Source organism: Eleutherodactylus coqui, chromosome 4, assembly GCF_035609145.1.
Source record: "Eleutherodactylus coqui strain aEleCoq1 chromosome 4, aEleCoq1.hap1, whole genome shotgun sequence".
NCBI lineage: Eukaryota > Metazoa > Chordata > Amphibia > Anura > Eleutherodactylidae > Eleutherodactylus > Eleutherodactylus coqui.
The window spans coordinates 280,525,818-280,597,906 of record NC_089840.1 but is presented as its reverse complement, the minus strand read 5'-3'; the positions used below and the strand labels follow the sequence as shown (position 1 = coordinate 280,597,906).

The 72,089-nt window shown below is 46.5% G+C and overlaps 1 pseudogene; it reads left to right on the top strand.

Annotated features, from left to right (window-relative positions):
* The first annotated feature begins 37,564 nt into the window (after positions 1-37,564).
* LOC136624416 (gastrula zinc finger protein XlCGF57.1-like) lies at positions 37,565-68,065 on the top strand (annotated as a pseudogene).
* Positions 68,066-72,089: the final 4,024 nt, after the last annotated feature.

Sequence of the window (72,089 nt, the reverse complement as noted above, 5' to 3'; positions counted from 1 at the left end):
TTCTTTATAAATTGATAATTTATCTTTTTATATACTGTGAGGGATTAGCGTCAGGATAAGGTAGCCGCCTGGGCATCCACGGCCAGAGACAGTGACACAAGGAAATAAAGCTCTTTATTCCAGGCTTCGCCTGGGTTTATTTCAGAAAACGAAGTAAAACAGGCCTTAACTCCAGGCCAACAGAAATGAACACCTGCTCGTCTGAGCACTCACTATACATAGATCGGTCCTGACTACTCACTGTCAAAAAACACGGCTTGCTGCGCACAGCCAGTCTGGTCCTCAGACCTGCAGAGGTCTCACCACACTTACATGGGACTGGCCATCCCACCCTTCGCTTTGACCACTCCAGGAAAAGCCAGCCCGGACTATGCGGCTTGGAGCCACTTTGTAAAACTACACCGTGTCAGTAACTTAGAGACAGTCAGGGATGCGCCAGGTTTTTCCAATGGGATTCATATAGGGCTAACGTGCATATAATCATAGAGCACTCACCTGGTGCCGCGCAGGGAGAATCAGCTGATAATCCCCGCCGACACCGATGTCCAGGAAAGCTTTGTATAAAAATCTTTATTCCCCCATCCGTAGCTTCACAGAGAGCAGCGAAGAATCAGCAAACAAAACACCCGGTTCGGTGCTTGGTACAATATTCGTATCAGAAAGAAAAATAGCTATCTTTGCGCTCGTTGGGAAAAAGGATTTATTTAGAACTAAAGAGCGACGCGTTTCGGCAAAATATTATAGCTTTTTCAAGTTCATTTACATTACTACAGAGACATACATATATACAATACTAAATACACACTTACTTAATACAAGCCGGCTGCCTAAGGGCCGATAACAATCAGTGGTGTTTGTTCCGGGGGGCGGGAACGCTCCTCGCAAAGGGACGTACATGTCACGATAAACGTAACGTATGACGTCAGAATGTTGGTACGTGACATGGAACGCATCTGCGTCCCATGTATTCCAAATCAACTTTATTGACAGCCGGCTGTCAACGCGCAACTCGGCAATTAACTGGCAAATCGCACACCTTGCTGAAATCGGCACGGTTTTGTAGCGTTTTTTCATAGCGTGATGCTGAAAACTAAAAAAAATCACAATTAGATAGACAATATTTACAATCTAAACAGGTGTGCCGCATAAACTGTCTTAAAACCCTGCACTTCCTGATCATCACTACTACTGTAGTCTCTATTCTTATCTTTACTGTTTTCTATTAAACCTATGTCCAACGCTCACCTCTGGTACATTCTATCCATATTAGCCTCTCTCTCCTTTCTTCACCTATGCACAGCTCACATGCACTCTTCACTTTCCTAAAATGACTCAATCCCCCTAAAGCCACAGTGAAACACAACTATCGGCCTTCATAAATCCCCTACCCACCTGCTCCCTCTCGCTATCCTGCTGTTACTAGCCTCAGGGGACATTTCTCCCAATCCTGGTCCACCCTCTAATGCCCCTAACTATTACCCCCCACCTGCCCCACTGAGTCACCCTTCTAGCCCAACCACTAGTTTGTGCATATCCTCCCTGATTTCCTTTCAATGCTCTGGAACTGCCAGTCAGCATGCAACAAACTCCCCACCATCTATGACTTTTTCACAGCTAAATCCCTAAACCTGCTAGCTCTAACAGAAACGTGGATACAGCAGTTTGACACGGCCTCCCCTGCTGAATTGTCTTACAATGGCCTGCAGTTCTCCCATACCCTGAGACCAGAAGACAAGCGAGGTGGAGGAGTAGGTGCTCTTCTCTCCTCGTAAAGCACCCTCCAGGTCATCCCCCTGGTAACCTCACTCACTTTCCCATCATTTGAGGTATAAGCCCTATGACTTTTCTGTCCGCTGTCCATGTAAGAAGCAGTTATCTACCGCCCCCGGGTGCTCTGCTCCTGTTTCTGGTCCACTTTGCCACCTGGCTCCCCCACTTGCTCTCCTCCAAAATCCCAACCCTCATCCTAGGAGACTTCAACATCCCCACTAACGACCCCGTCTCCCCATCTGCCTCTTAGCTTCTCTCACCTCCTCCCTTGGTCTCTCACAACTCGCAGCCTCTCCCACTCACAAGGATGGCAATACTCCTGGATCTGGTCTTCCTCCGTCTCTGTTCTGCTTCCAACTTCACTAACTCCCCTCTCCCGCTCTTGGACCATAACCTCCTCTCTTTCTCTGTCAAGCCACCTAGTATCTCCCTAGAGCCTCCTACTTACCATACTTACAGGAACCTTCAGGCCATTCAAACCCAGGTCTTTGCTGAGTGCTTACAGTCCTCTCTGTCCCCTATCTCTCTCCTCTCTTGCCCCAACCTGGCTGCCGCACACTACAACACCGCTCTCAAACATGCCCTGGATGAAGCGGCGCCCCGCGTAACCCAAGTTATCTGATGCAGACCACGGCAGCCCTGGCTCACACCTCAAACGCGCTTCATCCAGCGGTGCTCTAGGTGTGCTGAACGGCTGTGGAGAAAGTCTCAAAAGTCCGCAGACTTTCTCTGTTTCAAATTCATGCTTAGAACCTACAAACTAGCACTCCACCATGCCAAGCAACTCTACTTCACCTCTCTGGTCTCCTCACTATCTCACGACCCTAAATGACTCTTTGCACTCCCTTCTTAGCCCAGAATTTCAGACGCCAGTAATGGATATCAGTGCTGAAAAGCTGGCTGCTTACTTCAAAAAGAAAATTGATGACATCCGGCAGTAAATAACCTCCCAATCCTAGACTAGCCCTCATCCTACTCGGATGCCTCTGCCCTGTGCCATTCACTGCACTGGCTGCCTGTCAGATACAGAATAGAATTTAAACTCAGCACCCTCATCCACAAAGCCCTCAACAGCATCGCACCGCCCTACATTGCCCCTCCTCTCAATTCAGTACACAGCCCGAGCCCTCCGCTCTGCTAACAAAATCAGATTAAGTGCCCCTCAAATTTGAACCTCTCACTAGCACCTCCACCATCCCCCTGTACACCCCTAAACTTACTCCCTCATGTCATCAAGAATCCTAAGCCATGGATTCCAGAGAACCTCTGGAATACCTTTGAAAGATTTTCAATCCATGACTTACGAACAATCATGCACAAAGAACCCACTTCTATAATAAACACCCTATGCACACAAAAGAAGCTGCAAGAGCTACACATCACGCACATCTCAAATGTAATCTCAAATTTTAAAAGAGAATATCTCTCAACAAGACCGACAACAGAATTCGAAAGATTAATAAAAAATAAAATACAGAATCTAGGAGAATATCCGACATAACCAAAAACTTTATATCAACCAACAATTTGATTAGACCGACCTTTATCACGTCCTGGGAGAAGGAACTAGAAATAAAAATTTCAGATGCTGAACTTAAAACAATATTTAAATCCGCCTACGGTATCTCACCATGCGTACGCCTCCAAGAAAACCACTATAAACTCCTATCCAGATGCTATAAGACCCCCGAGTGGCTTTTCACCTATAAATTCTCCGACTCAAACAAGTGTTGGCGCTGCCAAGAGAATGTAGGCTCATACCTTCACATATGGTGGAGTTGCAAGATAATAAAACCCTTCTGGACAGAAATTGAAAAGGAAATTACAATAATTCTCAAGAAAGCCTTCAAGCTATCCCCGGACGTGATAATTCTGAGCAAACCAAATAAGACATTTAACCCTCAAAAAGACAAACTCATCTCGTTTATGTTAGCAGCAGCAAAAGCACTGATCCCCCTATATTGAAGAAGTACAACATGTCCCTCCAAAAAAATGTGGAAAGAAAAGATGGCTCAGATACATCAGTTTGAGGAGATTCTGAGTTGGACAAACTCAACATATGGTCGCCTTGGGTAAGCTACCAATCCAACACCACAACAAGTGATTAGGCTCTGAGATTTTAGAGTTCCCCCTACCGGAACGTAATTAAGCCAAATCATACATGAATATACTATACCCATATAACCCTCAGAGAATGAGGAGCATGAAACACAGACTAGGAGGTTGACTACTCCTCTTAGCCATTAGCCATTAGACAAAACCATATCGCAACCCTATACGAAATAATGGCCCTGAGGCTAAAGTAAGAACTTAGCTCATAAGACAGCGGATCAGCCGCGCCCTCGGAAAGCTGCCTCTCTATTATCCCCCGGCGGAGACGCGGCAATCTATATAGACTTTTCTGGTCTGGTTCAGATTCCGCTAATAATTTTGGCATCCTACAAACGGAGGGCGCGACGACTCGCAAGCAGGGACACGAACAGAGAGGCAAGGTAACCGGTCTCAGGAGCAACAGACCATACGGAACGCAGGCAGAAGTTAACAACACAAACAGGGTGGGTCGGAAACTCTGACTCCACCCCGTGGATAATAGCGCTACCCCCCCTCCCATCCTTTCTCTCCCCATCCTTTTACCCTTCCCCACTCCCCTGGTTAATATTCGATTAACATTAGGTAAAGTTATTACAGATTTACAGATGCATGAGTGCGCTTGTGGAAAGTAGGCAGCGTCTCACTCCAGCCCGGCAAATAAAGCCTTTAAGCAAACAAACCTGGGCGGGAGGGACCTGCTGGTACTGGCTTTAGGCTATAAATAAAACCTTTGCCTGAGCTGGCTGACAATTTCATAAACAATATATCTGATTCTTGTAATGTCAAGCTATAATTTTGCAAAGTGCACGTTCAAACTCATGTATACCTTGTATTCTGAAAACTTCTTCAATGAAAAGTGAATTAACAAAAAAAATAAAAATTTGAACCTCTCATTCCCGCCTCCAAGACTTGTCCAGAGCAGCACCAGTCCTCTGGAACGTGCTACCCACAACTATCCGGGCAATCACTGACTCACTAAACTTCAGGCGTGCTCTAAAAACGCACCTCTTCAGGGAAGTATACTGTATACCTTAAACCAAAGCCCTCTGTACTCTGCCTGATAACATGCTCCCTGTCCTACCGACTGCAATTCCTGCTAGCTGTAATCAACCGGCACCTTCAGTCATACCGGTTCAGCCACTATACGTTCCAATTTGATTATTGTCTATGTGTATAGCATCCCTCACTCTTCATCTCACCATACTGTACACATCTCCAGCCCCGTTACCTTTTGAATCACCGCATTATTTGTAGTATGTAAGCTTGTTGGAGCAGGACCCTTGGTAACTGTGGTCTTGTTTTTATTTTATTTTTATTTCCCCTGTCTTGTCAGCGCTGCAGAATATATTGGCGCTATATAAATAAAGATTATCATTCAATTATTATATTTCTATGCTACAGTATTGTTAGCGAGATTTGCTCCCACCCCAAATGTCCTCCACTTGCACTCCTCACCAAGAAGCCATTGGTGGAGACAGCATATCTATAAATACAAAATTATATTATTTTGTATAATATTAAAGTGCTGTATAATGGGACCACCAAGAACGGTCCCTTTTTAAAGGTACAGGCGCGTGGGGGACTCATGACACGGCGCTCCATTAACCAATGAGAGCATTAGCTTGCTGGAGATGGGGTACTCAAGCCCTGCTACTAGGAAAACTACTCTGTCGACATGCAGGAGGACACGGAAGCCTGCAGCAGTGCCGGAGACCAGAGCGAGGAATCCGAACGCCGACTGTTAGATAAGTATTATAAGACCCACCCCCGAAAATAAGACACTTTGCCTCTTTTGAGGCAAAAATTTATATAAGACAGTGTCTTATTTTCTGGGAAACGCTGTAGCATACACCCGCCTGCAACAGCTACGATCAGCGCTAATGCTAATTGCAGCTGTTAACCTCTAAATGCCCTGATTGTTGTTCACAGGGTTCCAATCAGTTGTCTCAGTAGCTGGAGGCTTTCTGAAAGCCCCAAGGCTGCCATAAAGAAATGCCTATAGAGGCATGCCTTCACAGATTGCCTGTCAAAATGGGGTATGTATGAACAATCAAACGTCCCCAATGGGGACTAAAAAAAAGAATAAGTTAATTTTTTTTTTTGGAAAAAATAGAGTAATTAAAAATAAAAAAATAAATAAACATTTTCCCATGTTAATAATGATAATATAAATAAAAGCAGATTTGGTATCGCTGCATCCATAAAAGTCCAATCTATAAAAGTAACACGTTATTTATGCCGTATGGTGAATGTCATCAGAAAAAAAAACAATGGCATAATTGCACATTTTTGGTCATGGCGTCTCCAAGAAAATGTAATAAAAAGCGTTGAAAAAGTCACACACACTTTAAAATGATGCCAATAGAAACTACAAAACATATCGCAAAAAAATGAGCCCTCACACAACTATTTCAATGGAAAAAATAAGTTATGGCTAAGTTAAGTTATTGTCCCACCAAAAGTCTTTCAGGACAGCACACTGCCAAAACCCATACATGATGGTCCCATCAGAAACCAGACATATTGCCGAAGGGAGCAGACCCATAGTGCGCATCCTGGAAGGTGTATAGTATATGTGATGCAGGAACTTGACCTGGATGAGCCTGTCCCTAGCGCTAATCAAAGGAGAACCAGAGCCCTTTAGTGTGTCCTCATCTTCCCCCAATAGCAGATCGGGGATAGCAGCCACCCATTTCTGAGTCAAGAGAAGATTCCAGGTCCTGGAGAAAGAGGAGAGTGTCATCCGCATAAAGCACAATGTGCTCTTTGTAATCGCTCAGTTTAAACCCCTTTACTGTCAGCAATGTTCAAACCTAGATCACAAGAGGCTCTACAGTAAGGGCAAACAAGGTGGCAGACAAAGGGCATCCCTGCCCTGCACCGCTACCCACGGGAAACTGGGCAGAAACATGATTATTAGTTTAAATACAAGATCCCAACCTAATAAAGGTTGGCACGAATCCATAGCACCGCATCACTACCCACAGGTACTTCCACTCTACTGAATTAAAGGCCTTTGCCTGGTCTATAACTACCAAGGTGCGCTTCCCACAGTTGGTGTGCTTATACGTCAGATGGTTGAAAAGTCGCCTTAAGTTCAAGTCTGTGCTTTTGCCAGGCATGAAACCAGACTGGTCAGCATGTATGATCTCCCCAACAACTGAGTTTATATGTGTCGCCAGTATTTTTGCAAGGATTTTAATGTTATTAAGGAGTGAAATGGGGTGGTGAGAGCCGCAGTCGGTGGGGTCTTTTCCAGTTTTAGGGATCATGACTATTAGGGCATTGCGCATGGTATCCAGAAGAGCCCCTTCTCGCAGGATAGAGTTGTACAGTGTTAGGAGTCGAGGGGTCAAAAGCTCCACATTCTTTTTATACCACTCCTGAGGAAGCCCGTCTACACCTGGTGATTTCCTGTTGGGGAGTGACTTAATGGCTTCCCTTATTTCCTCTATACTCAGGGCTCCATCCAGGTAGGTTGCACTATTACTGCTCAGCGTACGGAAGGGGATAGCATTGAGATAAGCTAGCAGTTGTTCATCAGAGCAGCTTAGTTTATAGGTCTCTATAGAATTGGGCAAACGCTTGGTTAACTAGTTTATGGTCATGTATTAGGGCACCCGCGTTATCCCGCATCGCTGTAATTGGTGGTAGTGACTGATCCTCTCTGGCCAAGTTGGCCAGCAAGTGACCGTTTTTATCTCCCTAATGCAAAACCTGGTGACTGGAATAAAGAAGTTTCTTTTTTGTATATTAAATGAGCAGCAGTTTATATTCCCGTCGCAGGTCACTGAGACCTAAGGAAGGTTCCGGGGAAGGATATGCTACATGTTTGGCCTCTGCTGAGTCAAGGCGGCGCTCCAAATCTAATCGGGTGGCCCGCAGGGACCTTCTATGTAGTTCAGCTATGGAGTTGGCAAAAAGACCCCCTTGTAACAGCCTTAAAGGCGTTCTATACCACAAACTCTGAGGCCGTCCCCTCATTGGCCCCCCAGTACATCCCAGCCTCGTGCTCGACATACTCCTGCACCTCCTTCTGTGACAGCCATAGGGGACTTAGTCTTCACATATGGCGACAACCCTCAACTTCAAGGTCGAAAACCAGCTGGTGCGGGCAATGAGCTGATATGTCTCTCCTGAACCAGAATAAGTTGGTCTTCAATCCGCACCTCATCGGAAAACCTTCTAGCCAAAAACATTATTTTATCTTTAGCATAGACATTAAATGGGTTTGCCCACTTCTAGTTGTTTAGCTGCAAGAAGCAGACAGCTCTGTACATTGTGCAGTGGCCTAGATTGGTTTGCAGGCTCAGTATCATTCACTTCAGTATTACTGAAGTCCCAACTTCGATCACTGTGCAATGCAGAGAGCTATCTGCTTCCTGCAAAAAACAAACTGCTAGAAGTGGGACAGTGCCTTTAAAAAATACAAAGAATTTAAAACAGTTATACAAAAAAAAATATTCCAAGCGTTGTTACATATAAGCAATTGGTTATTACAGAGCTATTTTGATTATCATATATATCTATATCTTTATACTCTCTAACTTCCAGGTGTCGTACAAGCGTGAAATTTCTCAAGAGCATTCTTTGCATCTTAAATAGGAAAAGTAAAGGGGTCACAACTTGATTATTCAATGCTAAGTGCAAAAGTACTTGCACTCTTGTGTAATGTACGTAATCTAATTCTCTAACTTCCTGATGTCGTACAAACATGAAATTTGGCAGGAGCATTCTTTAGGTCCTAAATAGGAAAGGTAAAGGGGTCACAACTCGATTATTCAATACTGATTGCAACAGTAAGTGCCCCCCTAAGAAATGTAACTTCCCGATGTCATGCAAGCATGAGGGCTAGACATACTGGTACTGAGAGGGTTAACACCTTTTGGGTGTGGCAACTAGCAAAACATAAAAGCCAATTCCTGCCAGACTCAGAGAGGAGCGAGTACTAGCTCAGTGGAGCTGAAGGGCTGCTAGCCAGAGGTCCAGGTTGGACCAGCGAGATCCTTGGGGGAGGGGATCTGTTTGGGAACCGTCGCTAGTCTGAAAGAGGAGGATGCCCTGGAGACGCCCGGTGGGGTTAGCGATGCTGGCCCAGTGGCTTTGTGACCCCTAAAATTATGGACTCTCCTTATGCTTTACATGTTCGCAATGCTGTGAAATAAAACTGGCAGGCACCAGATTTTAAAGAAAGTTTAAGTCTCCTGGAGTCTATCTACACATGTGGTGCACCATTTCCCTGATGTTGAGGTTGGCGATCTGCAGGCGAATACCCTCTTGCCACATATGGTAGAGGGAGAGCTGGCACAAAATGGAGGGGAACGGAGAGGAGATAGAGCCAGTGCAGGAAACACTGAAAGAGTGGTCAGAGAGGTAGGAGGAGAACCAGGAGAGAGCAGTGTCCTTTAGACCGATGGAGCAAAGCATAGCAAGGAGGAGGTCATGGTCGACAGTGTCTAATGCAGCAGAGAGATCAAGGAGCATTAGTAGGGAGTAGTCGCCCCTCGATTTGGCCATCATCAGGTCAGTGTGTGAGGGCAGATACTTTTGTGAGGGGGTTTTGGTCGAATGTATGGGGTAGAAGCCGGACTGGAGGGAGTCGAGGAGAGAGTTCTCAGAGAGATGAAGGGGAGGTTCGATATGAGTCGGCAGTTGGCAGCATTGGTCGGGTCAAGGGTCAGTTTCCTTAGCAGAGGGGATATGATGGAGTGTTTAAATGAGGTGGGGAAAATACCAGAGGTCAGGGAGAGGTAGAAGATGGAGGTGAGGTGGGTAATGACAGCCGGGGAAAGGGATTGCAGATGGTGTGAGGGAAGAGGGTCGCTAGAGCAGGAGGTGGGGCGAGCAGCGGAGAGCAGTCTGGAGACTTCTTCTCTGTCATTGGCTCTAGTATAAATAGTAAGTGATGGATGCCATGCTGAAGCAGCTGGGATCAGCGGTGGCCGTTTAGTGTTTGGGGATTTCTTTTTGGATGTATTAGATTTTTTCTTTGAAGTGGTCGACTAGCTCTCCAGCACCGAGATCCATTATGGGAGCCTGTTCTTGGGGGCTGAGGAGGTAGAGGAAGGTGTTGAGGAGTCATTTGGGGTTGTGTGATAGTGAGGAGACGAGGGAGGTGAAATAAACTTGTTTGGCGTGGTGGAGGGCGAGGTCGTAGGCTTTGAGCATATATTTGTAGTGGGTGAAGTCTGCGGGCTGTTTGGGTTTGCGCCACAGTCGTTCAGCACACCTAGAGCATCGCCAGATGAAGCGCGCTTGGTGTGTGAGCCAAGATAGTCATGATCTGCGGTGGACGGCTCGGGGCACGGGGGGCGCCGCTTCATCCAGGGCGCGTCTGAGGGAGGTGGAGTAGTGTTCAGATTACGGCATGAGAGGAGGAAGATGTGGGACAGGGAGGACTGTGAGATCTGGGCAAACTGCTGGGTGCGGATGGTAATAACGCCCCCTGAGGGTTTGATGTAAAATATATATTGTGCTCCCCCAATCCCCGATCAGCGCAGCGTCTGCTTTGTGCACAAATATATGGTTCCCAGCATCCATACTGAGCACACAATACACGCTCGGCTCCGCTCCTCCGTCTCGCACACGCTCGGCTCCGCTCCTCCGTCTCGCACACACGCTCGGCTCCGCTCCTCCGTCTCGCACACACGCTCGGCTCCGCTCCTCCGTCTCGCACACACGCTCGGCTCCGCTCCTCCGTCTCGCACACACGCTCGGCTCCGCTCCTCCGTCTCGCACACACGCTCGGCTCCGCTCCTCCGTCTCGCACACACGCTCGGCTCCGCTCCTCCGTCTCGCACACACGCTCGGCTCCGCTCCTCCGTCTCGCACACACGCTCGGCTCCGCTCCTCCGTCTCGCACACACGCTCGGCTCCGCTCCTCCGTCTCGCACACACGCTCGGCTCCGCTCCTCCGTCTCGCACACACGCTCGGCTCCGCTCCTCCGTCTCGCACACACGCTCGGCTCCGCTCCTCCGTCTCGCACACACGCTCGGCTCCGCTCCTCCGTCTCGCACACACGCTCGGCTCCGCTCCTCCGTCTCGCACACACGCTCGGCTCCGCTCCTCCGTCTCGCACACACGCTCGGCTCCGCTCCTCCGTCTCGCACACACGCTCGGCCCCGCTCTTCCGTCTCGCACACACGCTCGGCTCCGCTCCTCCGTCTCGCACACACGCTCGGCTCCGCTCCTCCGTCTCGCACACACGCTCGGCTCCGCTCCTCCGTCTCGCACACACGCTCGGCTCCGCTCCTCCGTCTCGCACACACGCTCGGCTCCGCTCCTCCGTCTCGCACACACGCTCGGCTCCGCTCCTCCGTCTCGCACACACGCTCGGCTCCGCTCCTCCGTCTCGCACACACGCTCGGCTCCGCTCCTCCGTCTCGCACACACGCTCGGCTCCGCTCCTCCGTCTTGCACACACGCTCGGCTCCGCTCCTCCGTCTCGCACACACACGCTCGGCTCCGCTCCTCCGTCTCGCACACACGCTCGGCTCCGCTCCTCCGTCTCGCACACACGCTCGGCTCCGCTCCTCCGTCTCGCACACACGCTCGGCTCCGCTCCTCCGTCTCTCACACACGCTCGGCTCCGCTCCTCCGTCTCACACACGCTCGGCTCCGCACCTCCGTCTCGCACACACACGCTCGGCTCCGCTCCCCCGTCTCACACACACACGCTCGGCTCTGCTCCCCCGTCTCCCACTCGCTCGGCTCTGCTCCTCTGTCTCCCAGTCGCTCGGCTCCGCTCATCCGTCTCGCACACGCTCGGCTCCGCTCCTCCGTCTCCCACTCGCTCGGCTCCGCTCATCCGTCTCACACACACTCGGCTCCGCTCCTCCATCTCACACACGCTCGGCTCCGCTCCTCCATCTCACACACGCTCGGCTCCGCTCCTCCGTCTCCCACACGCTCGGCTCCGCTCCTCCGTCTCGCACACGCTCGGCTCCGCTCCTCCGTCTCGCACACGCTCGGCTCCGCTCCTCCGTCTCGCACACGCTCGGCTCCGCACCTCCGTCTCGCACACGCTCGGCTCCGCTCCCCCGTCTCGCACACGCTCGGCTCCGCTCCCCCGTCTCGCACACGCTCGGCTCCGCTCCCCCGTCTCGCACACGCTCGGCTCCGCTCCCCCGTCTCGCACACGCTCGGCTCCGCTCCCCCGTCTCGCACACGCTCGGCTCCGCTCCTCCGTCTCGCACACGCTCGGCTCCGCTCCTCCGTCTCACACACGCTCAGCTCCGCTCCGCTCCTCCGTCTCACACACGCTCGGCTCCGCTCCCCCGTCTCACACACGCTCGGCTCCGCTCCCCCGTCTCACACACGCTCGGCTCCGCTCCCCCGTCTCGCACGCGCTCGGCTCCGCTCCTCCGTCTCGCACGCGCTCGGCTCCGCTCCTCCCTCTCGCACACACTCCACTCCGCTCCGCTCCTCCTTCTCACACACGCTCGGCTCCGCTCCCCCGTCTCGCACGCGCTCGGCTCCGCTCCTCCGTCTCGCACGCGCTCGGCTCCGCTCCTCCGTCTCGCACACGCTCGGCTCCGCTCCTCCGTCTCACACACGCTCGGCTCCGCTCCTCCGTCTCGCACACGCTCGGCTCCGCTCCTCCGTCTCACACTCGCTCGCCTCCGCTCCATCCACTCTCTGAATACATCCTCACACAGCAGAGTCCTGCATCCACTGAGCAGATAGACCTGGTCATGTGACCCCTTGTCTCCTCCCACACACTGATCACATGACGGTGACATCATCACAGGTCCTGTAAGCACAGAACAACCCCACGGCTCCTGTCCGGCTGCAGCTGGAGGTATGTGGGGTCTCCAGCACTGGGGGCAGATTTATGGAAGCCCATAGCAACCAATCATAGAGCTGTGATTGGTTGCTTTGGGCAACGGGGACAGATTTACTTTGAGGCTGTTTGCTGCAGCTTTATCTGCCAGAATGCTCTTGGTCATTAAGGGGTTAATAAGGAAGTCACCGGGTTCTGCGCCAACTTTATTTCTGTAAGACGTGAATTTATAACCTGCAACATAAAGTGACATTTTCTTGCCATGTTCTTCTATTGTACTGCAGCTGTTCGGGGGTTAATAAGTGAATGTAGCTCCTCCCCTCACATGTAACATTCCTGTAATGCGGCTGTTCGGGGGTTAATAAGTGAATCTATTTCCTCCCCTCACATGTAACATTCCTGTACTGCGGCTGTTCGGGGGTTAATAAGTGAATCTATTTCCTCCCCTCACATGTAACATTCCTGTAATGCGGCTGTTCGGGGGTTAATAAGTGAATGGATCTCCTCCCCTCACATGTAACATTCCTGTAATGCGGCTGTTCGGGGGTTAATGAGTGAATGGATTTCCTCCCCTCACATGTAACATTCCTGCAATGCGGCTGTTCGGGGGTTAATAAGTGAATGGATTTCCTCCCCTCACATGTAACATTCCTGTAATGCGGCTGTTCGGGGGTTAATAAGTGAATGGATCTCCTCCCCCCACATGTAACATTCCTGTAATGCGGCTGTTCGGGGGTTAATAAGTGAATGGATCTCCTCCCCTCACATGTAACATTCCTGTAATGCGGCTGTTCGGGGGTTAATAGGTGAATGGATCTCCTCCCCTCACATGTAACATTCCTTTAATGCGGCTGTTTGGGGGTTAATAAGTGAATGGATTTCCTCCCCTCACATGTAACATTCCTGTACTGCGGCTGTTCGGGGGTTAATAAGTGAATGGATTTCCTCCCCTCACATGTAACATTCCTGTACTGCGGCTGTTCGGGGGTTAATAAGTGAATGGATCTCCTCCCCCCACATGTAACATTCCTGTAATGCGGCTGTTCGGGGGTTAATAAGTGAATGGATCTCCTCCCCTCACATGTAACATTCCTTTAATGCGGCTGTTTGGGGGTTAATAAGTGAATGGATCTCCTCCCCTCACATGTAACATTCCTGTAATGCGGCTGTTCGGGGGTTAATAAGTGAATGGATCTCCTCCCCTCACATGTAACATTCCTGTAATGCGGCTGTTCGGGGGTTAATAAGTGAATGGATCTCCTCCCCTCACATGTAACATTCCTGTAATGCGGCTGTTCGGGGGTTAATAAGTGAATCTATTTCCTCCCCTCACATGTAACATTCCTGTAATGCGGCTGTTCGGGGGTTAATAAGTGAATGGATCTCCTCCCCTCACATGTAACATTCCTGTAATGCGGCTGTTTGGGGGTTAATAAGTGAATGGATCTCCTCCCCTCAAATGTGACATTCCTGTAATGCGGCTGTTCGGGAGTTAATAAGTGAATGTATCTACTCCCCTCACCTGTAACATTCCTGTAATGTGGCTGTTCGGGGGTTAATAAGTGAATGGATCTCCTCCTCTCACATGTAACATTCCTGTAATGCGGCTGTTCGGGGGTTAATAAGTGAATGGATCTCCTCACCTCACATGTAACATTCCTGTAATGCGGCTGTTCGGGAGTTAATAAGTGAATGGATCTCCTCCTCTCACATGTAACATTCCTGTAATGCGGCTGTTCGGGGGTTAATAAGTGAATGGATCTCCTCACCTCACATGTAACAGTCCTGTAATGCGGCTGTTAGGGGGTTAATAAATGAATGGATCTCCTCCCCTCACATGTAACATTCCTGTAATGCGGCTGTTCGGGAGTTAATACGTGAATGGATCTACTCCCCTCACCTGTAACATTCCTGTAATGTGGCTGTTCGGGGGTTAATAAGTGAATGGATCTCCTCCTCTCACATGTAACATTCCTGTAATGCGGCTGTTCGGGGGTTAATTAGTGAATGGATCTCCTCACCTCACATGTAACATTCCTGTAATGCGGCTGTTCGGGAGTTAATAAGTGAATGGATCTCCTCCTCTCACATGTAACATTCCTGTAATGCGGCTGTTCGGGGGTTAATAAGTGAATGGATCTCCTCACCTCACATGTAACAGTACTGTAATGCGGCTGTTAGGGGGTTAATAAGTGAATGTATCTCCTCCCCTCACATGTAACATTCCTGTAATGCGGCTGTTCGGGAGTTAATAAGTGAATGGATCTCCTCCTCTCACATGTAACATTCCTGTACTGCGGCTGTTCGGGGGTTAATAAGTGAATGGATCTCCTCACCTCACATGTAACAGTCCTGTGAGGCGGCTGTTAGGGGGTTAATAAGTGAATGGATCTCCTCCTCTCACATGTAACATTCCTGTAATGCGGCTGTTCGGGAGTTAATAAGTGAATGAATCTCCTCCCCTCACATGTAACATTCCTGTAATGCGGCTGTTGGGGAGTTAATAAGTGAATGGATCTCCTCCCCTCACATGTAACATTCCTGTAATGCGGCTGTTTGGGGGTTAATAAGTGAATGGATCTCCTCCCCTCACATGTAACATTCCTGTAATGTGGCTGTTCGGGGGTTTATAAGTGAATGTAGCTCCTCCCCTCACATGTAAGGTTTCTGTAATACGGCTGTTCGGGGGTTAATAAGTGAATGGATCTCCTCCCCTCACATGTAACATTCCTGTACTGCGGCTGTTTGGGGGTTAATAAGTGAATGGATCTCCTCCCCTCACATGTAACATTCCTGTAATGCGGCTGTTCGGGAGTTAATAAGTGAATGGATCTCCTCCCCTCACATGTAACATTCCTGTAATGCGGCTGTTCGGGAGTTAATAAGTGAATGGATCTACTCCGCTCACCTGTAACATTCCTGTAATGTGGCTGTTCGGGGGTTAATAAGTGAATGGATCTCCTCCTCTCACATGTAACATTCCTGTAATGCGGCTGTTCGGGGGTTAATAAGTGAATGGATCTCCTCACCTCACATGTAACATTCCTGTAATGCGGCTGTTCGGGAGTTAATAAGTGAATGGATCTCCTCCTCTCACATGTAACATTCCTGTAATGCGGCTGTTCGGGGGTTAATAAGTGAATGGATCTCCTCACCTCACATGTAACAGTCCTGTAATGCGGCTGTTAGGGGGTTAATAAGTGAATGTATCTCCTCCCCTCACATGTAACATTCCTGTAATGCGGCTGTTCGGGAGTTAATAAGTGAATGGATCTCCTCCTCTCACATGTAACATTCCTGTACTGCGGCTGTTCGGGGGTTAATAAGTGAATGGATCTCCTCACCTCACATGTAACAGTCCTGTGAGGCGGCTGTTAGGGGGTTAATAAGTGAATGGATCTCCTCCTCTCACATGTAACATTCCTGTAATGCGGCTGTTCGGGAGTTAATAAGTGAATGGATCTCCTCCCCTCACATGTAACAATCCTGTAATGCGGCTGTTGGGGAGTTAATAAGTGAATGGATCTCCTCCCCTCACATGTAACATTGCTGTAATGCGGCTGTTTGGGGGTTAATAAGTGAATGGATCTCCTCCCCTCACATGTAACATTCCTGTAATGTGGCTGTTCGGGGGTTTATAAGTGAATGTAGCTCCTCCCCTCACATGTAAGGTTTCTGTAATACGGCTGTTCGGGGGTTAATAAGTGAATGGATCTCCTCCCCTCACATGTAACATTCCTGTACTGCGGCTGTTCGGGGGTTAATAAGTGAATGGATCTCCTCCCCTCACATGTAACGTTCCTGTAATGCGGCTGTTCGGGGGTTAATAAGTGAAAGGATCTCCTCTCCTCACATGTAACATTCCTGTAATGCGGCTGTTCGGGGGTTAATAAGTGAAAGGATCTCCTCCCCTCACATGTAACATTCCTGTAATGCGGCTGTTCGGGGGTTAATAAGTGAATGGATCTCCTCCCCTCACATGTAACATTCCTGTAATGCGGCTGTTCGGGGGTTAATAAGTGAATGGATCTCCTCCCCTCACATGTAACATTCCTGTAATGCGGCTGTTCGGGGGTTAATAAGTGAATGGATCTCCTCCCCTCACATGTAACATTCCTGTAATGCGGCTGTTTGGGGGTTAATAAGTGAATGGATCTCCTCCCCTCACATGTAACATTCCTGTCATGCGGCTGTTTGGGGGTTAATAAGTGAATGGATCTCCTCCCCTCACATGTAACATTCCTGTAATGCGGCTATTCGGGGGTTAATAAGTGAATGGATCTCCTCCCCTCACATGTAACATTACTGTAATGCGGCTATTCGGGGGTTAATAAGTGAATGGATCTCCTCCCCTCACATGTAACATTCCTGTAATGCGGCTGTTCGGGGGTTAATAAGTGAATGGATCTCCTCCCCTCACATGTAACATTCCTGTAATGCAGCTGTTCGGGGGTTAATAAGTGAATGTAGCTCCTCCCCTCACATGTAACATTCCTGTAATGCGGCTGTTCGGGGGTTAATAAGTGAATGTAGCTCCTCCCCTCACATGTAACATTTTGAGGAACACTTTGTTTTCCTGCACCAAGTTTGCAGCGGCTCATAGGTGTCACAATGATAGATCCCCCCCAAAATGTCCCTACTTTAAAAACTGCACCCCTTAATGTATCCACTTAGGGGGGTCGTGTGTATTTTGACCCCACAGTTTTTTTTTCAGGAATTATTTCAATTTAGAGGAGAAAAAATAAAATTTCATACTTTAAAGACATATTTTTTCCCTATAGTGCCCATGAAAATGAGGATTGACCCCCCAAAATGAATCCCCCTGTTTCTCCCGTCTTCAGAAATATACTCATTGTGGCCCTAATCTTCTGTCTGGATGCACAACGGGGCCCAAAATGTAAGGAGCAGTCGGTGGCTTTCAGAACATAAATTTTCCTTGAAGGCGTTTTAGGCCCCATAGCACTTTTGTTGAGCTCTTGAGCGGCCAAACCCAAAGAGAACCCCCACAAATGACCCCATTTTGAAAACTAGACCCCTTACCGGATTTATCTAGGGGTGTGCTGCGTATTTTGATCCCACAGTTTTTGAATGAATTCAAGGAACTCAAAAGGAAAAAAATGTGATTCTCGTTTTTTTGTCAATTTGGTCATTTTAAAAACAGCTTTTTCTGTACAGCACACACATGAATGAAGACCTGCACCCCAAAATAGATCCCCCTGTTTGTCCTGTGTTCATAGACATACCCATTGTGGCCCTAATCTTATGTCTGGATGCACAACGGGGCCCAAAATGTAGGGAGTAGTCGGTGGCTTTCAGAACAGAAATTTAGCATGAAGGTGATTTAGGCCCCATTGCCCATTTGTAGAGCCCTTGAGCGGCCGAAACGACAGAAAACCCCCACAATTGACCCCATTTTGAAAACTAGACCCCTTAACAAATTTATCTAGGGGTGTACTGCGTATTTTTACCATATAATTTTTTAATAAATCTAAGCAAAGCAGTAGGAATTTTTTTTGGCAGTTGTATCAATTTAAAAACTGTTTTTTTTTGTACAGCACACAAATGAATGAAGACTTTCACCCCAAAATGGATCCCCCTGTTTGTCCCGTGTTCAGGATCATACCCCTTGTGGCCCTAATCTACTTAAAGGACACATGGCTAGGCCCATAATGGAAGGAGCACCCGTTGGATTTCAGGGTACAACAGAATAAATTCCAGGCCCCATTGCCCACTTGTTGAGCTCTTGAGCGTCCAAAACGATAGAGAACCGCCACAAATGACCCTATTTTTTTTTTTTTTTTTTTACCATATTCGTTTTTTTTATTGAAAAGTTGGTCAGAGAAAACAATAGTCCATTAACACGTAGAGAAGTCTGATGATCCCATCCTGGACAGTAATATAAACTTCTAGATATTCTTCTGTACAATTTCAGCCCAGTATCTCCAACAAGGAACATTTCTCTAATGTATAAAGTATTACTCACAGTTTATCTCTTTGTATTTTTGCTAATTGGTTTCTTATGTTATCAATTTAGGTGAAGAGCAACGAAACAAAACCAACCGGAAATGGGCATCATAAAAGAATAATCCATATACAGCTTGTTTTAGTGTTGAGATTTCCATTTTCCCCCGGTCTCCTCATATTGTTTCGTAGAGTTGTTTCGACATGCTAACCATCCCTCAGATAAGCATTGCTCTGCCATCCGGCCCAAGAATTCCTCCTTTGTTGGAGGGAGTTGTTCTCTCCAATGTTTAGCAATTATAGTTTTTGCTGTCATAAATGAGTGTCCCAATAAAAATCTTATGTTTGGAGGGAATCTTTCGAGGCCTATTAAGAGCGGATTAGTTTGGCTTCTCTAGGAATGAAGCATTTTAAGGTGTTTGACATTTCACCTAGAACTTCACTCCAGAACTTATTTAGTTTAGGGCAAAACCAGAAAATATGGGACAGGGAGCCTTTTTGTCCACATTCTCTCCAACATAGGCCCGTTCCAATTTTGAATCTATTTGTCAATAGCGAAGGAGAGAGATACCATCTTAGATGGAGTTTCGTTTGGGTTTCTAAAATCCCCATTCCTCTGGTGGATTTTAAGGAGGTTTTATATGCCTTTTCCCACGAGTCTGTGGATATTGTTTCCCTTAGTTCTCTTTCCCAATTTAGTACATGTGATTTCTTCTTTGGAGAAATGTTGTCTGACAGTATATCATAGAACCTTCTCCTATCTGATTTATCTCCTGTTTTCCCAGAGGGGATTTGGTTGATAATTGTAGTGGGGATTTGAAGATTATGTAAAGAGGTTTTTTGTAGAAATGAGTTTATTCTACAGTAAGTGAAGTGTTCTTTTTGTGGTAAGTGGTATTTGGAGCTAAGTTCTGGGAATGTTTTTAGGCCTTCTACGGTCAGTAGATCATCTATCTTCTTTATACCCCTCTTCGACCATTCTTTTATCGCAAGGTCTGGCAAGAAAAAGCTTAAGGTTTCGATAGGCAGGGGAGGCTTTTTTTAACTGTCTTTTGGAATCAATTTTTGTGTGAGTTCTTTCCATGCCTCTATTGACGCCATCATGGGAGGAGATATTTCCGGTAGTTGCAGTGGTAGGTCCAGTAAGTTATATACCCCGGACAAAGACACGGCAAATAGGAAGGCTTGGATTGAGGCCATGAGGCTCTTTTCTATTCCTGTCCACCCCATGGACATGTCTTTGTTCATCCATTCTTTGATTTGGTTTAACACTACAGCTCGGTGATATATTTTTAAGTTTGGCATGTCTGCCCCGCCATTTTTCCGGTGCAATGCTAAGATTGATAGAGCTATATGAGGCCCCCCCCTCCCCATATATATTTGTTTAATTGATTCTGTAGGTTGGATAGAGAGGAATTTGAAAAGGGGATCGGGAGGACTCTGAAATAGTACATGATTTTAGATAAGATTTTCATCTTGTATGACATGATTCTTCCGTACCACGTCAAATTTAGTTTGGTCAAATGGTCTATTTCTCTTTGCGTAGTGTTGAGCAATGTGTGAATGTTCGCGTTTTCCAAATTTTTGGGAGAAGCTGATAATTTCACCCCTAAATAAGGTATAGATTTTTCCTTTCCATTTGAATGAAAATTCAGATTGGATAGCTGTTTTCCGATTTTTGGGTATGTGTATGCCTAGGATGAGTGACTTGTCTATATTTAATTTATATAAGGATGCCTCAGCAAAGCTTTCTAAAATTTTGTGTGCGGCTCTTAGGGATTCTAGGGGGCGGGACAAGATTAATATTAGGTCGTCCGTGAATAATCCAATTTTATGTTGTCTTTAGTTTGCTGGGATCTCTATTATTTCGGGGGATAGGCGAATTTTTTCTGCTAATGGTTCGATTGTAAGAACATATAAGATAGGCGAGAGAGGGCACCCTTGTCTTGTTCCATTGGTTATGTGCAAGGGGTTTGATAGTGTTCCATCTACCAATACCCTAGCTGTGGGGGACGAATATAGGGCCTGTATGGCCCTGATTATGTCCTCACCCATGCCATATTTTTTCAAGGTTTCAAAGGCAAACCCCAGTGGACTCTATCAAAAACCTTTTCGGCATCTAAGGCTACTAGAATCGCTGGTGTTTTTGAAGAGTCAATTTTATGGAGTAGATTTACTATTCTCCTCGTACCATCTGACGCCTGTCTACCCTTGACAAAACCCAGCTGATCGGAGTGAATTAAATTTGGGAGTAGGTTTAACAATCTGTTGTGTAGTAAAATTTTTCAGAGATCTAGTCTTAATTTTCGTAGATCCTCTAGTGTTTTAGGGGAGGGAAGTTGTTGTGCTTCTTTTTCTTTTTGACAAATTTGGTTTAAGAGTTCTTCAGTCCTCCTAGCCTTATCTCTTTTAAATCTAGCACCCATTTTTATAAGAATGCCTCTTATATATGACTTATGAGCATTCCATAGGGTCATAAGATCTATACCCGGGGTGTTGTTCAGTACAAAGTACTCCTTTAGGGCATTGTGTATATCTTTTTTATGGTTAGGTAAACTCATTAAATATGTGTTATTCCTCCACATCTTGTTGTTTTGACATTTTCCGTCCAGCATTACATGTGTCAACGTCGGGGCATGATCCGACCACGTGGCCATGCCTATTTCTGATCTAGACACTTTTACCAGAAGGTTTTTGTCCACCAGGCACAAATCGATTCGTGAGAAGGTTCCGTGTCTGGGGGAGAAATATGAAAATTCCCTGGCGGAGGCATTAACACATCGAAAGGCTGGACTAGATGGACATTGTCTTCATTCAGCCTTACGAACTATGTTACTATGTTACTATGAAAGGTGTCATATAATGCTGAGCTGTGTAGCCAATTGTTTAACGTGGGTCCTTTCCTTAGTCTTTGGTTAGTGGTATCTGCTGTTCCGTCTGGGACTAGGTTGAAATCACCACACATAATTACAGAGCCCTTAGCTATCTGGTTTATTTTTTTTGGTGAGTTTGTTAAGAAAGCTAATCTGTTTCGTATTTGGAACACATTAACTAATGTGAGTGGGGTGTTGCTTAGGGAACCCACCAAGATTATGTATCGGCCCTTCGTATCACATATTTGTTTGTCTACCACAAATGTTACATTTTCTTTAAATGCGATCATAACCCCTGCATGCTTTTTGGGGGCACAAGCAAAGTCTTTTTGTTGAAATTTGTTATGTGTCATATAACCGGTGTCTATCTCCAGCAAGTGAGTCTCTTGAACACATACTACATCCGCGTCGTACGAGATTGAGTCCTTCCAAACGGCACGTCTTTTGTATGGAGAATTCAGGCCGTTGGCGTTTATGGCAAGAATTTTCAGAGCCATGACGAGGGTGGTGATGTTTGCTTTTGGACGTCTGGGTATCTGTGGAAATCAAGGATGCCTGAAATAGAACAATAACAGTAAAACCAAACATGACAGTCCTTCAGGCGTTTCTCCCCGTGAGAAGAAGGACCGATGCAAATAAAGAATCCTCGGGGGAGGAAAACGTCAAAGAACGTGAAAATAGCATAGCAAGCTGACGCTTGTATGTGCATTCGGGGGTGAAATGTCTGGCATGGGCAGGTGGGCACTCATAATAATGTGCCTTTTGACAGCAGGGTGATGAGGTATTGTACTATTTCGTGCTTGAGGAGTTTCTGTTGACAGGCTGGCGGTTTGTTTTGGAACCTTCAGGTGCATGGGGCCGTTCGGTGGTCTGTAGTTGTATTCCTCAAGACTTCAGAGCTCGGGCAGCATCATCAGGATTCAGAAAAATGTGTGTTCCATTTTCTTTGGTTACAATTAGTTTGGTGGGGAAACCCCATCTATATACGATACCAGCATTTCTCATAGCTATGGTGGCAGACGCAAAGCTCCTTCTCGCCTCCATTGTTGCTTGCGAGAGGTCTATGAAGATACGGATGTTGTCGTATGGGCTAGGGAGTGATGGCAATTTCCTAGCCGCGCCCATCAGGCCTTCTTTGGTGCGAAAAAAGTGAATGCGCACTATGATGTCTCTGGGCTGTCGTCTTTTAAGAATTTTGGGCGCGGGAGCCGGTGTGCTCTATCAATCATTAGTTCTTGTTCGGGGGTATTGGGGAGGAGTTTTTTCATAAGCCACGTGACACGTGAAAATTTCTGCATTAGAGACCTTTTCCGACACTCCTCTAATTCTGACGTTATTGCGTCTGTTTCTGTCCTCAAGATCTATTAATTTGCTTTGAAGTTTAGATACTTTTTCTTCCAGTTCATAGTGGGCGTCTATAAGTGAATTGTGGGATATGACTATTTCTTCCAGTTTGTTGTCTGTTTTTTCCACTCTATTCCTAACTTCTGATACTGATGCGTTTAGATTAGAGGTTAGGCTTTTAATGTCAGCGTGAATAGTGTCACTGAGAGCCATCATGTGATTGTTCTCAGCAAGAGAAACGACGTAATCTTGTAGATATGATACCTTTTAATGGCTAACAAAAATACATGATGTAATAATAGCGAGCTTTCGTACCAACGCAGGGTACTTCTTCCGGCTTAAATGGATTGGATCTGAAGAGGCATGCATATTTATACACACTTATAACATACATACTTATGACAAGGCACAGATATGGATGTGATTGGTTCGCACTAGCCATTAAAAGGTATCATATCTACAAGATTACGTCGTTTCTCTTGCTGAGAACAATCACATTTTGCTCTACTGGCTAACACGGTACCAGATCTTTGTTTTCATGAGAGCCATCACTAACTCTTTGATGTACAGTTCTGTCACTGGTCTGTCAAGGGCAGAAAGGCTTTTAATGACATTCCCTTCATCCTTCTTGAGGAATGTAGCAGAGCTGGCCTCAATTTCTTCAGCAGGAGACATTTTCTGTCTCTGCTTCTCTGGGCTGCCTGTGGGGGAGGGAGATGAACGCTCCTGGAGCAGCGTGGTCGGAGCCATCTTAATGGGAGAGAGCCCTGCATCTGTGCCCCCCTTCTTCTTTCCCTCCTCCACATCGTTATCCCTCACCTGCTGCTGAGAGGTGTCCTCCGCTGTATTCGTTCTTCCGACAGCCCCCTGCTGTTTCTCCTTCCCTGATGATTTATCTTTACAGCCGCTTGTCATCCCTTCCCGAGCGCCGGAGCAGGAAGCCTCTTCAGTAGCCATGTCGGCTGCTGCTCTGCGCGCCGTGAAGAAAGTCTCCAGTCTGGTCGGGACTGATTTGGATGTCCTTGTCCTTGTCATCCTTCACCTCAGGTGCGTTGTTGGGCTCCCTGGGGTGATTTGTTTGGTGCTTTTTATCCGCTTTTGAGTGCCCTTGCCGAGCGGAGATTAGTCTGCAGCGTCCGTCTCGGTGCTCTTCAGGCCACGTCCCCGAAATGACCCCATTTTGAAAACTAGACCCCCTAAATTCATCTAGGGGTCTACTGCATATTTTGACCCCACAGTATTTGAATGAATCTAAGCAAACCAGAAGGAAAAAATTACGATTTTCATTTTTTTGGCAATTTTGTCAATTTAAAAACAGTTTTTTTCTACAGTGTACACAGTAATGAAGACATTCACCCCAAAATGGATTCCCCCGTTTGTCCCGTGTTCAGAAACATACCCATTGTGGCCCTAATCTACTTACAGGACACATGGCAAGGCCTGTAATGGAGGGAACACCCGTTGGATTGCAGGGCACAGATGAATAAATTCCTGGCCCCATTGCCCACTTGTGCGGAATAAAAATTGGCACGGTTTAAAGATTCTCCCCGTCCGCACCCTTTTCGGCATTCCCAAATCTTAGATAAAAGTAATAATGTGAACTGTGTGGTATTTCCGAAGACAGGGGTAATTACGGAGGCTGGTTGGGATGGGTACATGGGGCAATAAAACCGGGTATGCCCCCTCCTCTCATGCTTTTTGGGGGGTATTTCGTGACCTCAGCGGCAGGTATGGGGTGTAAAAAATGGCGCTCCGTTAGTCTTCGTAATCTTGATGAGGTGCGACGGTCTCACACAGAGGGCGCTCAACAAGCTGCTCCTGGAACTGCATGAAGGCAAGCGTTCCCGGGGCTTCTTGTAAAATACGTATTACAGGTAGCGGTCTGAATAACGCCGGGCTCACGCGGCCGTATGTGGAATCCGCTTGCGGAGGCCTGAAGTGAATCCCAGCTGTGAGCCTGGGTGTGAGCCCTGCGTACGGCCGCGTAATGTGCTGTGCATAACTGCCTACTCACACAGGCGGTCATTCGCATTACATATTTTTTTGTTTCTTTTTCCCGCACCGGCACTTAGCGATGACACTGGTACCCACAGTCCGTACACAATGTAGTTGCGTATGGGCTGCGGGTATATCAGCGACCATGGAGCACAATGGGCTCTATGTTGCGGATATCCGCAGTAAAATAGAACCTGTTGCGTTCTCTTTTCTGCGAGTGGATTACGTAATTCCGACCCACTAATGTGAGCGGAATTGTGTAATCCAATGCGATTGATCTGTGTATTACCGCGGATCAGACGCATGCGGAATCCGTAATTCCTATCTGGTCATGTGAGACCGGCCTAAGGTAGATCGCTACCTTTTTATCACGTGACCAGCGACCGCTCAACAAAGTCACTGCTCTAGTCTCTCGGCGACCATTGATCGCTGGGAGTAAGGAGATTTTAAATTTCCTGGGCCCCCCGACTCCTGCGCATGTGTCCGGTGTTTTGCTGGTGGTCGCATGTGCAGAATCCAGGAAAGTTCACGGAGGAAGTTCACGTCGGGGTTTAAATACGGAGGCCTCCGGTAAAAAGTTTCATTTCCTCTCACCGATCGCATCGGTGAGGGGAGATGAAGCTTCACCTTTTTTTTACTTTGACGTGGTTGCCATTATCCATTGGATAACGGCGAACACGTGATCAGGAACCGCTCACTGCGGCTCTCCGTGAAATCTCTGGGCTCTCGGCTAAGTTTTGTAGCAGGAGTGGGGAAATTTTTAAATTCCCCTGGCAATCCACGGCTTTTGTGCATGCGTCTGCCATTTTGGCGACGGGCGCGTGCGCAGAAGCTGGGGTAAGGTCCGCTGATAAATCCATATGATCCATGAGGGGAGATGAAAACGTAAGCTTTTTTAACATTTTTTTACTTTAAAAAATTTTTTTTTTCACTTTTTTAAATTTTTTTTTTACTTTACATGATCACTGTTATCCATTGGTTATCATGTCCCGGGAGATAAGGACATCGCTGGAGGACCTGAGGTGAGGATTTTCACCTCCCCTCATGGATCCGATCCATGAGGGGAGGTGAAACTGACACTTTAAAAAAAAAAAAGTTTAACTTTTTCGCGATCACGGCTATCCAGGGGACATCTCCTGGTTTACGGCTACCTTCAGGAGCCGGGAGCCAGGAGATTTTGAATCTGCCGGGGCTCCCGGCCTTCTGCTCATGCGTGTAACGTCATACGTCTGGCGCACATGCAGAGAAGAGCGGCGCCGGGGACCGGAGGACCCATTCACCAAGGGACATCACGGACAAGCCGGGTGAGTATTTTCAGCTGCCTTGATGGATCTGATTCATCAGGGCAGCTGAAGATCTAACTTTTTTCACTTTTTTTTCACTTTATTGCGATCGGCACTATCCATTGGATAGTGCCAATCGCAATGCCGGGGGAGAAGCCCGCAGCCCGGGATGACAGCTCCATGCTGTTGGCTACCTACGGGCACTGACAGCATGGAGCTGTCACGTCCAGAGCCTGAGGGGCATTAATCCTAAGATGACGCATAATACTACGTCCTCTAGGATTAAAGCCCACTCAGACAGGACATAGTTTCCCGATGGGGCCGTCACTAAGGGGCTAAGATTGTAGGAGCAGTACCACCTTTCCATTCATGTAAACTTATCTTATCTAAAACACACACATGGACAGAAGGGGAGGAGGAAGGGAAATAGACGAGGAGGGAAAGGGGGGGGGTGGGAGTGGGGGCTGGAAGGAGAAATAAATGCAGAGGAATGACTCTGGGTGGAGAGTCCTCTGAACGCCGGTCCGGGTGGTGGTTTAGTCAAGTGAGCCTTGATCTAACCATCGTTTAAGGTCGTCCGACCCTCTGAACGCTACCCATGGCTGCCATGTCTTGTAGTATGCTTCCCAAGATTTTGGGTCTTCGGCTCCCAGTTCGTCAAATCTCATGAGGGTGTGGAGTTCTTCAACCCACATGCCCCTAGTTGGAACGGTTGGAGAGCGCAAGAACCTTGGGATGAGTCTTCTCACTGCTAATATGAAATGTTTTAGGAGACTTGATTTAGCGTCTCTCTCTTGCTGCCCACAAACAGTGAGAGCAGGGCTAGTTTTGGTGTCATTCTCACTCTTGAGTGGTTGATGTGGTTATATAGGGTTGTCACCCCGTCCCATAGGTCAGCCACTGGTCGACAGTCCAACCAGATGTGGGTCATTGTGCCTCGGCTCCCACTGCATCTCCAGCACACGGGAGAGGACTGGTGAAAGATCCTCTGTAGGTGGTCGGGGGTCCTATACCACCTAGAGACTATCTTATAGTTGAGGTCTTGTATTTTGCCAGCCGTGGATAGCTTGTGGGTTAGGGCCCAAATTTTACACCAGTCCTCCTCCGTGATGCTTTCCCCTAATTCCCGTTCCCAGGCCTCCCTATAGTTCGGGGTCTCCTCCTCCGTCTCCCCATCCAGCAACATCTTATATAACGTGGAGATCATGTGCCTCTGGCTTAGGCTTGATATGCAGAGTTGCTCAAACTCCATCAGGGGCGCCGTCAGGTTTTCTTTCGGAATCCGCGTACTCACAAAGCCTCTCAGCTGCAGGTATTGAAGCCAGGACCTTGTCTGAGGTGGGGACTGCTCTAAGATCTCGGTCATGGGTTCCAGGCCCGTCTGCGTCACTATGTCCCTCAGTCTGGGGGTTGGCTCGCTGGGATAGACAGCAGTCCCTTCTGGCTTATAGTAGCTTCAAATAGGGGATTTGCTATGAGCGGGGTTAGGGGGCCTGTGACTGTGACCAGTCTATATTGGGGGACAAAAGTCGCCTATGTCTTAAATAGTTGTAGGCCAAAGGGGGAGATGTTGGGTATCGACTTAATCCATTTGGGCAGAATCCAGGGGGCTCCGTATAGGCCATCTATTTCACCTGCGTGTTCTATATCTACCCAAAGCCTTGCGCTTCTACTTTTAAGGATGTCTAGGACACAATTTGCAATGTTAGCCTTGTGGTAGAGGGAAAAGTCTGGGCGGCCCAGGACCCCCTTTTCTTTTCCCCTCTTTAGCAGTGAGTAACGCAGACGCGGTTTGCGTCCTTTCCAAATGGAGTTCGAAATTAGGGATCTGATTTTTTTCAGGAATGTTCTTGGGAGCCCGATCGGGATTGTTTGACAGAGATATAGAAATCGGGGCAATACATCCATTTTAATTGCGTTGACTCGACCATTTCATAAGAGATAAAGGGGGCTCCATTTGCTAAGGTCTCTCTCGAGTTTCTCAGCAAAGGGAGTGAAGTTTAGTTTAAAGCTTAGTGGTAGCTCTGCGGGGATATCGACTCCCAGATACTTTAAGTGGGAACCAACCCAGCGAAAGGGGAGTACCGACTCCAAGTGGGAGACCTCGGCCTGCGGGAGAGAAATGTTTAGGGCCTCTGATTTCTACGCATTAATTTTGTATATGTTGATCCTTCCGAACTTTTTAAATTCCTTTAGAACTACGGGCATGCCGACTCGGGGGTTGGATAGATACCACAATAAATCATAGTGCCATTTTGTGTTCCGAGGAGCTGACACTGACGCATTTAATCTAGTCATTACTTCGAATGGCGTTGGCTAGGGTCTCCATGGTTAGGATGTATAGAAAGGGGGAGAGGGGACACCCCTGCCTCGTCCCATTGCTTACTCTGAGCGGGTCAGACAGCGTTCCATTTACTCTGATCCTAGCCGTAGGGTCTTGATATAGGGCCATGATCCACTGGAGCATCCGTGGGCCCAGTCCAATTTTTTCAAAGTGGCAGAGAGGAAGGCCCAACTTACCCTATCAAACGCTTTTCCGCGTCAATTGAAAGGAGACATAAAGGGTTTTTTGTTGCTTTGGCTCTGGCTATTAGGGACATCGTTTTGATGGTGTTGTCCCTTGCCTCTCTGCCTAGGACAAAGCCAACTTGCTCCAAGTGGATCAGTCTAGGGATTAGGTTCTGGAGTCTGTTTGCTATCAGTTTGGCAAACATCTTAATATCGACGTTTATTAGCGATATCAGTCTATAACTCCCGCAGGCCGAGGGGTCCTTACCCGGTTTGAGGATGATGGTGATATGGGTTTGCCGCACCTGTTTGGGGAATGGGCATCCTCTATTTACTGAGTTAAATGCTTCTAAAGCTATTGGGGAGAGTTCTTCGGCAAATAGTTTATAGAATCTGGCCGTATAGCCATCTGGCCCTGGACTCTTATTTACTTTTAGATTTTGGATTATATCTAATAGTTCTTGGGGTGAAAAGTCTAGATCTAGTTCATCCGCCTCTGCAGATGCCAGGCTCTTGGGTGCATGATTGGATAGATAAGTGTCTATCTCGCTTTTAAGCAGTGGTGTTGTGGATTGGGTGTCTGTGGTGATATTATAGAGATTATCACAGTAAGATTTAAATTCCTCTAGGATGTCTTCGGTGTTGTGGATCAGATGGCCGCTGGTAGATTGTATTTTGGGTATATACGTAAGTGGGCCCTGGGGTGGAGGGTTCTGGCAAGTTGGTTCCCACATTTGTCTCCATACTCAAATGACCCTTTTTTAAGCTTGTCTCTGAGGGCCAACGAGCGCTGGTCTAAAATCTCAAGGATCTGTTGTCGGATTGATGAGATTTCTGATCTCAGGACTTCGCTTTGTTTGCGTTTATAGCAGTTTCCTTGGCTCTCAGAGAGGCTAGTAGGCCCGATAGGGTAGCGGATCTTTTTTTTTTGATTCTGGAACCTTGGGAGATTAACACACCTCTTGGGATACATTTAAGTGTCTCCTGCTTTATTGGCGCGGGTGTTTGATCTGCTAGATGTGACTCTTTGAAGATTTCAATCTCTTTTCTAATTGCGGCGACACAGATGGGGCCTCTTAGGAAATTATCATTTAGTCTCCAGGACTGGTATCTTGGGGTAGATCCCCAGCCCGCAAGACCTCCAAAGACTGGGGAATGGTCCGACCATGATAGGTCTCCGTGTGAGCAGGACGGGGCACTATCGAGAAGACTATGTGAGATCAGAAGATAATCAATCCTGCTGTAGGAGTTGTGAGCTGCTGAATGGAAAGTGTAGTCCCGAGACTCTGGAGTAGGATTCTCCATAAGTCAACTAGCTGTAGTGTGTCTAATTTATTCTTAAGAGCCCTGGTTGCCGATCGGGAGACGAAGGACTTATACAAAGAGGAGTCCACGGTGGTGTCCATTACCATGTTAAGGTCTCTACCCAGAATTATTCTTGATCCATCTGCGAAGTTGGTCAGGGCCTTCAGCACTCTTGTTGCAAAAGGTACTTGGTTCTGGTTTGGGAGATAAATATTGGCAAAGGTGATTACAAAGCCTAGTATTTCCAGCTTGAGGAAAATATACCTTCCTCCCAGGTGGATCACTGAATCGATTTGTTGATTCTGGAGGGTTCTATGAAGGGCGATGCAGACTCCTCCCACCTTTCTGAGGGGGTCGGGGCCATGTAGCCAAGTTGGGTAGTACGAGGAGGAACAGATTGGCACACCCCCCCGCTTTGAAATGGGTCTCTTGCAACAGAGCCACCATCACCTTTTTTCTGTGGAGATGGTAGAGGAGCTGTCTTCTTTTCTGTGGGCTGTTCAGCCCTTTAGTATTGAATGAGTAAAAGGTTAAATTCGCTATTCAAAATTCAGTATGGGGGTGGGTGGGTGCTTTCTTTCTCTCTTGAATGGGTTGGAGGGGGGGACCTGCTGTGGAAGGGCACATGAGGAAAGAGGAAGTGGGGGGAAAACAGAAGGGCGAAACATACAACATAAATGTAAACGGAAACGAAAAGGGCCCACTGTATATCCCCTAGAACTAAAGGTCTGCCTAAGCTTGGTTATGGGTTTCTAGGGTATCAGTGGTCTTCTCCTGCGCCTCTTCTACTGCCTCTACTCTCTGGCCTATTTGTCGGATCTAGTGTTGCAGGAAAGCCATATCTTCCTTACGGACGTCTTCCAGTTGCTGGAATAGAGCATCCATGTTGTCCTGGGTCGGGAGAGCCTTGAGGCGTTTTTTCCAATCCCAGTCTTCATCTTCCACCTGCGTGGGGGGGGGGGGGGGTTTGGGATCTGGGTGGATTGTCTAAGTGTTGATATTTGACTCTCTCTGTTACTGGGTTCCCCCTGGTCGTTTGACCCCTGCGTCGATTTGGGTTTTGTTGCAGCCTGGAAATCGGTCTGTCTGGGCCTCTTCTGAATAGCGCTTTTTTAGCGGCAGTGGGTCACTTTGCTGCGGCTGAGACATTACTGTAGCTGGCTTGTTGGGGTAAGGGTAAGGGCTGTTTGCGGAGCCCATGGTAGGGCCTCTCTGCCCGGAGTACAATTCTGAGAAACTGTGCGGCGGTGGGGAGCTGAGCAGTGACGTGGAGCCGTGCGTTGGTGGGGAGCGGGCGCTGGTCTGGGGTGAATCTTGTTGTGGGGGTTTTCCCCCATTCTCTGTGTGCTGCGGGAGTCCCTTATTTGGTTTCTCTCCTGCACAGGGCTTACTGCTCAGAGGGGTCGTTGCTGTCTACCTCTGTGGCATTAGGGACCCTTTGGACAAGGGGCCTGATGTGGGCCTCCTTCCTCCTGTGCTGCATGCTTTTGCTCCTCTTCTCCTGAGGGTTTCTCCATAGTAATGTGAGGGGGGGCTACGTGTGCCCCAGGGGACCCTGGCTCTGGGCTGTTTATGTCTCCCCACTCCTCTGTAGCTGGCCTGCCAGCTGCACTCACCGCTCCTGCCGCCTTGGATGCTGTGCCACTGTCCCGGCTCGCAGCTCCTCCCCTCCCCCCCTCTTCACTGCCGCCGTGAGTACCTGGGGTACACTTCCCGCCGTCTCGGAAGCTGTGCCTCTGTACCGGTTCGCCGCTCCTCCTCTCACTCCCTCCGCGAGGCCGCTTGTGAGTACCGGGGATTCGCGTCCCGCTGCCACGGGTGCTAAGTCTCCGTCCCGCCATGCCGATCCTCCTCTTCTCCCCTCCGTGTGGCCACCGGCGGGTATCGAGGTATCTCTTCCCGCGGACGATTCTTCGCTGATTCCACTGTGGTGGTGGCTGGTAGTTCCAGGGTCTGCTGTCGGACTAGCGCGGCCTCCAAGTCTGCCCTGGGCTCTCGCTTCATGCTGCTGGTCGAGGTCTGATTCAGGGCTTGATTGCCACGCTAAAAGTGCTGCGGGCGCCATCTTGGGAGCTGCCGCGTGGGACTCCGCTCCCGCTGTTCTTCTCAGGAAGACGGTTATATTTCTTCTGGGGTCGTCAAGGGAGGTCTGTGATGCTTCCCTCTTCTGCCCCCTCGGCATGTTCGTTAAAAGCCGGGTCTGGGTCATCCGCATTAAGGATAACTAGGGCCGGGTGCTGGAGCCGAGCAGAGATGTGTAATACTCCTACATTAGCTGGCCACGCCACCGCTGCTTTATTTTTTTAAACATTTTTGGGGTGTTTTTGTTTTTTAAATGCTGCTCTTCACAGACTCTCCAAAACCTCTTCTAAAGCTCCTCGTGTGAATGTAGCCTCACTGCAATGTGATTAACTAATGTAGATCTAAGGAGAAATGCACACATTAAGAAGTTCTTGTATTCCGTGTATCCTTGTGCGTTGGAAGCTTACTGATCCCCTCACAGTGATGGTAGAGCTCTAAAACATACCAGCTGTAAACAGAGATTACAGTGCAGTTACCTCCAGTATTAGTGATTACAGTGCAGTTACCTCCAGTATTAGTGATTACAGTGCAGTTACCTCCATTATTAGTGATTACAGTGCAGTTACCTCCATTATTAGTTATTACAGTGCAGTTACCTCCAGTGTTAGTCATTACAGTGTAGTTACCTTCAGTGATCACAGGTGATGTGTCCTCTGATTGTGGTCATCCATTTATCTTCTTTCTCTGGGCCCAGACCACCATGAAGACTTCTTCCAGCTTTGACTTGTCCCTGCACACTCTGTCCATCCTGACACTGCCCCAATTAACCTCTCAGTAACTCCCCTGTAGTACTAATGCATCTTCTGTGGTCTGGCAAATTAGTAATGTCTCTTTCCCTTTAATTAAGAAGTCCCTTTGTGCCTTCACTAAGCTGTAATGCTGCCTTTGTTGCCCCACTTAGTTATAGTGCCCTCTATGTATCACCCAGAGTGGCTTTGTTCCTAGCATCACCTGACTCTGCCCCCTCTCCATCCTTGCACCCAGCATGTCTGGGGTTTGTGGGTCAAGTCAGGTAATGCTGTGAACAGCGTGGGGCTGTGTGGCAGTCCTGTCAGTCAGGAAGACAGAAGATGGCTGATAATGGTGCTAATGAACTGGGGGTCAGCAGTGGGGGCCGAGCAGTGGGGTGTGGAGGGGCTGTGTTAGGGCTCAGCTAGGGTGCGGAAGGGAAGAGGAGGGAATGCCCGGTAATTGTATTATTATAGTGGATTTTGTATGATATTACATTGTCTCGTCTTCTTCCCTTTCAGGATCCTCCGCTGATATCTTCTATATCAGATAATTATCCTGATTGACCCGACAAGGATGGATAGGAACCGGGACAAGATGGCGGAGAGTTTATTCAGCCTCACCCTAGAGATACTCTTTCAGCTTACAGGAGAGGTGAGAGCAGGGGCGTACCTAAAGGCTCAGGGGCCCGGGTGCAAAAGTTCAGCTCAGGGCCTCCCCCACCCCCTATACCCATGCCTAAATCCTGCACTACAGGAAAACTTGTTTGTAGCCCCTTAGGCCACTCTCTCACACTGCTCTTTACCGCTATTAGCACGGCGCCCCGAGCGTCATGCTAACCACCGTACAATGTTCCTATTGACCTTAATGGGGTTACTCAGACCTGAGCTTGAATGCAGTGTTCCTAATGCCGTGATTTTCGAGAGCTGTCTGTTCTATTTTTGTGTTTTTTAACGTACCTCCTCACGCATCACAATGGTGGGGTGCATTTAGAAGCGCTGTCAAATGTTGTACCATGCGTTCAAAAACTCCGCTAGAACTTGCAGTAAAAATGCCACAATTTAGAACTGCGTTTCCTGAACGCATGTGTGAGAGCGGCCTTAGGGTGTGTTCATGTTTTTTGTTATACTTTTGAAATAAAATAAAAGAATAAATTTTAAAAAACTGCATGCGGTATTCAAAGACCACATACGTTTTTAAGATACCGCATACACTATAAGAAACTGCATGTGTTTTTGATGCATTTTTTAATTGTGTGCAAAATGTGCAATTATATACATTCTATACAGGGAGATGCATAACTATATAGCAGTGATGGACAGATAAGGTAGATAGATAGATGAGAGAGGTAGGTGGATGAGAGTTGGTAGATGGCTGAGAGGTTCACCATCTTGTCTGTATTTTCTGTATTTTTATAAGCTGTGAAGATGCTATATTGTGTCTCTAATCTAATCCTCTGGGGGGAGGGAACATTGCTCCTCCCCCCTCCTCCACGAGAATTGAAGGAGCAGTGCTTTGTGTCCAAAAACTGGTCAAACTGTTTTTTAACCAGTTGAAAACCTATCTAGGAATGCCTTTATGTAAAGGGACAGGAAATGGCTGGTTGGAGAGAAACACAGGAAGTATTTCCTTCGGACAAGTCAAGAAAGAATAGAGCATGCTCAGGGGAAGCTCCTCCCTTATATAAACTTTTACCCGCCTAAATAAAAGGAGAACCTTGGCACACATGATTTAGACGTGTGCTCTTTTAAAGGGGTCTCCAGGCCTGTACATTATTCCTATCTAATATGGCACCCACAGTATATCGAATAGCGAAAATTGCGCTAACAAGAGAGACAGGTAGGTAGATGGAGAGATGGATGAGAGAGGTAGGTAGATCTATAAATGACAGAGATAGGTAGGTAGATAGATGAGATAGGTAGGTAGCTAGATGAGAGATAGATAGGTAGGTAGATGAGCGAGCTTGGTAGATAGATAGATGAGAGAGATAGATAGATGAGAGTTATAGGTCGTTAGATAGATGGATGAGAGAGACAGATAGGTACATACCCCGGACCAGTTCTCTGTGTGAGGAGACCAGCAGGCACAGAGATGCTGTACACTGTGCAGGAGTGCATGGGTATGACATCATCATCAGCTTCCTCTGTTCCGAGCCATGTTATGTTTGTGCCTGCCTGCCTCTCTCCTCCTCTTCTGCTCTTCCGTTGTCTGACTCGTAATAATCACGCGGCTGGCAGTACGACAAGCCGGTAATGCACTGTATGTGCATTTGTATATGGCGGAGGGTGGCCTCTGGGCCCCCTCTGTGCAGGCACCGCATCGCTATTGCGACCCCTGCGACCATGATCGGTATGTCAGTGGGTGAGAGATTCTGAATATGACGTCACGTTCCATCATTCTTATCTATGTCAGTCTCTGGTCACATCTACGTCAGAGGACTTACTGCCAATTCAGTCTTTCTGCCACTTTCACATGAAGCATGATTACTACGGGCTTTCCACAGTGGTAGCTTGCAGCTATTACGCAGTAAATACGCAGGGGCCAAATCCACATCTAAGCCCGCCTGCACACAAAGAGGTGGATTTCTGTATGCGGTAGCCCACAATGGAGTCTGACCATGTGCCCGGCTGGCATCTGCTCGTACCTGTCTATTCTGTTCTTCATCTATACTGCGGATGGTCCACACGGCTCGCTGTCGGACACGCACTGTACAGCTTTTTTTTCTCAATTTTTTTCCCCACACCGTCGCTAGGTGATGAATTGGAATCTGTGATCTGTCAGTTTCAGATGGACCGCAGGTCGAGCGGCTTCCATTAACTTAAATGGAAGCCATCCATGCTAACATCCCACGAAAATGAAATGTGCTGCGATATTTCCTCCGCTCGTGGAAACCGCAATTTGTTTCCGTAAGTGTGCAGGAAAAAGCCTTTTTCCGTAGCATGCTATGGATGGTATTTGGTGCAGACATCGGCCATGGAGTCCTTAATGCAAATCCGTTCGTGTGCAGGTGGCCTAAATGGCTCGTATTATGCTGCGGACTTACTTGCCAAACTTCTGTGGATTTTATCCTTTGTTCTTCAGGGGTTCAAAATCGGCAGCATAAATCCGTAGTATAAATAGTCTCGCTGCGGATTTAGAATCTGCCGCAGTTCTCAAAGACTAAGTAGATTTGTTATAGAAAATACCGGCACCGCGTGAAAGACATTTTATAAATCTCCCCCGCATGGCCTGTACTGTAAATGCTGCAGCCAAGTGTGAAGACGGCCGGAATGCTGGAAACTATTGCAGCTGGTAAAATGTCGAACAGCCAACAGAATAGAACTGTCAGGGTAATCAATCAGTACAGCATCAGTCAAAACCCACCCTAATGTCCCGCTGTCGACGGTAAAGGAAAAACCCCACACACAGGTCTGGTATGCTTCCCTGTACGGGAGTAATGGCCAACACTTTACTGGCTTACACAGGGCTTTATACCCTCCTGTTGCTACACAAAGCATAGAGCATCTCATTGGTCCAGATATAGAGCATCACCATATATGTCCATAATACTGTCCATAGCAAAAGTTAATCAGACAGGCGGCTGTATCAATCACATGTTCCTTATTCATAGCAGACACTTCTCTTTTTTTCCTCAGTCCTTCGAGCAAGATGTTGCAAGTTCCTTAAACTGCCAAGCTAATCGCCGTTCTATCTTGTTCCTCTTTGTAATTTTCCAAGATACAGTCTTCTCCGCCTTGCAGAAGCCTTTGTCGTATCTGATATGATTTTTTAAGAATGCATATTACATATTTTGAATATTACGTTTTTTGTCACAAAGCATTGCATAGAATTTGCACGCAGGTCTAAAGATATAAAAACATATAGCAATATATACACGTGCCCTCACAGAGCAACAGAACTGATGAACACAGATGTGAAGTGCCGACATAACTGCCAGACCAGACTGGGAGGACTCTAGAAATGTCTGCAGGGATATTTATGGATGTATTTCCCAATAAACAGGATTACACGGTAGTGAAGAAGACTTCTAGTGATGGCTGTCAGGCCCCGGTGTCTGATGGATGGGGAAGACCCCTGAGCCCAATCACAGGGCCTCCACCTCGCCCCCTGATACTTGAGGAGATCAATGAGCAGAAGATCCTAGAACTCGCCAACAAGATGATTGAGCTGCTGACTGGAAAGGTGATGCGGCTGGGAATGCTGGGACATTATACAGTAACGCTATGGCGGTATAACGTGTCTGGGTGATGATGGTATCATTGTGTTGTCAGGTTCCTATAAGGTGTCAGGACTTCACTGTCTATTTCTCCATGGAGGAGTGGGAGTATTTGGAAGGACACAAAGATCTGTACAAGGACATCGTGATGGAGGACCACCAGTCCCTCCCATCACCAGGTAATAGACAGGACTAAATCCACATGGCCTTTATTTGTATGTAGAGAATAAATTCAGTGGCTGTCTGTGTTTTCTGCAGGTAGATCCACTAAGAGAACAGCAGCGGAGAGATGTCCCCGGCCTCTTCTTCCACAGGATGATCAGGTAGATGGAGAGAAGGTCTCATGAAATCTTCCCTCTTGTGTTTAGTCTTATTATATGATTGATACTTGTGTAATGAGAAAGCTGGAGATGGCAGGATTACAGCCGACCACAGACATTAGATCTCCGCATCTTATCACTATTTTCTGGTTCTGGAGACTTCTGATTGGAATAAAGAAGCAACAGGTTGGAGTTATACAGGAGACCTGCAGCTATTTGGCCCAGATCACTACTGCTATCATGTCATTCCGACTCCTCATACTAATTAATGACCTTTTCTGGCCATATAAAACCTTCCACACGACTTCTCCAACTGTGTGATGACTTTTACAATATTTATTTCACAGCTGGTGAAACTGGAGGAAGATCTGATCCCTATTGATGCTACAGAGACACATGTGAGGGGGTGTCAGCCGTGTACAGAGGGGATTCCTACAGATGACCCCCCAGGTGAGACTGCATGTAGAGAAGAGTCTGTGTTGTCAGGGTTTTCAGCTGTATATTCCCTTATTCAGCCAAAATCTATATATATAAAGGCAAAAGCCCTCACTGACTGACTGACTTGCCACTAGTTCTCTAACTTCCCGATGTCGGACAAACATGAAATTTGGCACAACGATTTTTTAGGTCCAAAATAGGAAAAGGAGTCATTACTCGATTATTAAATGTTAAGTGCAAAAAATAAGTTACCCCCTATGTTATATTACTTCCCGGAGACGTACAAGCGTGAAATTTGGCATGAACATTCTTTCGGTTGTAAGTAGGAAAAGTCAAGGGGTGGCAACTTGATTATTCAATTCTAAGTGCAAAAGTAAGTGACCTCATATGTAATGTAACTAATAACACACGTATGAACTGCACAAACATGAAATTTGCCACAACCATTCTTTATGACCTAATGGGGAAAGTAAAGGGGTTGCAACTTCAATATTTAATTCTAAGCGTGAAAAACTGAAGAGCCGCCATACATTACATAGTTCTTTTCTCAGAAACCATAAAGCCTAGGGAAATGATTTGTATACTGAGGAGAATCTAACTGATCTCTGTGTATATATACTCAGGAGAATCTACCTCACCTCTATGAGTATATACTGAAAGGCTATAAAGTACATAAGGAAGCGGCCATGCACTGCAGGGATGGAGCCTCTAAGGCCAAGAAGGGGCTGCAACCTCCAGTCTGGGGGTAAATTTGAATAAAAAGGGGCTTTACCTTTAAAAGTAAAATGTGAGGAGAGTGGTAGGGGTTGCACATTCTGCAGAGGGACATTGCTACATACAGTCTGAGGAGAATCTAACACTCCTATATGTGTATACATATTTTATTCCTTGGTTTTCAAGTAACTATGACTTCATTTTCCCTGCGAACAACATGTAAACACCTGTACTAAATTAACTCAGGCGAAGCTGGGTATATCAGCTAGTATATATATATAAAGATGAAAACACTCACTGACTGGCAATTAACTCTCTTACTTCCTGGTGTCGTACAAACATAAAATTTGGCATGACCATTCTTTAGGTCCTAAATAGGAAAACGAAAACATTCACAACTTGATTATACAATGCTAAGTGCAAAAGTAAGTGACCGCCTATGTTATGTAACTTCCCAGTGTCGTACAAGTGTTAAATTTGCAATGACCATTCTTTAGGTCCTACATAGGAAAAGTAAAGGGGTCACAACTTGAGTATTCAATTCTAAGCTTGAAAAAATCTGTGATACATAAAGCTTAAGGAAATGATTCGTATAATCTACCTCATCCTATGTGTATATACTGAGGAAAATCTAACGCTTCTCTGTGCATATACTGAAGAGAATCTAATGCTTCTCTGTGTATATACTAAGGAGATGCTATCACACCTCTCTGTGTATATACTTTTGAGAGTCTACCTCACCTCTGTGTGTATATACTGAGGAGAATCTAGCTAACCTCTGGGTGTATATACTGAGGAGAATCTACCTCACCTCTGGGTGTATATACTGAGGAGAATCTACCTCACCTCTGGGTGTATATACTGAGGAGAATCTACCTCACCTCTGGGTGTATATACTGAGGAGAATCTACCTCATCTCTGGGTGTTGTAGCAATGCAGGTGGAAACACACCTGGCCACGACCAAATGCTGAGCGTCTTGTCTTTATTTAGACTTGATAAAAAACAAAAATTACTGGCATTCTCCAGATAACAGAAAGTTCAAGGAAAGTCCTTTTAAATAAGCAGTCCAGCAATAGTAACACAATAGTCTTTGTAAACGCCAAAAGGGCAAAGTAAAGCAAACCTTCCCAGCAGCGTGGTGCAGTGTCTCCAGCTCAGCACTCTCTGTAAGCCTCTGCTGCTCACACAGGACACACCTCCCTCTTCAGACTGCAACCTGCACCCATTTATGCACCTCACCTACTTGGGCCAGGTGAAACTGAGTACTGGAGTGAGAAACGGACCGGGTTTACCTCACAAATGCTAGTAGTCTCTGTGATATGTACCGTCCGTCCCACACTTTACCTCTCACTCTACTACATACCTCCCCCCTCTGCCCCAAGCCAGGGGGCTGGGCACCAACCATCAAACAATAAGCCCTTGAGAGGGCATCTGCATTACCATTGGTTTTTCCTGGCCTGTGTTAAACTTCAAAGTCAAACTCCTGTAAGGCCAGGAACCACCTTGTTACTCTGGCATTGTTCCCTTTCCTCTTGCTCATCCACTTTAGGCGGGCATGATCTGAGACCAGCTTAAATTTCCTACCCAGTAGGTAATATCTCAGCGCGTCTAGTGCCCATTTTATTGCCAAGGCCTCTTTCTCCACTATTGCATAATTTTTCTCACACGGGGTAAGCTTCCGCCTTAAAAACATGACAGGATGTTCTTCCCCATTAACCGCCTGTGACATAACGGCTCCCAGACCCACATCAGACGCATCTGTATGGACTATAAATGCTTTCTTGAAGTCAGGCGCCACCAACACAGGCTGCTTACACAATGCACGTTTCAATTCTACAAATGCCTTTTCTGCTTCTGGTGACCATTGTGCCATTACCGACTTTCTCCCTTTCGTGAGTTCTGTTAACGGGGCTGCCATAGAGGCAAAATCAGGGATGAAACATCGGTAATAGCCTACTATCCCCAGGAAGGCTCTCGCTTGTTTTTTTGTCAGGGGTTGGGACCAGTTCTGTATGTCCTCTATTTTATTGCATTGAGGTTTTACCAAAACCCTTCCGACTATGAAACCGAGGTATTTAACTTCCTCCATGCCTAAGGCACATTTTTTTTTTTGGTTTATCGAGAAACCTGCTCTTCTGGGAGAGTCCAGTACTGCCTGAACTTTACTGAGGTGGCTCTCCTAATCCCGGCTAAATATTACGATGTCATCCAGGTAAGCTGCTGCGTATCGTTTCTGGGGACCTAGCAATCTATCCATCACTCTCTGAAACGTGGCAGGGGCATTTTTCAACCCAAAAGGCATTCTCCTTTATTGGAAACAGCCATCTGGAGTTGAAAAAGCTGTCTTCTCTTTAGCTTCCTTTGTGAGGGGAATTTGCCAATACCCTTTCGTTAAATCTAGGGTGGTAATGTACCTGGATGGGCCTAACCTCTCAATTAGTTGATCCACCCTGGGCATGGGGTAGGCATCCGACTTTGATATCTCATTGACCTTCCGGTAATCATTACAGAACCGCCATTCCCCTGAGGGTTTAGGCACCAGCACTATTGGGCTTGACCATCCACCCTTAGACTCCTCGATTACCCCCAGTTCTAGCATTTTTTTTATTTCAGCAGACACTATCTCTCTACGAGCCTCAGGAATTCAATACGGTTTTTGGCAAACTTTTACTTGGGGGTTTGTGAGAATCTCATGTTCAATGACCTTGGTGCGACCCGGCAGGTCAGTAAATAGGTCCTTATTGCGCTGCAGAAACTCTTTACATTGTTGTACCTGGGACTTTGACAATGCCTCAGCTATTGTCACATCATGGATGTCACTCGCTGACTCCATAACCAAACATGGTCTGTCCAGAGTCCTGCTGCTTCCTGGCTTTCAACAGGTTCACATGATATATTTGTAGAGGTTTTCTTTTCCCCGGCTGATAAACTTTATAGTTGACCTCACCCACTTTCTCTACGACCTCATAGGGCCCTTGCCACTTGGCCAGGAACTTGCTCTCTACCGTTGGGACAAGCACTAGTACCAGGTCCCCCGGGCTGAATTGCCTGACCTTTGTCGCTCTATTATACACACGGGCTTGGCTTTCCTGAGCCCTGAGGAGGTGCTCTCTCACCAGGAACATGACTTTAGACATTCTGTCTTGCATCTGGGCCACATGTTCCACCACACTTCTATGCGGAGTACCCTCGGCCTCCCACATTTCTTTGGCAATATCAAGTAATCCACGGTGTTGTCGCGCATATAACAACTCAAACGGCCTGTGAATGCTTGTGGGACCTCTCGGATGGAGAAGAGCAGGTAGGGAAGCAGACAGTCCTAGTCTCGTCCATCCTTCTCTACCACCCTTTTCAACATACTTTTTAGGGTTTTATTAAACCTCTCTACCAACCCGTCGGTCTGGGGATGATAGACAGAGGTACGTAACTGCTTAATTTTCAGCAGTTTGCAGAGTTCCTGCATCACTTTGGACATAAATGGAGTCCCCTGGTCCGTTAGTATTTCTTTTGGTATACCCACTCTGGAAAATATATAAAACAATTCTTTTCCACTACTTTTGGAGGAAGTATTCCTCAGTGGAACTGCTTCTGGGTACCTGGTTGCGTAGTCAACTACTACCAAAATAAACCGGTGACCCCTTGCCAACTTTACCAAAGGCCCTACAAGGTCCATGGCAACCCGTTCAAATGGCACTTAAATTATATGTAACGGGACCAATGGGCTCTTAAAATGTGGAGCAGGAGCGGTCACCAGGCAGGTGGGACAGGATTGGCAAAACTCTGCTATTTCCTTGTAGCAGCCTGGCCAGTAGAATCTCTGCAAGATGCGCTCCTGCGTTTTTTCAGCCCCCAAGTGGCCCCCTAATATGTGCCAAATGTAAGACTGTGTGTCTATAGAAATCAGGTACTAGAAGCTGCTCCACTACCTCATCTCTAATTTTGGCAACTCTGTACAACAACTCGTTTTTAACGGCGAAGTGAGGGAAGCTCTTTGCTGCCCCTGTACTCTGCGGTGCACCATTTATAACAGACACATTCTCAAACGCATATTTCAAAGTCTGGTCATTAATCTGGGCAGATCCAAAATTATCCGGTGCCAACTCAAGATCAATCATCTGAGGTTCTGACGGCTCCTCGTCCTCAGTTACCCCTGCAAAAGGCAACTCGTCATTAGGGACTCCATTGTCCTGGTTACCCTGCGGTAACAAATTAGTCCATAAGTTCCAGAAGAGGGGGACGTCTCTCCCAAGGATAACCGGGTGGATCAAATTTTTCACCACCCCAACCTTGTGTGCACACACTCCAGAGTCAGTGTCTATGGATACCTGGGCAACTGGGTACCCTTTTGTGTCACCATGTATGCAAATAACCCCCAGTTTTTTCCCCTGGAGTAATACATGGGGAAAGGAGGCCTTGATCAGCGTGGCCAAGCTCCCTGAGTCGAGCAAGGCTGACACCTTGACCCCGTTCACTGTTACCTGGCACTTCTGGGGCTGTGGGTCCTTGGCCGGCGTCGCACTGCATACCGGATGTGCAAAGCACGAACATCGCCGACCATATGTACAGTCCATGGGCTCTGTTTTCACTGGACAGTGGGCTGCAATATGCCCTGGCTCCTGGCACTCCCAGCACCGCAGCGGGGTGACTTGACTCCTCCTGACGAGCATCGCTCGCCGCGGATTCTGTGGCTTCTCCTCCATGCTGACCCGGGATTCCTTCCTCCGGGCATTCAACCCCGGGTTGACACCACGAGATCCAGCTCTTGCAGTGGGAAGCGCCTCCTCCGCTGTGAGATATCTCTCTACAAGGCCCACCAATTCATCTGCATTCGTGAGATCTCCTTGGACAACCCAACGCTGCATGGGCCTAGACAGGGACTGCACAAATCAGTCCATCACCACCTTTTCGACAATCTGGGCAGGTGATGAGGTCTCTGGCTGTAGCCATTTTTGAGCCAGATGAAGCAGGTCAAACATTTGAGACCGGGGTGGCTTCTCCGGAGAATACTTCCAAGTATGCACCCGCTGTGCTCTGAGTGCCGTGCTGACTCCCAGGCGAGCAAGGATTTCGGCTTTTAACTTGGCGTATTCTCGGGCATCCTGCTGCGCCAAATCATGTCCCTCTCCTCTGCTGCTGGAACCAGAAGGACTGGGCATGCTCAGTAGGAACTTCCCACATCATAGTACAAGTAACAGTCAGCTGGGTTAGTGAATGGCTACAAACATATCTGTGCCCACTGATAATGGCGGTACCGGGCTTGTAAAGGCGTCTTTATTCTCCGGTCAGCAGCACATGATCAGCAGACTGTGTAGTTGCAGCGCAGTACAGGGCAGTTTACAGCAGGGGCGTCAGCAGCTCTTATCCACCGCTCGTTTGGCTCCTGCGCTCTGTAATCTTACAAGCTGTATGAGCGCCCCCTGGAGGTAGGAAATTACCATCACCGCATGGGAGGAAATCAGTGCAGAACACAGACTACAATGTGGAAGATAAAAAGTAAGTTTATTGGGTGAAGTAATTGTCCCATTAGGATGTTATCAGTAGACTAGGCGCTCCACAAATTATTGTACCTGCAGTTAATGGGAAAACCCCTTTAACTATTTAATATTTTTACATATCTGAGCTTGAATAACTACGACAAAAAATATCTCCCGTTTTGGTGTAATAAATGTGCTAAGGATGGACGTCGTCCCTCGCTTGTTGTACTTATTCCAGACTCTGCCTATTCAGCCCCCCGTGAATTTTTTAAAATGCCTACAATCTGCTTTTACACATCAGCTACCGAACCCTCTCAAAACCTAAACCCACAGGAGGGGCGGGGCTTTCTGGCCTTAAAGGGGTTGTCTCGCGAAATGAAGTGGGTTTATACACTTCTGTATGGCCATATTAATGCACTTTGTAATATACATCGTGCATTAAATATGAGCCATACAGAAGTTATTCACTTACCTGCTCCGTTGCTAGCGTCCCCGTCACCATGGTTCCGTCTAACTTCGGTGTCTTCTTACTTTTTTAGACGCGCTTGCGCTGTGCGGTCTTCTCCCTTCGGCTCCGCTCGGCAGCATCGGCCATCATCGGCGTTTTGGCTCCGCCCCCTTGTACGCGTCATCGCATAGCTCCGCCCCATGACACGTGCCGGTTCCAGCCTCCTGATTGGCTGGAATCGGCACGTGGTGGAGGCGGAGCTACGTGATGATGCGTGCAAGGGGGCGGAGCCAAAACGCCGATGATGGCCGATGCTGCCGAGCGGAGCCGAAGGGAGAAGACCGCACAGCGCAAGCGCGTCTAAAAAAGCAAGAAGACACCGAAGTTAGACGGAACCATGGCGACGGGGACGCTAGCAACGAAGCAGGTAAGTGAATAACTTCCGTATGGCTCATATTTAATGCACGATGTATATTACAAAGTGCATTAATATGGCCATACAGAAGTGTATAAACCCACTTGATTTCGCGAGACAACCCCTTTAAGCCTCTATCCTTCTTAGATCGTTCGACTGGCACTTCCACGGGAAGTCTAAACAATGGATTAAGCTAGAAACGGATATTGTTGGAACTTCTCTAAAAACGCTGCCTTGGAGCTTTCCCTCAGCCAGACCCCACAACAATGTTAAATTTTCCCTCTTCGCCCCCGTTCTTGCAATGTCCCGGCGGCATATACAGCATGGTGGGGTGGTGGTGGTGGGTTGCAACTTTTTCAGTTTGTTTGTAAATGTATTTTTTGTCCATCGGTACAAAGACACCTAATATTTTTCTTTGGTCAGTGGTGTTACGTGAAATAGTTTTTTTGCTATTAATATTCATACGGTGATTGTTCACTCAAGTCTGTAATGCGTTTATTGTTCGGCCCACATATTTCAGGCCGCATGGACACTCATGGAGGTAAGTAATACAGATTGATCCATAGTTTAAAAGATATTGTAGAATATAACTTTTATTCACATCTATATATATAAAGACGAAAGCCCTCACTGACTGACTGACTGACTGACTGACTGACTCGCCAAAAGTTCTCCAACTTCCCGATGTCGTAGGAACATGAATTTTGGCACAAGCATAGATTATCTCCAAAATAGGAAAAGTTAATGGGTCCCAACTTGATTATTCAATTCTAGCGCAAAAGAATTAGCGTCGAAATTTAACGTACATAATCTAAATCTCTCACTTCCCAATGTCATAGAAACTTAAAATTTGGCACGTCCATTGAATATGTCATAAATAGGAAAAGCTAATGGGTCCCAACTCGATTATTCAATTCTATGTGCAAAAGAATTAGCGTCCAAATTTTACGTACGGAATCTAATTCTCTCACTTCCCGGTGTCATAGAAACGTGAAATTTGGCACGAGCATTGATTATGTCATAAATAGGAAAAGCTAATGGGTCCCAACTCGATTATTCAATTCTATGTGCAAAAGAATTAGCGTCCAAATTTTACGTACGGAATCTAATTCTCTCACTTCCCGGTGTCATAGAAACTCGAAATTTGGCAGGAGCATTGATTATGTCATAAATAGGAAAAGCTAATGGGTCCCAACTCGATTGTTCAATTCTATGCGCAAAAGAATTAGCATCCAAATTTTACGTACGGAATGTAATTTTCTCACTTTCCGGTGTCATAGAAACGTGAAATTTGGCACAAGCATTGATTGTGTCTTAAATATGAAAAGTTAATGGGTCCCAAGTCGATTATTCAGTTCTAAGCGCAAAAGAATTAGCGTCCAAATTTTAGGTACGTAATCTAATTCTCTCACTTCCTGATGTCATTTTATATAAAGGAAACGTCGCATGCTTGCCTCCTCGTGGTGTTTCCTGGGTAACGCAGAGAACTATGCAAAATGGTGAACATATGTTTTTCTGCTATCTCTAAAGTAACCACAACTTCATAAGATTTTCCGTGTGAACACCAGATAAACACAAGTACCAAATTAACTCGGCCGAAGCCGGGTATATCAGCTAGTCTTGTATAAATATCTCCTTCCTGCTGTGGCAAATATTCTGGCAGCATTTACAATTTTATTTGCCACATCCAAAAGCGTCGTATATGCCCCTCACTCCCCCCCTCCGCAAACACATGGATGTACTTGGAATATGAGTTAGGATCTTCCATTTGGGTTGGTGAGAGGGTGCCAGCATATTTTTCAGTTTTATTTCTTCGAGTACCACTTGAGGTCGACTGGGGATATTGTCAGATAGAAAGGGGTCACCTTGTAGGATCCCCCAATGTTTCGATAGGATGTTCCTCAGGTGAGGATGTTGAGTATTAATGTGGATTCAGAACAATGTTTTGGAGTTCTGCTCCTCAGTTTTCCCAGGTTTCTGTTGTGGATTCTCTAACTGGTTTTGTTGTTGCACTCTTAGCATAGCTGAACTCACCAGTACCCCTGGGTACCCCTTCTATTTAAAACACTTCTTTTATACATTAGATTGTTCATTAACTCTTTAGTGACGGAGACAGATTTTGGAAATCTTTTTTTTTTTTTTTTTCAAATCCAGGTTTTTATAACATTTTTGAACACATATTAGTACAGTAAACATAGTGTCGTGGCCATAGGTCAAACATTAAATAAACGTGCCTGGGACTATTATAGAAAATAGGACGGTAACCTAATCAGGTGAGGCACTTCTGGTATGGCATGACACAACCAAAAAGGAAAGAGGTAACAAACATTGACAGACGGGGGAAGACAGGGAAAAGGGGGGGGGGGGGGTTCGGGAAAGTGGGGAAGATATCCTGATAAAGTGCCTGTTGTGGGGAGGGGTGAAGGATCTCGGGGTGGGCAACGCCCTAGATCCCTAAGCCTCTCCCGAAGCCTCTCTCCGTCTCTCAGACACCGCCGATGCGCCTCAGTTACCCACCTCTGAAGCCTCAAGAACTTATCATAGTGCGTATGACACTCCATGGGCCCCAAATCTCCCAGAATTTTCCATGAGAGCCTTTAGACCATTCAGAGAGTTCCTCCAGATTGAAGGTCTGATCCATTCTGTCCTTCCATTGGCTCAAGAGAGGAGGGGTTTTTTGTAGCCACATAAGAGGAATAAGTGCCTTGGCAGCATCAATCGCATGTGCTAGCAATTTTTGTTTCAGGGGATTAAAGTTTCTCGAGGGCCTCCACAAAAACAACACCTCAGGGGTGAGTATGAAGCTCAGGGCTATTTTTTTGGAGGGACACTGTTATCCCTTGCCAAATGATGTTCAGGGCTGGGCAGCTCCACCAAATGTGTAAGAAGGTGCCTGTATCTCCTTCGCATCTCCAACATTTGTTGCAGGGTGCGAGTTTATGATCAGAGAGCCACTGTGGGGTTCTACACCATCTGGCAAGAAGCTTATAATGAGCTTCCTGCATGATGATGCAAGAAGAAAGCCCATACGCGAGTTTTAAGATTAGCTGGGTCTCATGAGATGTCAGAGTGATATGTAGCTCTTTTTCCCATGAGAAAAGAAACGCTGGTTTAGTGTCTGATAGAGAAGGGCAGCAGTGTTTGCGGATGAAGGCAATCCTCCTGCCGTGTGGCCTATTCTCTTTCACAGCTCTCTCAAAGGTTGTGAGGGGTCTCGTGGAGACAAATTTCCTGGTGAAGTCTCCAATCACTCCCTCCACCTGTGCTCGTTGGAGAAAGGTCAGTGGCTGGCCGGGCAACAGGGTCTCCACCACCTCTTTAGGGTTCAAGTGTTTCAAGGACAGAAGCTCACCAAGAGGCTTGCTTCCGAATTTCAGCCAAAGTTTATTTGTGCAAGGGTCCGGCGGTAGTCCCATAAGGGCGGGTAGAGAACTCAGAGGGGTAATCGGAGAGGGCGTTGGAGCCAACGTCTCCCCCCCGTAAGTCCCACGCCTCGCAGGGTCCCCTTAACAGGGGATTGAATTTTCTGTTTCTATATATAGCTCTCTTGGGGAACCACAAGTTTCCCATTACTGAGGCTCTGTACATTTTGTTAGTCATCTGATATAGTAGGGGGTCGCCTGAGGGGGAAGTTAGTCTCGACCAGTAGCTAATGTGGGCGGTTATGTAAAAATCATGAATATTGGGCATTCCTATTCCTCCTTCCTCCCTCCTTCTCATCATCAAGCTGTAAGCCAGCCTGGGACTCTTCTGTCTCCAGATGAACTTTATGAACAGCGAACGCAGGGTGCTGAAGAAGCTGGATGGTAGTTGGATCGGGAGGGATCTGATATGGTATAGGATTATAGGGAATATGTAGGTTTTTTATTAGATTTTTCCTCCCAAACCAGGAAATGTAGGGGACATCGTAGTTTTGTAACAAGGTTTTGATTTTAGCTAACAGTGGTGGGAAGTTTGCTGCATAGAGATCGCCGACCTTCCTTGTCAGTCTTACTCCCAAAAACTCTATTGCCGTGCTGGACTAGGAGAACGGGGATCCCGACACAAAGTTCCCGCATCTAGCTCCCGGGATAGACACGTTCAGTGCGGTTGATTTGTTAAAGTTGATCTTAAAGTTTGAAAGGGTCCCAAAATATTCTAAGCTTGCAATCAGTTTAGGTAAGCCTCTCTCTGGGTTAGTGATTAAAAAGATGATGTCGTCTGCGAAGGCTGTCGCAGAAAGCGTACGCCCCCCAGCCTTCAGTCCCCGTATCTCCCAGTCCAACCTGACACTCTGGAGTAGGGGTTCCAGGGCCAGTATAAACAGAGTAGGGGATAATGGGCACCCCTGACGCGTGCCATTTTTTATCTTAAATGGGGGAGACAGAATATTATTTATTTTTAACCTAGCGTAGGGCTCCGCATATAGAGAGAAGATGGCCCCGACAAAGGGGGGAAGGGAAGTTGAAGTGGAGGAGGACAGATCTCATATATATCCAATCGACTCTGTCGAAAGCCTTTTCGGCATCGGTGCTTACTAGGGCTAGTGGGATTCCTTTTACATTCGCATAATGCATTGCATGTAGGATACGCATGCAATTGTCCCTCCCCTCCCTTCCCTTCACGAAGCCCGCCTGCTCCCTATCAACCAGGTGCGGGATGTGTTTCTCCATACGCTTGGCAAGTAGTTTGGCCCATAACTTAACATCGAGGTTTATCAAAGAAATGGGCCTGTAGCTACCGCACATCTCCGGGTCCTTGCCCTCTTTGTGTATTAAAGTAGTATGAGCCTCTTGGGCCTGCTTTGGAAGAGGACCACCTTTCAGAAGGTAATTAAATGTTTCCGTTAGGTGCGGAATTAAAGTGGAGCGAAAAGATTTATAATATATGAGAGAGAGGCCATCCGGGCCGGGACTCCTCCCTGGGGGGGAAGAGTCGATGACCCCGATCGCCTCCGTCGCCGGGACCAAGAGTTCCTCGGCTGATTCTGTCTCTAGACATGGGAGATAGAGCTTTTTTAAGAACTCTGCTATCTGGCCGCTGGCTTTTGCGATGTCGTCTCGATCCCTCTGGGGGCGCAGATTATATAATTGGGAATAAAATTGCTGAAATTCCGCCGCAATGTTGGGGGAGGACGTGACTTTCGCTCCTGTCCAGGTTTTTATTGCGTTAATCTGATTCTTAGTGTGGGCTTTTTTGATCATCGCTGACATATATTTACTGCCCCTATTACCTTGTACAAAAACTAGATGTTTAAGGTGGATGCATCTTTTATTGAATCTTGATTTCAGGCATAATTTTAAGTCTTTTCTAAGGGTGATCAGTTTAGTTAGGTTCTCTTTGCATAGTGAGAGTTTGGTGGAGTATTCTAACATTGCGATTTGCTTTAATAAATCGTCTATTTCTTTCTGTTGGCTCTTTTTCTTCCAGGCGCCCAGTGCTATCAGTAGGCCTCTAATGAATGCTTTGTGCGTTTCCCACACTATGGCCGGCGACTGGTCCCCTCCTGTATTGAGCTTAAAGAATTTGTCTAGTTGTTTTGCGAGTGCCGTCTTATCTTCCTCAGAGTCTAACAGGGAAGGGTTCAGTCGCCATCTCCACTCCCGGGGTGTGTTGCATAGAGGTTTTAAATCTACGTGCAATGGGGCGTGGTCAGAGATGGTAGTAGCGGCGATGGATGAATCAGCCAGAAAAGGTAGAAGCTTTGAAGCAATGAGAATATAGTCTAGCCTCTGAAATGAGGCGTGTACCTGAGAAAAGAAGTTATAACTTAACGGAGGGAAAGCACTGGCGCCACGCATCGACCAATCCCATCTCAGAGAGCGGTGCAATCGCCTCAGTTTGGTTTGAGAGATCTGAGAACGTCACACAGATGACTCTAACAGAGGATTCATTGTGAGGTTAAGATCTCCGCCCAATATAATGGGGCCCACCGCAAACTCCCTGAGAGTCTCCAGTTGCCCGACCAGCCACGAGACCTGATTAGCGTTTGGTGTGTATAGGTTGGCCAAGGTGATCTTAAAGTTGTTAATGTGCCCTCTCAGGTAGATGACCCTGCCCTCTCCATCCATGTGTTGCGCTTCGCATGTGAAGGGAATGGACCTATGAAACAGGATGGAGACCCCCTTGGAAGCTGATGTTGGGTGTGGGTTGTGGAAGCCCTGCGAGAACAATTTGCCCGGTAAGGCTAAGCACCTACCCCTCTTGTAGTGAGTTTCTTGAAGGAAGGCGATTTTTGTGCCGTATTTTCGTAGTAGTTGGGCTACATTATGCCGCTTGAAGGGAGAGTTGAGCCCTCTCACATTAAAGGAGGAGAGGCGGAGTCTATCGTCTGCGGCTGGTCGGAGAGGCGGAGGCATGGCGTGTCACAGAGGAGACCTAAAGAATAGAAAGACTGGTATATCAGTAGAACTATATTTGCTATACAGGATATCGGGAATGAGGAGGATAGATATAGGGAGAGGGCAGACGCCCAGGTTGGAAGGAAGACACACAGGAGAGGGGTAACACAGCAACTAAATATATAGAATAGTTATGAAAAAGACCAATTAGTCCTAGGACAGTCAGTAGGGGTGGTGTGCAAGGCGGTATAACCCACTAAAGGTGGGAAACTGGTATGGAATCAATACCAGGCAGAGGTACCGAGTTGCACGAAGCCTGCCCTGACAGACACCCTAGAGGATCTAGTTAAGAAACAGAATATCAAACACGAAAGAGATAACATAAGTGAGTCAGGAGAAGGGCATCAGAAGCCCTCAGCCAATTACGGAGAGGAGGAGAAACCATCAGTTAGTCCAGCAAGGCCAACGGGGAGCTCCTTGCGGGTCGGCCGGGGACACAGCGTGTAAGTTTCAGGACTCAGACCAAGTCCAGCCTCTGTTCCAAAACGCTCTGATATATAAAAAGTCAAGCCTTCAACTCCCTACTGGGAGTTCCGCAGGAGATCAACAAGCCAGACTGTGTGTATAAAGAGATTCAGTCTCCTGCTGGAGTGGTATCACGGCTTTTCTTTTTCTTGCTCCTGGGCGACTTTGCAGGTCCGGCCGTATTCCATGCCGCCGGGGAAGGGAGCTCAGGCAATTTTGTCAGCTCCGGGAGCGGGAACCAGCACGGAAGGTCTACCGGCTCTATGTCTAAGAACTGCCAGCACGCCGACAGATCCCCCGGATCACTGACATTGAACCTACGGCCTTTATGCGAAATGCCCGGACAAAACGGAAATAGCCAGGCGTATTTGATTCCTCTATCCTTGAGTACGTCCAGGAGTGGCCGGAGGAGGCGGCGCTTGGCCAAGGTAGTGGGGGTAAGGTCCTGGAATATCTGCAGGGGTACTTCTGAATATTTTAAATCTCTGTAGCTTCTAGTGGCCCTCAGTATCGCGAATGCGTCCTGAAAGGACAACAATTTGCAAATCACGTCTCTTGGAGGCTCTGTGTTCGCCGGGAGGGGTCTGAGGGCCCTATGTATCCGTTCTATCGTGATGGGGGCGACTCCCTCTGGGCCAAGTAAAGTTGAAAAAATTTCTTTTGCCACTTTAGAGAGGCAGTCCGTGGCCCACGATTCCGGTAGCCCTTTGATGCGTATATTACACCTCCTGCTTCTATTTTCTAAGTCCTCCTGCATCAATAGGGCTCTATTAATATGGTTATGGTGCTCCTGCAGGATCTGTGCCATTTCGGTGGCATGGGTAGTTAAGGGGGAGGTGGAGGTCTCCAGGTCTTCTACCCGCCTTCCCAGGTGCCTGATGTCCTCCTTAATTTCACCCAATTCAGACATGATGGGATGTAAAGCTTTCATAATGAGGTCTTTCATAAAGCCTCTTGAAACAGCCTCTCCATCTTCGCTGTCCGAGATAGCCCCCTCCTCCCCCTCCTTACTGTGAGCTGCTGCGGAGGTCTGTGCCGGCGCCATCTTGGCAGGGAATAGCGGTGAGCGGGAACTCTTTTCTTTTAAGTAGCGCTGCATATCGGCCTGTCCCCTGCTCGCCCGCGGGGTCCCTGTGTGTTCCGGTCCCCTCTCCTTCCCGACTCTCCTCATATCGGCGCTTCAGCTCGCTGCTGTGAGCCTCTTTGGGTGTCTTGCCGCCGGAGCTCTGCACTCAGTCGGCCATACAGCGCAGCGGTCAGGCTCCGCCCCCCCAGATTTTGGAAATCTGACATGTCGTTCAACATAGCATAACTCAGTGAAGGTTTTGCATATCCAAGTGATTCTGACATTGTTCTTTCGCCACATGTTGTACTTAATTTACGTTGCAAAAATAGACCGATTTAATTCGTGTATGTTTATTAAAAGTATCAATACTGGAAAAAAAATTTCAACTGTAATATGTGCAAACATACTGTACAAATTTTTGATAGGATATATATTTCCATCTGTTTACTTTATTCTGAATGCACATTTGAAAAACTTGTGTTTTTGTTTTTTTTAACCATTTAGATGACGTACAAATTTAACATTAATTTTCAGCATTTTGAGGAACACTTTGTTTTCCTGCACCAAGCCAAGTTTGCAGCGGCTCATAGATGTCACAATGATAGATACCCTCCTAAATGACCCTATTTTAAAAACGACACCCCTTAATGTATCCACTTAGGGGGGTCGTGTGTATTTTGACCCCACAGTCTTTTTTCAGAAATTAATTAAATTTAGAGGAGAAAAAATAAAATTTAATATTTTTGCAAATATGTCATTTTAAATAAATTTTTTCCTATAGTGCCCATGAAAATGAGGATTGACCCCCCAAAATGGATACTCCTGTTTCACCCGTCTTCAGAAATATACCCATTGTGGCCCTAATCTGTCTGGATGCACAACGGGGCCCAAAATGGAAGGAGTAGTCAGTGTCTTTCAGAACATAAATTTTCCTTGAAGGCGTTTTAGGCCCCATAGCACTTTTGTAGAGCTCTTGAGCGGCCAAACCCAAAGAGAACCCCCACAAATGACCCCATTTTAAAAACTAGACCCCTTAACAAATGTATCTAGGGGTTTACTGCCCATTTTGACGCCACAGTTTTTGAATGAATTCAAGCAAAGCAAAAGGAAAAAATTTGTGATTTTCATTTTTTTGGCAATTTTGTCAGTTTAAAAACAGTTTTTTTTTTGTACAGTGTACATAGGAATGAACACTTTAACCCCAAAATGGATCCCCCCGTTTGTCCCGTGTTCAGAAACATACCCATTGTGGCCCTAATCTACTTACAGGACACATGGCAAGGCCTGTAATGGAAGGAGCACCTGTTGGATTGCAGTGCACAACTGAATGAATTCCTGGCCCCACTGCTCACTTGTCTATATATATAAAGTTGAGTGTATGTCTGCCTGTGTGTCTGTCTGTTTGTCCTTTATGCGCTACTACACCATTCATCCGATCGCCATGAAACTTTGGGAAGTTGTTAAGTGCACTCCTGTGAAGATTATAGGCATAGTACATTTATGCTACGATAAATGACGCGCATGCGTGCGTCGTCGTCAGTTACGCCCCCCCCCCCACGTATCTCTCACATCCCAATGTCATAGAAACTTAAAATTTGGCACGTGCATTGAATATGTCATAAATAGGAAAAGCTAATGGGTCCCAACTCGAATATTCAATTCTATGCGCAAAAGAATTAGCATCCAAATTTTACATACAGAATGTAATTTTCTCGCTTCCCAATGTCATAGAAACGTGAACTTTGGCACGGGCATTGAATCTATATATATAAAATTGAATGTATGTCTGTCTGTCTGTGTGTTTGTCCTTTATGCGCTACTACACCATTCATCCGATCGCCATGAAACTTTGGGAAGTTGTTGAGTACACTCCTGGGAAGATTATAGGCATAGTACAACTATCCTACGATAAATGGCGCGCGCGCGAGCGTCGTCGAAAGTTACCACCCCCCCATGTAGATCGAATAAGTAAGCCACCTGCTATTGTGATGTCATCACTGATGTCATCAACATCGGACGCCCTTGAACATGCCCCAACATGTTCTATAAAGCTGCATTGTGATGTCATTAAGGCTCTATTATGACACGTACAGCTTGGAACCACTAGAGCACGCCAGCCAATTACCATTGGAGTTGGAAGTGGGTAAACAAGTACTAGGATATCTTCCTAAGAAGCCACAGCAGCCGGATAAATTGTATGTTCCACCCAACGGCTATTTTATTCAGCCCGCAAGGGGGAAGCAGCGGCCTACAAAATCTAATTCTCTCATTTCCTGATGTCATAGATAGATAGATAGATAGATAGATAGATAGATAGATAGATAGATAGATAGATAGATAGATAGACTGTATGCAATGACACGTACAGCTTGGAACCATAAATACTAGAGCACGCCAGCCATTTACAGTCAGTCTCCATTGGAGTTGGAAGTGGGCAAACATGTACTAGGCTATCTTCCCAAGAAGCCACAGCAGCCGGATAAATTGGATGTTCCACACAACGGCTATTTTATTCAGCCTGCAAGGGGGAAGCAGCGGCCTACAAAATCTCAGTGGTCGCTGCTGCCATCATCTAGATATATAAAAACGAAGTATGTATGTATGTCTGTCTTCGCAGCAACGCGCGACGGGTACGCTAGTATGTCATAAATAGGAAACGCTAATCGGTCCCAACTCGATTATTTAATTCTATGCGCAAAAGAATTAGCATCCAAATTTTACGTACGGAATCGAATTCTCTCGCTTCTCAATGTAATAGAAACATGAAATTTGGCACGGGCATTGAATATGTCATAAATAGGAAACGCTAATCGGTCCCAACTCGATTATTCAATTCTATGTGCCAAAGAATTAGCGTCCAAATTTTACGTACAGAATCTAATTTTTCTCGCTTTCCGGTGTCATAGAAACGTGAAATTTTGCACGAGCATTGATTATGTCATAAATAGGAAAAGCTAATGGCTCCCAACTCGATTATTCAATTCTATGCGCAAAAGAATTAGCATCCAAATTTTGCGTACGGAATGTAATTTTCTCACATAGAAACTTGAAATTTGGCACGGGCATTGAATATGTCATAAATAGGAAAAGCTAATCGGTCCCAACTCGATTATTCAATTCTATGCGCAAAAGAATTAGCGTCCAAATTTTACGTACGGAATCGAATTCTCTCGCTTCCCAATGTAATAGAAACTCGAAATTTGACACGAGCATTGATTATGTCATAAATAGGAAAAGTTAATGGGTCGCAACTCGATTATTCAATTCTAGGCGAAAAAAATTGGCGTCCAAATTTTACGTACGGAATCTAATTTTCTCGCTTCCCAATGTCATAGAAACTTGAAATTTGGCACGAGGATTGATTATGTCATAAATAGGAAAAGTTACTGGGTCCCAACTCGATTATTTAATTCTAAGCGCAAAAGAATTGGCTTCCAAATTTTACCTACGGAATCTAATTTTCTTGCTTCCCAATGTCATAGAAACTTGAAATTTGGCACGAGCATTGATTATGTCATAAATAGGAAAAGTTAATGGGTCCCAACTCGATTATTCAATTTTAAGCACAAAACAATTGGCGTCAAAATTTTATGTACGGAATCGAATTTTCTCGCTTCCCAATGTAATAGAAACTTGAAATTTGGCACGAGCATTGATTATGTCATAAATAGGAAAAGTTAATGGGATGTTGTTGAGTACACTCCTGGGAAGATTACTGGCATATTACATCTATCCTACGACAGGTGGCGCGCACGCGTGCGAGCGTCGTCGACAGTTATGCCCCCCCAGACAAAGATCGTTTGATTTCCATCTCAAGCACAAAATCAAAAGGCATTACGAGCAACGGGATGCGTGTTCAACTACAAAATGATGCATCCGCCGAACGTATCACAAGACAATTCCTGGATATTGAGAATGCTGAGGTAAAATAAAAGCTGTGCTGTGATTGGTTGCTATATATTATACCGCTGAGGTAAAATGAATGCTGCGCTGTGATTCGTTGCTATTTTTTATATTGCTGAGGCAGAATAAAAGTTGCACTGTGATTGGTTGTTATTTCTCTTACTGCTGACGTAACATGAAAGCTGCACTGTGATTGGTTGTTATATTTTATACTGCTGAGGTAACATATAAGCTGCCCTGTGATTGGGTGTTATATATTATAAAGCTGAGGTAACATGAAAGCTGCGCTGTGATTGGTTGTTATATATTATACCACTGAGGTAACCTAAAAAAGCTGCGCTGTGATTGGTTATCTAGATATATAAAAACGAATGTATGTCTGTCTGTCTTTGCAGCAACGCGCGACGGGTAAGCTAGTATATTATAAAGCTGAGGTAGACAACTCCACAGGAGAAAGCTGCAGCAGGACTCATAGGGAGGCCTGTAAGGGACACAGTGAAGCCCAGCAGGTGAAACCCAAGGACCCCACTCGCCACCAAAGGAAAGGCAGCTATAACTTCAGCAGCCCACATACAACTGGGGGCCCTCAACGCCAACCTGCCAACACAGGGGACCCCCTGCCCCCCCTGGCAAACAAAATTCAAGGGGCGACTGCAAACAACCCACAGCAGACTGTCGGTGCCCATATATCACCGGGTCCCAGCCCTCCTACATCCGCAAAAGTGTGGGCACCAATCTCCTGCACAGCTACAAGTTCCCACTCAACGCTTAAGCAGAGCTAGCCGTACGGGATAATGAACCCCTAGCCTCTGCTCCACCGGGCCACCCGCATCATGCTGTAAGATCTTCAGCTCAAAACACAGCAGCATGCTTTGGTGTAACCATCCAACCAGCTAAGAAGCATGACCAAACCCAAAGGTAAATCAGCGAAAACCCCATCCAAAGGCACTATAATGAACATGTTCACATCTCAGCCGCATACGGACTCACCCACCCCCACTACATCCAGAACCCCCTCAGAAGCCGACGCAGAGGAAGATGCGATGGAGACCAGACAAGACATCTCAGACCTCCCCAAGCTGCTAGAAAAAATGACAGAAAAAATGACAAACATCTTCAGAACAGAACTCTCCGCAGCAGTGAAAGATTTCACTGAGCAGATTCGAGATCTGGGGCAGAGGACTGACGAATTAGAAAAGAAAACAGATGATATAATCGACGCTCTAGAAACGGATCGCAGCTACATAACCGACCTGGAGACCAAATACGATCAGTTGGAGGCCAAATTCGAGGATCTCGAAAACAGATCCCGACGATCGAACATTAGAATAAGAGGCCTACCAGAGTCAATTACAGCCCTGAAAGAAACGGCGATAAACCTCTTCTCCGCACTTTTGCCCCAGATCGACCAGGCGTCTCTTAGAATCGATCGAATCCATAGGGCGCTGGCCAAGCCCCCGAATCCTGAGCTGCCCAGAGATGTGGTGCTCAAGCTACATTATAGCGAGGTGAGAGACCAGCTCCTGACAGCAGCAAGAGACCTAGCTCCACTCCCAGGGATGTCTCCCACAGTCCAACTTTATGCGGACATCGCCCCCTCAACATTGGCAAAACGGAGAGCCTTCCGGCCAATCACCCAAGCCCTAATTTTGGCCAACATAAGATGCAAAGGGGCATTCCCTTTTGCAATCATTTTCCAAAATCAGGGTAGATCGTATACAGCGAAAACTCTAGACGAAGCCTATGAGGCTCTGGAAAGAGCGCAGATCCCAGCCGAGAGAGCACAGGAGGATGGGAGAGTGCGCCCGTGTCCCAGACGCTCCTGGCGTACTTCACACCTGAGACAAGACAGGCCGAGACCCCGAGACCGCGCTTCAAGAAGCAACGGGCCCCACCAACCCTGACTCTGGGGAAGGCGAAGTATAGTAGTTACCTGGGTCTCTCCCCGTTGCCACTCCTGACTCCCAGTGGGGGGGACGTGGGATGAAACCCCGAAAAAGTTTAAAGATAAACGTTAAAGATAGAAGACCCCAGGACCGAGAGATTTTCGGGGGTGGGTCGGGGATGGCTTCGGGGAGAGTAAACAAGGGAGATCGCCCTCACACGATGGGGAAACGAAATGGATATATTAATGTTTTGAGTTGTATTGCCAGTTATTTAATATGATGCCTAGGCCCAATGGTGGGTTACTAGTTGTTGAGTTCTGCAGAGATGGACGAATCGCCGCAGGGTGAAGTAAATCCACTCTCTGTCCAAAAGGGTCTGAGGACCCTAAGTAATCGTAAGTTGAGTTGTATGCCATTGACTCCCCAAAGTCAATGGGAAAAAGTTGCTTTGTTTGAAAGTTTGTATGTTAATGATATTGATTTCAGACTACAGGTCGTCACTCAGAAAATAGCTCGGACTGGAGGACTACAGAGGTACAGAGGGAAAACCCCCGATGAAAACACCTTAGCGAGCCTAGACCAGGCCAACAAATGGTATGCATAATCTCACATAATGTAAGAGGATTTAACTCCCCAGCCAAAAGGAGAAAGGCCCTCATTACATACGCTAAGCACAGACCAGAAATAATATGTATACAGGAGACGCATTTCTCCCACAATTCGGCCCCTAGATACATTGATCGGAATAACACCAGAAGCTTCTCAGCCGCAGCTAGTAAAAAACACAGAGGTGTATTGACACTTTTGCACAACTCGTTCCCCCTTCAGGAGATCCAATCGGAGAGTGATCAGGAGGGCAGATACTGTCTCACATGGGGATTACTACAAGAGCAACCTTTACTGACAGTCAATATGTATTCCCCATCTGAGAACCCCTGGCCCACGATGAAAAGAGTAGCAAATCAGTTAGCACGATTTCCACATCACAGGGTACTGTGGGCTGGGGACTTTAACTTCCCTTTTCACGGGACACTAGACAGGTCAAGTAACAATCCAGACAGATTCTCCGCCAAACAGAGAAAAGAGTGGGAAAACAAACTAGAACAACACAGACTAGCGGACTCCTGGAGAGAGATACGAGGCAGGGATAGGGGGTACACCTTTTATTCCGCGCCCAACCAGACATATTCAAGACTTGACTACGTCTTGACCTCAACATCGCTCCTATCCCAACTCACGACCACCAGACATCTCCCATGTGCTTGGTCGGACCACGACCTGGTAATGTGCGAAATAGACCTGGGGAAAATAGCAAAAAACACCTATAGATGGAGGCTAAACGAGACACTAGTGAAAGACCCAAGTAGCTCAAATAAAATCACAAGCCAAATCGCGGAATTCTTTGACCTCAATAAGGGCCCAGAAGCCAAGCCGCAGTGGGTCTGGCTATCCCACAAAGCATACATTCGAGGCCAACTAATTCAGCTTTCCTCTCAGAAGAGGAAAGAAAAATCAAAGGCTTTCCAAGCGCTGGAGAGAAGGTTGTTCCTCTTGGAAGACCTCAACCAACGCAATCCCTCACGAGCAACCGCAAAAGAAATAAGAGACATCAAACTACAACTAAACACCCTGCTATCTGAGAGAGTAGAGAGGGCACTACAATGGACTAAATACAAATATTACAAATTCGCCAATAAACCAGACAGATTGCTCGCTGCAAAACTGCGGGATACTCAGAGACTCAACTCCGTATTCAAACTTTACACCCCCCATAGAAATACAACAAGAAACCCGGAAAAAATTTACGACATATTTGCCAATTTCTACACCTCCCTCTACCAGGAGCATAAAGGAGGAAGCGAAAGCCAAAGGAACGAATTTCTGGAGGCACTTCCAATCCCCACTATCTCTAATGAGCAGAGGGACGTACTAAACATCGCCATCTCTAACGAAGAAATAGAGGAAGCCATAGATAACTTAAAACCGGGGAAAGCCCCAGGCCCTGACGGTCTTACGGCCATATATTATAAAAAATATAAAGACACATTAAGTGGGCCCCTAAGAGAAATGCTCCAAACTATAATGGAAGGCCAAACCCCACCAAAAGAATTCCTGAACTCTAACCTCACAGTAATACCCAAAGCAAATAAAGACCCGTTGTCCCTGAAAAATTACAGGCCAATATCGCTCCTAAACTTGGACTACAACATTTTCACTAGTATATTAGCTAAACGACTAAACCAATTCCTCCCAAAATTAGTACATAAGGACCAGGTAGGTTTCATCCCGCAGAGACAAGCACCAGACAACATCCGAAAGGTTCTAAATATCATAGACCAAGCCCAGAGGAACAACAGCCAGCTTTCCCTTCTAGCGCTAGACATTGAGAAGGCTTTTGATTCCCTATCCTGGGACTATCTCTTTAAACTGCTGGAACGGATGGGCTTTGAGGGAGAATTCCTACAAGCAATAAAATCCCTATACTCCCTACCAACCACCCTACTTAAATTACCATCCACCAAAGAAACCCCAATCCCAATTAAGCGAGGCACCCGCCAGGGATGCCCGCTCTCTCCGGCTCTTTTTGCACTCGCCATGGAGCCATTAGCAATCGCCATAAGAAAGAACCCTAACATAAGAGGAGTAGCCCTCGGAAGCAAGGAATATAAACTGAGCATGTTTGCAGATGACATGCTGCTTACAGTTACCCAACCCCTAATATCGCTACCCAATTTAATGAACCTACTGGATAAATGGGCAAGTCTGACGGGATTAAAAGTAAATGCGGATAAAAGCGACATATCCCATATAAACACACCTGCACCACTAATTAAATTAATAGATTTAAACTTTGGCTTCAAACATCAACTCCAATACATCCCATATCTGGGAATCAACCTGACCCCCTCACTTTCCACATTATACAAATGCAACTACCCCCCCTAATAAAAAAATTAACCGCGGAATTAGATAAATGGGATGACCCAATGCTCTCATGGATAGGCAGGATACACGCGATAAAGATGAATACTCTGCCACGAATACTATACTTATTCCGAACCCTCCCTATCCCCATCCCGAATGAGGTACTAAACAATTTCCAGAAATGCATTTTCAAGTTTATATGGGCCAACAAGCGGCATAGAATAAAGAATAAAATCATGTACCACCACAAGAGTCGGGGAGGACTCTCGGTCCCTAACTTAAAGAAATATTATACAGCGGCGAGACTAGCACAGTGGATTGAAACCCTCGGGGGAGCAAAAGCTCCTCTCTGGGTCAGCATGGAGGAAGCTAAACTACACCCCTACACCCCCAGGGAACTGACCTGGACCAGAGGTACTATAAAGGCAAATCTCTGGGAGTTAAGCCCTCTTTCATACCACTCAATGCGGATCTGGAGAGTGACTAGACACAAGCATAAACTGTCAACTAGCCCATCCAGACTAATACCAATAATAACAAGCGAAAAGTTCCCCCCCCCAGCAAAGATCTAGTGCATTTTCAATGGTGGAAAATAAATGAAGTTACAAACGTAAACCACCTGGTAGAAAATTCAAGGCTACTGACGATAAGCCAATTTAAAGCTAAATTCAATCCCCCCATAGCGGAAAACTTCAGAATTAATCAAGTCTACCACTTTCTGAACTCACTCCAACTTCCACAGACCTTCCCGGACTTGACTACATTTGAGAGAATGTGTCTGAGGGACCCAATGAGAAAGGGCTCCCTGGCCCTGATCTATAATATTCTGAACACACCAGATGGGGAGGGAAGATTACCATACATGGAAAAATGGGAAAAGGATCTAAATATAGACATGGCGCCGGAAAGATGGAGGCAGTGTTGCGAGACAATTGCAAGGGGGAGCCAACAGGTGTCCTTGATGGAGACATCCATAAAGATCCTCCACCGAACCCACCTGGTACCGAGTAGATTACACCAAATTTATCAATCAGTCTCACCCCTCTGCTTCAGGGGCTGTGCGGAGGTAGGCACCCAAGTCCATGTTTGGTGGACATGCCCAGTAGTGAAGAGGCTATGGACACAGGTTCATAGGCTCATACAGAGACTATTTATAGGCCCCCTGCACAGGTCTCCAACAGTACTCCTTCTCGGCGACCGACAACCGGGTGTCAGATACCGGGCACATAAGCTGATCCAGGTGATTTGTATGGCGGCAAGAATTCATATCGCCTCCAGATGGAAGCAGAGAACTTTGTCCTTTCAGGAGGTTATGGAAAGGGTCTCTCGGATTGCACTATATGAAAGATTACATGCAATAGGGACGGACACACTAGAAAAATACGGGGAGACCTGGGAACCATGGATAAACATGATAGATATACCGGGATTCCGATACGTCCTCCAGTCGACCTAAAAACATCAACTGGGACTTGGAGTAGAAACGAGTGACGACCAAAGCTAAATGTAGTTAAGGTTTATTGGTTTAAAGGATAAAATGTATGAATAGACATAGATTATCAGTTAGTTAAGTTAATTGCAATTGAAGAAGAAATAAGTACAAGTCAGAGATAATTATACCAGTTTAAGAAATATGTGGAACAATCTATAACAGCCCCTGCGAGGGAAAACATTGGTGAAACAAACAGTAATGCTGTACTTATCTTGTTGGCTTCTTGAATAAAGAGTTTTGAAAATAAATAAAGCTGAGGTAACATGTAAGCTGCGCTGCGATTGGTTGTTATATATTATACCACTGAGGTAAAATAAAAAAGCTGCGCTGTGATTGGTTCATATATAGATATATGAAAACGAATGTATGTATGTAATAATGTGAACTGTGTGGTATTTTCGAAGACAGGGGTAATTACGGGGGCTGGTTGGGATGGGTATCCATTGGATAGCGCCGATTTACATTGCCCTGGGGACTGCCCGCAGCCCAAGATGACAGCTCCATGCTGTCGGCTACCTGTGGGCACCGACAACATGAAGCTGACACGTCCTCAGCTAAGAGGATATTAATCCTAAGAGGACGCATGTTTCTACGTCCTCTAGGATTAAAGCCCACTTAGTGAGGACGTAGAATTCCGATGGGGCCGTCACTAAGGGGTTAAAATTTTGCAGATTTGTGTGTAAAAAATAAAAGTATGGGGGTTCTGGAGAAATAATATAAAATGTGGCACTCGTTTGTTATTAAGTATACTTAATCTGTATAAAGAGCATGTGCAAGCCGAGCATGCGCACAAAACTGCGTCTAGAAATTTACCTCTGCTTCCGGTTAAGCGTGTACTGGGATATAACTCAGCAGCTACTTTCTTCTGGATGCACGCACGTACACACTTCCGGTCGCCCCAGTTCTAAGAAGTACCTGATACTTTTATCATGTCTCTGTGTCATATGCTCATGAAAGGTGGCAGATTAGTCAGTAAGCCCTCCGACTCGCGTTGCATCTCCTGTAGTGTATCTATTGTCCTACGCTAATGGAATAAACACCAGAAGGTACCGACTCTCCAAAAAAAAACCTGGAGGAACGGGTGATAATTTAGAGGCTAACCTGGATTCTTGAGGAGGTTCGCTAATGTCTGCAAACCCCTTATTCAAGTAAGTAAAACCTCATGCATAAAAGAGCACAGGGTTTTTGTAACTTGTCTTTTTCACAATTTGTATGAATATTTTATATAGAAATTTTTATAAAATATTGATATAATTGTAATGTTAAAATCTGTTTTATTCTTGGCAGATGACGACATCAGGAGCTTAGAGGAACATTTGATATCTTCAGGTTTTACAGTGGAAGATGATGGTAACATACAAGATACACACGAAGAGCCTGCCATTATCCCAGATGTACCCTCAGCCCTTCCCAGCAAACATCTGTCATCTGATCCTTTTATAGAGGTTCCATCTTCTGATTCATCACAGACTAGTGAGCAACATAACATTTACAGAAGAGATGTTAAAGAAGAAACAGTTGTCACAGGGAAGAAGTCATATTCATGTTCAGAATGTAGCAAATGCTATACCCCAAAATCATATCTTGTTAGACATCAGAGAATTCACAGGAGAGAAGCCATTTTCTTGTTTTGTCTGTGGGAAATGTTTTACCCAGAAATCAGGTCTTGTTTATCATCAGAGAATTCACACAGGAGAGAAGTCATTTTCATGTTCAGAATGTGGGAAATGTTTTACCAGAAAATCACATCTTGTTGATCATCAGAGAATTCACACAGGAGAGAAGTCATTTTCATGTTCAGAATGTGGGAAATGTTTTACCAGAAAATCACATCTTGTTGATCATCAGAGAATTCACACAGGAGAGAAGCCATTTTCATGTTCAGAATGTGGGAAATGTTTTGCTCAGAAATCATCCCTTGTTAATCATCAGAGAATTCACACAGGAGAGAAGTCATTTTCATGTTCAGAATGTGGGAAATGTTTTACCAGAAAATCACATCTTGTTGATCATCAGCGATTTCACACAGGAGAGAAGTCATTTTCATGTTCAGAATGTGGGAAATGTTTTACCAGAAAATCACATCTTGTTGATCATCAGAGAATTCACACAGGAGAGAAGTCATTTTCATGTTCAGAATGTGGGAAATGTTTTGCTCAGAAATCATCCCTTGTTAATCATCTGAGAATTCACACAGGAGAGAAGCCATTTTCATGTTCAGAATGTGGGAAATGCTTTACCACAAAATCACATCTTGTTGATCATCAGAGAATTCACACAGGAGAGAAGTCATTTTCATGTTCAGAATGTGGGAAATTCTTTACCAGAAAATCACATCTTGTTATTCATCAGAGTATTCACACAGGAGAGAAGTTATTTTCATGTTCAGAATGTGGGAAACGTTTTGCTCAGAAATCATCCCTTGTTGATCATCAGAAAATTCACACGAGTGAGAGGTGATATTTGTGTTGCACACGAGAAATACCCATAAAGGGGATCTTGTTAAACATCAGAGAATTCACACAGGGGAAAACCTGCATTTTTGTTCAGATTGTTGGAAATATGGGGGGCGGAGCCTGACTGGGAAGTAAAATGGCCGTTTAGGACCGGAGCTCCCACAGAACGGCAGCTTCAGGGATCCCTCAGACGCAACCACAGCGGCAAAATGCCTAAACAAATGAAGGAAAGAGGAGGGGAACTCACCAGCACGCCGAGGACAGCAAAAAGCCAGACAGGGATGCAGCGCTTCCTCAAAGAACGGAGCTCCCGCTCTCCGCACCCCCCCAGCAAGATGGCACCGGCTCCGGAGGCTACTGCTGCACACAGTAAGGAGGGGGAGGGTGACACATCCTCTGATGAAGAGGACTCTGCAGCTGTGTCTCGGGGGTTTATGAAGGAGCTCCTGTCCACTGCCCTGCGCCCTCTGATAAGTGAACTGTCTGAAATAAAAGAGGATATAAGACAGATGGGCAGCAGGGTGGAGGAGCTGGAAGCTGCATCTACCTCAATCACATCCCATGCTCTGGCTATGGCTGCCGTTTTAAAGGAACAACACGCTAATTTAAACAAAGCCCTCATTCTCCAGGAAGACCTGGAGAATAGAAATCGGAGATGTAATGTCCGCTTTAAAGGACTGTCAGAATCCTGGGCGGCAGAAGCTCTGCCTAAAGTTGCCGCGGAAATATTCGCTCAATTACTCGGTCAAGAGAGAGCAGCGACGATTTCTGTGGAGCGCATCCACCGGGCTCTTAGACCCCTCCCCCCCCCCCACAGAGCCCCCCAGGGACGTCATCTGCAGGCTCCTTACCTTTCAGGATACGTCCGCTGTCCTTAAAGCTGCCAGACAACATAAAGACCTCTCTTATGGTGACTCTCTGGTACAGATCTTTCAAGATCTTTCACCCACAACCCTTGCAAAAAGGCGAGCCATGCGCCCGTTGTTGGAAGTCCTCAGAGCAAGGGACATCCGCTACGCGTGGCTCTTTCCCTTTGGTATTAATATCTTCTACAAGGGCCGCATATTACTGATCCGTACCCCTGCCGACCTTAGTGACTCCTGGGAACACCTCGAGATGGACCCGATGGATTTACCAAGCTGGATCCCCTTACCGGAGTTTCCTAAGCTCCCTAAATTAGCCCCGCCAGAGGTTTGGCAGCCAGCGGGCAGTTCCAAATCACCCAGAGGCAAAAAAAACAAAAACAAAGGACTTTCCTGCTGATCCTGACGGTTGAGAAGGAGAGAGACACTCTATTTTCTATTCCGTCCATCAACAGACGCTCTTCACGTTTTATTACGTCCTGAAGTACCGTTTGTTAATGCCTTCATACGTTCCGACTAGAGTGCTGGATTATGTTATTCCTGTTATCTGTGCTCTATTCAAGTTACTGCATTGTTGAGTTCTTTTCTCCCCACAGCGCACAAATGCCCTCGGCATTTGCCACTAGTACTGGATTCCAGGGGGTGCCTACCTGATCAGGCTGTTATTTGTGTAGTTGGTGATCCTTCTGGTAAGGTAGACCCAACTCGCCCCCAATCCCCTCCCTCAGCGGGGTCTACAATACTGGGACCCGCTGACTCAATTTTCAATTTCTGTGTCGTGGTTTGCGACATATCTGTTAGTATTTGTTCTTCCCTTTTGTGTTTACCCGGTGTTTTTTCCTTTGTCTCTCTGCACTCCCCCTCCGTCCCCCCTCGCTCACAAGCCCCTCCGGGAGCCAGAGGCATAGGCTTGAATCACTAAGATCTTACTCACACAAACTTGTCTCCCTTTTCTACTATTCCTCTAGGATACCACTGACCGCTCCTACGGGCCCGCGATGACAAAACCTCTACTATTTACTACCTTCAACACCAATGGACTGAACTCTCCCAACAAAAGGCACCATGTGGCTCTTCTGCTAAAAAGGTATGGTTCGGGGGTGGTGTTTTTACAGGAGACCCACTTTAAAGGGGACAGATGCTTAGCTCTACCGGGGGGTCAGTTCCCGATGGCGTTCCATAGCTCCCACCCCTCCTCCGCATCAAAGGGAGTGTCCACTCTGATCCACAGGTCTCTGAAGTTTACTTGTGAGGCCCGCTACGCAGATGAGGAGGGCAGAGTTCTATTTTTGAGAGGATACCTAAACGAAACTAAAGTAACCCTTGCCAATCTCTATGCCCCTAACAAGGACCAAATAGAATGGCTCATAAAACAATTGGAAACACTTAAAATCTTTGCATCGGGCCAAGTCATTTTAGGAGGGGACTTAAATCTCACCATCTCCCCCCCTGTAGATTCATCATCAGGAAAGTCCCAGATATCACAAAAAAAATTAAGCAAACTGTGTAGGTACTTTGCGCAACTTGAGATCATTGACGCATGGAGGTATTCTAACCCGTCCTCCAAGGACTATACCTTTTTTTCGCAGGTCCACTCCTCCTTCCAGCGCTTGGATTTTTATATCCTCCTCCCTCCTACAACACACAAAAAAAGTTTCAATAGATGCCATTGCCCTGTCGGATCATGCCCCAGTTCACCTGTCACTCAATCTCCCAGGGTCTCTTCCCCGTGAATGGAGGTGGAGACTTAATCCCACCCTCCTCGATTCAGCGGAGGATAGGTCCCAGCTTAACAAAGCATTGGAGGAATACTTCCATCTCAACTCCTCAGCAGATATCTCAGTCCCGATGGTGTGGGAGGCCCACAAGGCCTACATGAGGGGGCTTTTGATCTCTGCAGGCTCGTAAGCGAAAAAAAAAAAAAACAACAGAAAGATATTGACGAGAAACTTGCTCAAATCGCAAAATTAGAGCGCTTCACCAAGCTTTCACAGAGTGTAGCAGCCGCAGAAAAACTCACTTCCCTCCGGTCCGATCTCAAACTTCTGCTAGAGGTTAGGTACAACAAAAAACATCTCTACCTTAGACATATCTCGTATGCCCAGGGCAACAAGGGTAGCAAATTCACGTCATCCCTGATTAAAAAAGCCCAAACAAGGAACCTCATAAAAGCAATTAAACCCCCTATAGGCCCAAGAGTCACATCCACCCCTGATATTGCTAAAGAATTTCAGTCCTTCTACCACCGCCTATACAATCTCAAAGATCCGCCTACTTCTGCAGAGAGATCGGTCTTAAAAAATCAAATCGACCTCTTCCTTAAAGAGCTAAACCTCCCTAAAATCCCTGATGAGGCGACTACTTCCCTCCTATTTCCAATTACCCCGCAAGAGATACAGGACCTCATAAACTCATCTCCCCCGGGCAAAAGCCCGGGACCAGATGGCTTCCCCCTTATTTACTATAAGGCCCTGGGTACCTCCCTCATTCCCAGACTAGTCGAGCTATACAATGCTCTCCTGAGCGGGACCCCCCTGCCTAGACAAGCGCAAGAAGCGCATATTACCCTTGTGCATAAGGAAAACAAAGACCCCGAAGCTTGCGGAAGCTACCGCCCCATCTCCCTGATCAACTTCGACATGAAGCTGTGGGCCAAAATTTTGACAAAACGTTTAGAAAAATTTACCAGCACCTTGATTAATCTGGAGCAGACGGGCTTTGTACAGGGGAGGGAGGGGAGAGACAGCTGTCTTAGACTCTTGCACGCAGCCAGATTTGCCCAAAAGCAAAACATATCACTCGCCTTAGTAGGCACTGACGCCGAAAAGGCGTTTGATCGAGTTAATTGGTTATACATGAAGCAAGTCCTGCTGCACTTTAACATTCCCCCCAATTTCGTGGAAGCGATCATCTCGCTCTATGCTACACCCCATGCGAGACTTAAGATCAACGGCTCACTCTCCCCTCCCTTTGAAATAGGAAATGGCACTAGGCAGGGGTGTCCCCTCTCTCCCACACTCTTTATACTGGCCCTGGAGCCCTTTCTCCAAAAAGTTAGATTAGACCCTGGCATACAGGGACTTAAAATTGAGAGCGCTACGCTCTCAACGACGGCTTACGCCGATGATATTATTTTTTTCATCACTAACCCGGAGGATGGGAGAAATTTGGAGACCTATCCAACTTCAAAATTAATCTTACCAAATCTGTAGCCTTAAACGTCTCTATCACCCCCAAAAGATTTAATGAGATTAAAAAAGTATCCCCTTTTGCGTGGTCCGACACGGCAATTGATTTCTTGGGTATAAAGCTCTCCAAGAAAGCAGAAGATCTCTACGCGACAAACTTCCTTCCCATCATACCCAGAATTAAGAAACTACTACGCTCATATGACCTCCCTTTTATCTCATGGTTGGGACGCAAGAATATATTAAAGTCCTATGTTATCCCCATAATCCTTTACAAAATGAGACTTCTTCCTATCTCCCTCCCTTCCAGCTTTTTTAAAGCACTTCGCACATTATTCTCTAGATACCTATGGAGAGGAAGAAGGCCCAGATTGGCATACTGCCTGTTGACCAAAAGACGCACGAGAGTTTTACCTTGCTAACCTCCTAAATCATTGGATGGAGCTTACACAACCCATAAGAGACCCACTCTTACAACGCCTCGCAAAAGGCTCCTACGGCCCTACCCTGATAGAGGACCTGTGGTTTCCTGAAAAGATGAGCGGTAGAGACCGAAAGAAAAATCCCCTCCTGGAGGGAGCAATGGGTTCCTGGGCCACTCTAGGGAGAACCTTGGCTCCTCCTCCCTCTCCGTGTACGCCCCTGTCAGCTTTATATAAATTCATGGGCCTCTCTCTTGACCCTTGCTCAACACGGATGTGGAGGATGCTCTCCAACAAGCGTTTCCGAGATGTCCCTGCTCTTAATCAGGAGGCCCACCTCACACAAGTAGAAGATCTCCTGCCTGATCGCCCCCTCCCTTTCCTAGTAACGACCCACGTAAAGAGGGTCTTAAGCGACTTTCGGAAAACTCATGGTCCCCCCAGGCCACTCACCCCCTTTGAAACAGCAATTAGTTCCCCACTTAACCCCTCCCTGAGAAGAATATCTCTTCTCCGCCCCTCATATACAAAACCTGCCTTCCTCATCTCCTGGGAAATGGATCTTCATATCACCCTTTCAGAAAGCGAGACCAAGTCGATCTTGAGGACAGCATTTGGACTTTCACCCTGCGTCACCGCCCAGGAGTCACACTACAAACTCCTGGCGCGGTGGTACAGAACACCGCAGTGGTTATTTGATCATAGATTGATTGCGGAGGACGTGTGTTGGAGATGTGAGGAGGCCGCGGGCTCTTACCTCCATATTTGGTGGGAATGCCCGATCATAATCCCTTTCTGGAGAGATCTGGCTGTCGTGCTAAAAAAATTCCTACCTGACTTGGTGCTCTCCCCTGATGTGGTGTTCCTGTGGAGACCTACCCCTGATTTCCACCCATACAAACACAAATTGGTCGCTATGCTGATCGATTCTGCAAAATCTCTTATTCCACTGTTGTGGAAACAGAAAGAGCCTCCCACGGCGGCCTTATGGAAGTCCAAAGTTGAAATGCTAGCAAATTTAGAGGAGCTATCCAGCTGGTCAAACGGAACACATGACAGATTCCTTGAGATTTGGGAACCCTGGCATGCGTACAGGAAAGCTGACCTAGATCATCTGCACTAAGACACGGGTGCACGCTCCAGCCTTCTGTAAGCAATTGCCCACCCAGATCTTCGTGACAGTAGACTGCCTTAGATTGCCCTCAGACGCTCAAAGTCTTACGGGATAAGATAAATGGTATTCTTCTGAGCGAATCTACGACGACATGACTCTTTAGAGTGAGGTTGGTCTGAAGAAGTGCAGAGTGTCCCCCTCCCCATCTCCCCTACCACACTCCCCTTCCTCCTCCCTGTTCATCCCCGTCTCATTTACCCACTTAACTGTTCCCCCCCATATTGTCTGTCATGCCCTGTACGAAAATTAAGAGGTGGCTAAGTGGAAACATTGACACCCCATCCTAACCAGAGCCTCCTAATTAAGAAGAGATACATTTAATTCCTACCTACATGAGGAAGCCCTCGCCCTCCTGGACTGCGCATTAAGATATATGTGGTATTTTGGCTCTAACGGTTATTGGAGAGGCGACGTAGGTCCCTCACAGTTGATACCTGTATTTCTCACCATGATTTGTACTGGCACGTATTTCTATGTGTATTCCTACAAAACTAATAAAATTTGATTTATAAAAAGATTGTTGGAAATATTTTAGCTATACATCTTGTTAGACGTTGGAGAATTCACACGTGGCAGCAGCCATTTTTGACTATGGAAAACTTACACAGCGGAGAACCCATATTTTAGAATCTGCTTGTCTTCTTGAGTTATCGTGATTGAAAACCTCGTCCGCCTCACGTGAACTTCTGTTACCGACCATCAAGATGATCTCAGTTGTATACTAGATTTATTAATATCATGAAAAGTCATACAATTAGTGGTTTCCATATTATATAATTCAATAAACCTTTATTAACAATCAGCATATTATTCCTAACTCAAAAGTGGTTGCAGGTATTGAAAAACAAATGACTGCGCCTATCAATTTCTGATGGAATTCTGCCCTTTAATCCTCCATCCCATGATCCTCTTTCCATTGAAGTCTTTTGAACTTAATGTATAAGAACCCACTCACATATGTTTTATTTTGTCCTAATCCTGGCCGGCGCCTATTACTCCCTATCTACTAAGCCAAACTTTTTGGTTTGTCTTTGTTTTTTTCTGGATTACAGATTTGTAGCTGAATTTAGTTGAGATTTAAAGGGATCGTCCAGTTGTCAACTATTGATGGCTCATTCT